We start from the raw sequence: 51,588 nt of genomic DNA, 5'->3' as shown, positions 1-51,588 counted from the left end.
GCCACGCGCAGCTGACGCGCCAGGACTCGGCGACCGCGCGGTTTGGCAGGCGGCGCAGGACATCGAGGAGGATGTCGCGGGGCAGGCCGGCGAGGAAGTCGTTGCCGTGGCTCGCGTCGTCCATCGCTCATCCTGCAAGAGATCGATCGGTGGAGAGGAGATACGGGTAGCGATGGATCATGGATGTGCTCGTGGTAGAAATTCTTATCGCTCGGTCGGTCGGGGCCGTGAGGCGTGACCGAGTAGGGTTTCACGTACGTGCCCAAGTCGATTTCGCAGCGCACCTACCATGCAAGTTGATTCCGATCGAGAAATACGTGCGTACCTACAGCTCTGACCAACCTGGAAAGAGAATTTTGAAAGCATTGCGTGATTTGCAATAAAGTTTGTTTTCGTGTACGCAACAAGCTTTATTGAAAAATACGTGACGAACAACTTTTAATGCAAAATAATCATGTTTTGTAATACACGATGATCTCACTTTTCAAATAGTACAAGATGAACATTTTTATACACGCACCGAAACATGAGTTGAACATTGTCTTTGACATATATATAGTTATTTTATAATATACTATGAACATTTTTAAAATATAAAGTGGACATTGTAAAATCACATGACGAAATATTTTATTACACGATGAATAAATACAAGGTTAACATTTGTGAAATACATGATGTAAAAAATTTATACGTGATGGATTTTTTTTAACGCAATGAACATTTTTAACCATGAAAAATGATCATTTTTAATACACTGTGAGCATTTAAAAATTTATAGTAAGATAACTTTTAAAATACGTGATGGACAATTGTTTTAGAAAATATTGATTTTTGAAACTCAATGTTTCTTTAAACATGATGCATTTTTTAATATCACACTATGCACAGTTTTTAAATACACCATAAACATTCTGTGAAATACACAATGTCTTTTTAACAATGAAATAAGAACGGTGTAGAGTTTTTTTGCGAGAAAACTTTCGATCTATTCATCTTGTCATGTCAGTACAAAGAAAACAGAAATAGTAAAAACTATATCCATGTCTATAGATATAGATATCTATTTGATATTCTAAGTCTAAATACTTTTGTCTACATACTCGGTCAAAGTTTGTAAACTTGACTTTTCGAAAATCTATAGCTTCATTTATTGATAACAAATGTGTTCTTAAAAAGAATTGAAAACAAACAGGGTTGTGTTGGACCCAGCAGCCAGCGTCCAGTGGTGGGCTTGGACTGGACTTCAACTAGCTCACTCGCCAGAGGGCCCCATGGGCGATGCCGATGTAGCTCGCGCCTCCGCCTTCCGCCTTCCGCCTTCCGCCGTCTCCGCAGCAAGCAAGCCATGCTCGCCCTTCCTCCGGATGCGCCACTCCGGCGAGGAGTCTCAGCTCGCCACCCATAGCCGCACCTGCTGTTGGAGAGTCCTATTCCGGCTGCTCTTGTCCGGCGGTGGCGCCGGCGACGGCAGTTGCCGGAAGCAGGCCGCCGGAATCAGGTGGGATGTGATGCCGCGCGTGGTAACTCGCGGTGATACTCGGGTTCATATTCTAAAGAACTGGTGTTTCTACCGAAAATTGGTAAATTTTCTGGCTGCCAATCTTGCAGTTGGTTGTTAGTTAGGACTCATGATGCAGTAGATTCAGAGTGCTCAGTTGTGGAGCGATGGGGCTTCTTCCATTTCAGATAATTTCAGAGTGATGATGCGACGGGGTGACAGCCGAATCGAATTAGGATGATTTTGTTACCTGAGATCTGTTAGTTTGTGACGACCTTCTCTGCATCACAGTTTAGTGCAAGGTCGCACATCAGCTCAAAAGTTTCAGATTCTTTTTTGTTCAATGTGGGGTCCGGTCCCACATGTCAGTGACACAAAGGGGGGCTTATGATCGAAGGCGCACGAACCAGGGGGGTTATCATCAATTCCACCCTATTTCCTGTGGTGTGATTTCTTTTTCTTCTGTTCGTGGTGATACTCGGGTTCAGATTCCGAAGAACTGGCGTGTGTTTGTGTGAGCTATTGACACAGCCAAATCGAATTAGGATGCTACTGCTGCTGTGTGTTGCCATGTTTGACCCTCTTGATTGGGACCTGTTAGATAGAGACAACCCTTTTCAGGGAACTTAGAGGCAACCCAGGACTTTGGTTGAAAATTCTGAATTACTGGAATATTACGCTTTTTTTGTGTGGTTCTTTCTCTCTTGCGCGTAACATAATTTTTTCTGTGGATTCCTCGTCAGATGGCTCACTAAAAAGTAGTGAACTCACTGTCTGGAAATTACTCCATTCCTGGTCTCAGGAACACAAAAGGAAACAATTAATGGAGGCTCAAGTCTGATCTGTCCATTGTGTTAGCCTTTGATATAAAATGGTGATGCCCTGGTCCCATGTTAATCATTGGTTGGTGCCTCACTTTTGAGCTAATAGCAAGAAACTCCACCAACCACTGCTTCTGAATAACAAAAGTCAAACTGTGCATGCCAAGACCAAGACTTGGGAATAGCATATCATGGACCATATATTGTGCCTGTCTCTGGTCATTCCATTGTCGTTCCCTTACAGTAGCTGTTCTCCCTCTTCCAACCAATATGGCTGCTAAGCTTGGGCATCTAGCCCAAGGAGCTGCATCGGTACTTTGCCTGTTGATTTTCTTTGTAGAGCCGTCTGATTCCCGTGCTCAGGCGAGGATATCAGGTGGGAATGGAACCTGCATCAGCAGGGAGCGGGATGCGCTTCTGTCCTTCAAGGCGGGCCTTCTGGACCCTGCTGGCCGTCTCTCCTCATGGCATGGTGAAGATTGCTGTCAGTGGGCGGGAGTCCGGTGCAGCAGCAGAACAGGCCATGTCGTAAAGCTCGACCTCCGCAACAACTACGTAGTAAGTGCCTTCCAAGGTTTGTACACCATGCACTACTACAAGTCCAACAGCCTGAGCTTGTCGAGAAATGAGATGAGCTCTTCTTTGGCTGCTTTGCAACAGTTGAGGTATCTTGACATGAGCTACAATGACTTCAACCACATAAGCATTCCTGCGTTCATGGGCTCCCTACAGAAGCTAAGGTATCTCAACCTCTCGTCGTCAGGTTTCGGTGGGAGAATACCTTCCCAACTCGGTAATCTCTCAAATCTGCAATATCTTGATATTAGTGGGGATTATTACAATGTTCTGTACACGTTGGACCTCTCATGGTTGTCACATCTATCACTGTTGAGTTATCTTGACTTGACCGAAGTGGACCTCCGTGCTGTGCGGGGTTGGGTTCACATGGTTAACGGGCTTTCTTCTCTAAAAGTGCTTCGCTTAGTAGATTGTGGCCTTACCAGCATAGTGTCTGCTACTTCAAAATCAAATCTCACACATCTCCAAGTCCTTGATCTATCATCCAACTCATTTGACGCAACACTAGAGCATAACTGGTTCTTCTGGGATCTCACAAGCCTGAAGGAGCTTCACCTCTCCCGTTGTGAGTGGCATGGACCTATTCCTGAACAATTGGCAAACATGACATCCCTTGAAGTAATAGATTTTAGTGCAAATGATCTTGTGGGTTTGATACCGAACAACTTAGAAAATTTGTGCAGTTTGAAAGTGCTGAATTTTGATGATAACAACATTGATGCGAGTATTGGGGAGTTCATGGATCGGTTGCCATGGTGCTCATGGAGTACATTACAGAAGTTGTCAATGAGGAATACGACTATGACCGGAAACCTACCGCTAGAAGTTGGAGCACTTGGTAACTTGACATTGTTGAGTCTCGGCAATAATAAACTCGATGGTGTGCTCGTGAAGGAACATTTTTCAGGCTTATTGAATTTAGAGTATCTGGACTTGTCGGCCAACTCCTTGAAAATGGATATTGAACCAAATTGGATTCCTCCGTTTAGACTAAAGCACATAAATTTAGAGTCATGCACAGTAGGCCCCCGTTTTCCAGAGTGGCTTAGATGGCAAACTAGCATTGATTATCTTCTTCTTGGAAATACAAGTTTGGATGATGTTATTCCTGATTGGTTTTGGGTGACATTTTCCCAAGCTTCAGCTTTGGATGCATCAGAAAACATGTTGCGTGGTTCATTACCGTCAAATCTACAGCACATGGCAGCCATCAGTATTGGTCTGGAGAGAAATAATCTTACAGGTCTAGTTCCACGGCTATTCCCTATAAATATAACAAGCTTAGATCTCTCTTCAAACTCTTTCTCAGGGTCATTGCCAGCAGAGCTAAAAGCACCACAAATTTTTATGTTGTCATTGGCAGATAATAAAATTACAGGCACCATTCCATCATCTATGTGCCAATTGACTAGTCTAGCACGGTTGGACTTGTCAAGAAACAAATTAACAGGAGATGTTGTGCAGTGCTGGAAGGAGTCAGATAACAATTCTTCAGTGTCCAGAGCAAACTCTGCAGATCAATTCGGTTCTCGGATGTATAGTCTAGACTTGAGCAACAATGGTCTCTCAGGTGAATTCCCTAAATTTCTTCAGAGTGCCTCACAATTGATGTTCCTTGATCTTTCATATAATAGGTTCTTTGGAATATTGCCAAAGTGGTTACCAGAAAAAATGCCACGATTGGAAATTTTGACGGTGAGATCAAACATGTTCAGTGGTCGTATTCCCAAGAACCTTACTTGCCTTGAAAATCTTTATTATTTGGACATGGCCCATAACAATATATCAGGAAGCATACCATGGTTGCTATCAAACTTGAAAGCAATGAGAGTCATATATAAGGATGCAAATGACTATGTTTATGCGGATAGCATGCCAGTAATCACAAAAGGCCAAACACGTGATTATACTGTGGGCGTCTTCAGCCAAGTTGTGAATGTTGATCTGTCATGTAACAGTTTAACAGGACATATTCCAGAGCAGATAAGTTTGCTCATTGGGCTCACCAGTTTGGACTTATCAAGTAATCAGTTGACTAGCAAAATCCCAAACAAGATTGGTGATCTGAAGCAGTTGCAGTCCCTCGATTTATCCAACAACAAGTTTTCTGGTGAAATCCCGTCAGGTTTGTCGGCTCTAACCTATCTGAGCTACTTGAACTTGTCATACAACAACTTATCAGGCCCGATACCATCCGGGCCGCAGCTGCAAACTCTCGGCAACCAGATTGATATCTACATCGGCAACCCCGGTCTCTGCGGTCACCCTATCTCCAAGAACTGCTCTACCAGTACTACTGACGCAGAGCAAAGTGTCGTCCATGAAGATGCAGATCATATCGCGTATCTCTACCTTGGGATGAGCATAGGGTTTGTGGTCGGCCTTTGGACGGTGTTTTGCACCATGTTACTGAGGAGAACCTGGGCGATTTCCTACTTCCAGTTTGTTGACAAGCTGTATGACGAGGTTTATGTAAGGGTGGCTATAACTCGGGCTCGCCTGATGAAGAAGACCCGCAAAGATGCAGCGTGAGTGGCCTGCTTCATGCGCAGTTGAACTGCCCAAGAGATGTATGTTTGGTGTGTACTACTATATGTACTAGTTTCTGGTGCAATTATTAGCTACCTGTAAAAGGTATTTAATGTATTGCGACACAATATATTGTATGGTTGTAAACAGATTTTTCTGGTCTGATTGTAAACCACTCGATCATATAACTACAGACAGATATTCGCAAAAAAATATATATATATATAACTACAGACAGATGGATGATTTGAATCCTGCTGAATACTACGATGGCTTTTTTGTATCTTGGCAGCTAATTAACTCACACAATACATGCTCGTTGTTAGTGCTCAGTTGTATCCTCATGTCCGTCTCATGGACATTATTTGTTAGGATATGGCAGGAATGATCCAGCTTGCTAAGGTCCAGACAACCTGACGGCGAATTTCTGTGCTCTCTTTTCTTTTGAAATTTGATGTGCTCCTGGCTAGCTGAAAACAGAGGATTCAATGATTTCAAGTTGAAGACTGATTCTTAGGTTCAATCCAAGAATTCTTGGTGTTAACTCGGAAGTGTGCTCTTCAACCGTGGTTGCAGATATCCTTGGGGCAGTAGTACAAACCATCTGAAATATTTACTCAATATTTGTCAAGAAACTGGAGAGTCGGTGCTTGCAACAGTAGTCCCAAGCAAAGTAAGTTGTGTGGCATGGGGTTTATTTCTTGTTTACGGATGACGAGGACACTACTAGGTTAAATTGTGCAACGCGATTTTAATTCTTATGATGGGAAGAGTGAATTTTATTGTAATTTACTGTATGATAAGGTCGGACGTAATTGTGCAATACGATATCTGTCTAAGTGATTCTGATTTCACTGCAAAATGAGGCCATTGACCTTGCTTCTGTTGGTTTGCTTTGTTTGAAGTTTGTTGTCAGGTTCATGGATATCTAGTGCCTGTATTTGATCTTTGGCGCACCAACGGAATCATGAATAAGATAATTCAAATATAGTATTCAGCTCTTTTATGTTGGTTTCTAGGCATTCCTGTTTTGAAATATCTTTACTTTGGCCTTTTTTGAGCGGGAAGAAAATTGATGCCACGTTGAGAACATCAGGTATGTGACTTATTTTCAATCACAAGATGTGGAACGATTTCCGAAATTAAAAAAAACAATGTTCGATGATGGTTTGAGGTTTGAGCTGAATAAAGCTAACCTTGTGCAGTTGCCCCATGAAGATGATTTGAAACGGAAGACTGTTGGTTTGGTAACAGTTCTCTGGAGCGCTGTGGATACCTATGCATTCTGTCAGCTGCAACTCGTCTTTTTCTGTCTACTGTACCGATGCGCCGAATAGCAACTATGTTCTGATGCACCGGAGCAATTTGTGACTGTAAGAAGCTCATGTTGCTCTGTTTTTTGGTTTTAGTAACAAGCAACTGATAGCATGCATGATGTGCTGTAACGCTAACCGGAAGTGCATAATTTGATCAGTTTAATGTTGTCTTTTCCCCTGCCTGCATCTTCAGAGTCTGGTGACTTGCTCCTTCTCCATCTTCAGAGTCTGGTGGCTGCTATACTTCATGCCAGGTAGAGTAACATAGATTACTACTCCCTCCGTTCCAAATTACTTGTCTTGGATTTGTCTACATACAGATGTATCTAGATTCATTTTAGTGCTAGATACATCCGTATCTAGATAAATGTAAGACAAGTAATTCGGAACGGAGGGAGTATCTGGCATTTTCCTTCTCTTCCCCGGGTTGAATAATTTCGTAATTAGAAGAATGTTTCGGTGCTGTCTTTGATGATCAGAACTGTGAACGATTGTTGTAATGATGCGTAGAGTGATTTTTTTTTCTTGGCTATGAAACCGTCCCCAATAGTGTCAACCTTATTTATCTTCACATCTAGCCTCATCGTTCTCTGAACTTTATATGCAGTGTTCATCAGTAACAACTTGGTCGCATTTCTACCGGTTACTGTCAGCCTGGATTGGGCTCCTTTTATCACAAGAGCAAATCCAACTCTGAATACCTCTGATCTTAACTCTGTATATGTCACACAAAGGAGATATGCGTTGCATATGCCGGAGCATTGGCCACTAATTGCCTGTCGGCTTAATTACACCTTCTCTCTGAGCTACTAACTGGCATTGTTGGTGATGTCAAAAAAAAAAAACTGGCATTGTTGGATATAAGAAGAACCATGCGGACATGGAGTTTCTACACCCAGGAGCAAATGCTCCAGGTGTGAACAGTAAAATCAAAAAAATTCTGAATTTTTTTTGTGGCATACACTCGCAAATGTTTGTTGTGCATGCAAAATTTCATCGCAAAATCACATTGGTGGAAGGCGTGGTCAAAAAACAAATCGATGCTCTGAAAATGTTAGTCACAAAAGCATTTTAAAGCTCTGCTTTTGTTTTGTTTTTTTGGCACGACTCCCACCAATATGATTTCGTGATGAAATTTTGCGTGCACAACAAACATTTGTGAAAGTATGTCACAAAAAAATCAGATTTTTTTGAATTTTTTTGATTTTACTGTTCACACCAGGAGCATTTGCTCATGGGTGTAGAAAGGTACTTCCGGAACCATGCATCATTCTAATGTCAAAAAAACAGTTATCAGTACTAGTGTCGGAGTAATCGACCACGGGTACCCCGAGGACGGCAAGACAATATTTCAAGACATCGGGGCTAGCAAAGCCCCTCAGTCCGACTGCGCCAGCCAGCCGGCTGCTGACTGCAGCCCGAAGCGACATCGACAAGACCCCGACGTGGCGGCCATACCGCGGACGAGACAATTGTACCCGAGCACTATTTACGTGTCATCTCAGCCATCATGTATAGTGTCACTTGTCCCCTGTCACTATTTATGAAGTGACCCAGGGGACAAGGATGACACCCACCATGTCTAGCCCATGCCACTACCTAGCTTACATCCTAAGCTACCTCACACTATAAAAAGAGGCACACATCCATCCATCCAGGGGATGGACACTCACGGTCACAAGGCCTAGCATATACGCAAGCTAGCAAGCAAGCTAACTAGCAACCATCCATCCATCCATACACACATGGAGACAAACACACTCACGGCCACAAGCCATAGCCATGCATGGCCGGCCACTAGCATGCCTCATACAGGCATATCCGAGGCCAGATGCCTATGGCACTGACCTCAAATACAGCTCTAGGAGCAACTCTGTACCAAATATACTAGATATACTCAGACATGCAGCAGTAGGAGTATTATCTCTCTGAAGAGCTCCGAAGCTGGGTAAACTACCGCGTGCTACTCGCATACCCGCTCCCGGTCCTATCAGCAGCAGTCTTACCCACACACTAAGCCCTTGTGGCATCTGTCGACTCGCAAGCCCCCCGTGAGAAATACCACGACAACTAGTATTCAGGGAACAACAGCACGAACGCCAAACGAGGACATCAGGTCTCACTGCCAAGCCAAACAGGTATTTTGTTTTCTCCAACAGATTCATCAGTAAAAAGTAGAGACAAGGGAACAAATTAATCGGGTGGATGCACGGCACGCCAGCATTCGACACAATTGTAGGCGTCATTGGCAACTTCATTTCTTCTGCGTGTTAAATTATAAAACTTCCGGAAATCTATGCTCAGTAAATCTGTATATATGAAGAAAAAGATACTTTCTATGATAGACAGTAGAAACAATTTGAGAAATCTATGAGCGGTGCTGGTGACATTGGAGCCAAGAACCGGCGCATCAATTCCGTCAAGGGAAACAAGGATTGGCGCCGTATGGGCATCGTTATCGATGATAAGTTTGATTTGTAGAATTGGCCATCAGGCGACCATCCATCACACAGAAGTTGACAAAGGTGACGTGTTCTGAAAGCTCAAGGCTCAAGTGGAACAAACAGAAGAGCAAGCAGATACTGTGGTGTAGATTAGCACGCGCACACACCAAAAAAAGTTTCAGAAATTGACTGTCAGGCCTTGGGAATGCTGTTACTGGTCACTATTTGGATTTATGTGTCATTTGCGTTCATGGGGGTTCAGAGAATTAAACGAAAGAAGATGAAGATGCAAACATCTCAGGATAAGCTTATGATCATAAAACATACTTCGCCACTTCAGTTATTTTAGCGTGATTAGTCAGCAAAGAAGTTTTTTTTAGCTTTATGTATTGTGATTAAATATTTGTAGTTACTTTTATGTTGCTCTCCAGTCGTTTACTTTTGTCCAAATTTTTAGTTTTGAAAATAGCTTCCCATGCATTCTTAAAGTTCGGGAGAAAATACAGGAGAACCTAATACTTGCATGAATATGAAATGATTCAATCTTGTCTCGTAATGTCCAGGATAACTGGCACATGGGATTATTTTTCTTTGCTGGTTTTATAAGTTTTCTCCTAGTTTTCTTTTATTTTCTCTTATATGTTTTATTTTAAAATTCCTGAATATTTTTTGAATTTGCAAAAAAATGTGCTTCATGAATATTTTCACACTCATGAATGAATGTTTTTGAATTTAAAAATACTTTTTAATTTGCAATTTCTTTTGAATTAGTGAACATTTTTTGAAATTCTGGAATACTTTTTTGAATTTTCAAACATTTTTCACATCTAAGAACATTTTCTGAATCCATGAACATAGTTGAAATTCATGAACATTATTTAATTTTTATTTTTGAAAACTCACGTAGCCTTTATGAACTCCTCCCATCATAGTGTGCTCCATCACATGAATTCCTCGTCTCACGTCGAGTTCGATGCTCATGCTCATATCTCGAGTGAGCTATGCATCAGCAAGAGCTAGAGCATCCTGCATCCAATAGCACTTTATCGGTGAAGCACCGTCATGGATCAACCGCACTGTCCTAAGCGACTCCGCAAGCCCGGCGTCCGAAGGAGATGGTGGCACTGGAATGAATTCGACTGTTGCACTTGCACTTAGTGCTGGAGAACAAGTGTTTTATACACATGACAGCCTTAGTTTGCAAGTTGCGGTAGTGTCTTTTTTTATTTCAAGAAAAATGCCAGCAAACTAGTGGAAAGAAGCCAATATGATTTTTGTCATGAAGTCATATGTGGCTGTTTGATTCCCCTGGTCCAAGTTGCATCCATGTAACTTTAAACTTTGAATAGAGCTCTCTCGTTTTTCTCAAAAAAAAGAGAAGGAAAAAGCTAGTGGAAAGATAGAAGTGACGGGGGCCGAGCCGAGCCCAGCCCAGCTCAGCCCAATGAACGAGTATGGTGAATCCGGTCCGGAGAGGAGACCCGAGTCTGACCCGAGTAAAGCTACGGTTGGCCTGGACATATATATACGCTAAGCTAGGTTTCGTTTTCCTTCGGATCAAGCGAGCGAGAGCGAGAGAAATCTCCAGTCCACCAAATCCTAACCCACTAGGAGCGATCGCCGAGAGAGATTCAGCGGTGGCCGTCGAGAAGATTCAGTTTGCCATGCCGATGGCCGCCGAGCCGGAGGAGCCGTCGTTGGTCGTCAAGGCGGGGTGTGGCGGCTCCACGACCAAGGCGTCGGACGAGCCGTCGTTGGTCGTCAAGGCGGGGCCGAGGGGCGCCGGCATGCCGGAGCCGGGCGAGGTGGACTACTCGTCGGACGAGGAGTTCGACTCGGACGAAGACCCGGAGGTGAGCTACGCCAAGATCTGCGAGCGGTTCGAGCGGCGCACGCGGGAGACGCTTGCTGCCCTGCCATGGCTCACGTTCGAGTCCGATGCCTCAATCCTCAAGAGGCAGGAGTACCAGGAGCTCAAGAGGCAGCAGCAGGAGGAGCAGGTTTACGTGGCGGTCTGACTGCTATCTATCATCCATCCATGTATCAGGTCCAAGAAGAGGGGGGAGGGCTAACTCACATCACCACCACTCACAAGCAACCCACCCCACCGATTCCCCTTTTCCCATCGAGCTCCCGTGCACGGCACTGTCGCAGGCTCGCAGCCTGACACTAGCCTAGGGGACGGCGCCCGCATCGAACAGGCGACGCGCCTCCTCGAGGTGACCGGCGGCGGAGTGGCGCAATGTGCGCGGTGGCGGCTGGGGGAGTCTCGTGCGCGATGGCGCTCGAGCTCGTGGAAGCGCGCGCCCACTTGTGCATGCGTTGGGAGCTCCTCACCTCGTCGGCGGGGTTCTACGTCATTGGGGTCTTCTTCTCCAAATTCCATGCAGGGGGTGCGCTCCGAGTCCACCTTCCTCTGCAAGCTCGTCGCGAAACCGGTCGAGGTGTCGCCGTGGGGCAGGGGCTGAGCGCCACCTGCTCACCCACGCTGACGCGGCCGGCATCGGGACCGCCTCTATACGTGAGTACTTGCACACGTTGTCCTTGTCAGCGCGGCCAGCACCAGGCGCCCCGCCCCGGTGAAGACAACCACTGACTAGCACGTGCCCGAGGTGTTTCGCCGTTGTTTCACATCTTCCACCACCGCCCTTCCCCACGACAACGGAGGAGGTCAAGGACGGGTCCTGAGTTCGAGCTCGACCATGGGCGACGCACCGCACGACATCGGAGGAGGTCAAGGAAGGCAACGCACCGCACGTAACGTGCCGTGGGCGAAGCCGAAGCCGAAGCGCGTGATGGAGAGTAGACCGCTACGCGTACGGCAGGCACACACCACACCAACCCCGACCGGACCCGGCACGTGCACCACGAAATCCCCGAAACGCCCCTTGTCAGACGAGCCAGGCGTGGGGGCAGGACGGTAACTTCGCGTGCCTGCCACTAGATGAGATGAGATTCCCTTCTTCCTCCCCACAAATCCAGACCAGACCAGGCCAGAGGACCAAACCCTAGCTAGCTCGCCGCGCGCAACCCTCCCGCCAGATCTCGCCGTCGATCCCCGACCTCCCATGGCCGCTCCCGCCCCCCGCCTCGCCGGCTTCTAGTTCGCGAGCTAGCCGCGCGCGGATCGGGGTAACAAAGCATGGAGGAGGACGCGGCCGCGGCGCCCGACTCGTGGGAGACGGCCGACCTCGACGGGGCCATGAGCCGCCTGCTCCTCTCCTCCTCCTCCCCCGGTGGCGCCGCGCGAAGGGTCTCCTCCTCCTCGCCCGACCTCGCGGACGACCACCAGGAGCAACCGCAGCAGCAGGCCGACGATCCGGTCGCGCAGGTCGACCAGTTCCTCCGCGAGGCCCTCGAGAAGCCCCGCGAGCGCCTCCAAGGTACGGCCCCGCCCCGCCCGACCTCGTTTCCGCGGCTACTCTTCTTACTAGATTCACGGCGTCTCTTCCCTAGTTTTGGTTGCCGCGAGTCGCGCTAGCTAGCTAGCTGGCTAGCTTCCAGGTAGAATTCCAGGTGCGCGGTGAGGAATTTGGGAAGCGTGCAAAGTTCTCGCGTCCTTGTTTTAGGCACTGCGCGGTAGGTAAAAGGTCAGGTGCATCCATAGCCAGTGCTAGCTCTGTGGTTTGTCGTTCCAGGTAATAGGTTTGTATGTAAGTACTTGTGCAGGACAAGGAGTTCGTGTACGCCTAGTTGATTTGAGCCGCGCGTTCGGTCATGTGCATCCACAGGTGGTGTTAGCTTGTATTCTGGTGTGCCGAGGCACGCCATGTGTTCCTGCTGGAAGCCTGGGAACATGCTGCAGAGCATCACAATGCAACATAGCTCCGAAGCCTGTCCCTTCCTGTTTGGGATTACTTGGCCATATTAGTCGAACTGCGTATTGACAAATTGTTTGGCGATTTTGTACTAACTTTTGGACAAGAAAATGCCGTAAGACGTGTGCTAAGCTAGCAGCTAACTTGTGTGTTCGTCTGGGTTGCTCTAGTATCATCATGTCAGTTATTTAAAACATTTGTACACTCTTGAATTGTTCCATAGGCAGTTGCTTTACGTTGATCGGATTCCCCCCTTTAACCTGCTATGTTGCATCATGTTTCTGCATCTTGTCTTACTATGTGACTAGATTCCTACATATAAATATGAAAAGTTGAACATTGCTCGAATAGTTTTATCTCATTGCAATCTCATCTCTCATTGCAGTGCTACGGATGGAGCAAGACATTCTGAAGTTCCTTCGTGACCCTGGGCAGACGCAGTTTGAGTTCCAGGGTCTTCCGACTTCGTACCTGCGCCTCGCTGCGCACCGTCTGGCACAGCATTATTTCCTGATATCGATCGCCCTGCCGGATAACAGCCTGCCTGACGGAACCAGTTCGCGGATCATCCTTCGCAAAACGTCAGCTGAGTGCCGATTGCCTGCTGTCCGCCTAGCTGATATTCCAGTTAATCTCCCTCAAGAAGAGAGCAGCGCTGTGGCCACCAAAGTAGCTATTAAGCAAAGGCCTCAGAAGAATCAGCATGGCGGCGCAGGCGCAGGTGCCAACTCTAACAGAGGCAACCTTCAGAAAAGCGTCGAGGAGAGGAAAGAGGAATACAACAGGGCACGTGCTCGCATATTTAACAGCAGTAGTGGTAGCACTAGTCCGGTTGATGGAAGACCAGCTGATGAAGTGGTTTTGCCCAACACCCTACATAGGTCCACTTCCTTGGAGTTGAACTCAAACACCAGGTTCGGTGAATTGACTGAAGCTACCCTTGAAAGGAGTTTGACTAGCACCGCATCTAGCAGCAGATCAAATAATAGAAGCAGGATTGACAAGGAGCCTCCAGTCAATAGGGGCAGGCAAGGCAATAGGGTGGCGATATTTCGAGACCGTGACTCTGATCGCAAGGATCCTGATTATGACAGAAGCTATGACAGGTTTGTTCACATAACACAGTTTTTATTGTTGCTATCTGAGCTGGAGTTTCCTGTGTCATAATCAGTAGGACCTGGTTTTTATGTTGCCTCAGTGTAGTTCCATGTTTTATGGTCTGGCTGTGCTCTTTAATTATTCCTAATGCACTTTTTCTCCTTAAACCACCAAAGTATGTGGTTAAGTCTGTGATCTGTCATATTTCTTAGGACTATTGATAGGATCTGTGAAATTAGATTTGTACATATTAACTTCGCATTGATTGCCGATGATTGGAGGGAATTCGTGTGAAACATGTAAACAATATATTTAAAGTGGGTTCAGTGGTGAAAAATCATATCAAAATATTTCACTTGTTCTGATGAAGATGATTAAGCTATAATCTTACTATTTCAGATACTTGTCAATCTTATTCTAAAGAAGTATATATACGTGCCAAGGTTTTAAGCTTATTATTATGTTCTTATAAACCCTTTTGGATATGGACTTTATGACAAGTTCACTCACCGCTAAATGGGCATTGCAGGTATATGCAAAGATTTGATCCTGGATTTGGATTTAATGGCGGCGCGTACACCATTCAACCTTTGTATGCTCCTGCTGTTACCTACAACACTGAGTTCCCCCAGCTTGGGTCACCACAAATGTCTCCTGTTCCTGTTGAACAGCAGCAGCCCCATCCAATGGCTCAGCACATGCCTGGGCCCTGGTCGCCGGCTCAATCACCTAATGCAGTTGGCTACAGGCCTCCAGATGGTGTTATGCCACCCTACAGTCCTGGTCAAGCTGGTGCTCCTGTCAGATCTTCTGTTTTCATGCATGCTTCCCAGCAATATGCCATGCCTTCACGCCCAGGGGTCACATTTGTACATCCACAGGATTCCATGCGACCATTTGCACAGGTCTGTGTTTTTTCCTATCATTCGTACTGAGCTGATTTCCTAGAGTAATCTTTTGATAGCCATGACTGCCTATGACTGTCTTACTTCCTTTTTATGTTTTTGGCATTTGGCATACAATCTTCTCTTTAAGCAAGCCAACTTTTGTTTTTTTGTACCTCCAGTGTTCAGTGATAGATATTTTTCTAATGATTTAGTTTCTATATTTGGAGATGTAAAATGTTACCTAGGCAGTATACACTATAAATTGAATCCTAAACTATGTACTTGCAGAGTTTCCTTCTGTCTTGACTCACCCCATGTTTTTGCAGACTCACCACCAACAACAATCTGAAGCTAGTCTACGCTTTGCCCGGCCCCGGTGAGGGGCCTGGGCGTGCCTGCTCCTGCCAGCATGGGCTGAACTTCCAACTCAAATCGGATGAGATATCCTTCTCATTTCTGGCTGGCAGGAGCAGGCATGAAAGAACCGAGAAGCGCCGGGCCGAGCTAGTCATTTGCCTGATCCCGTCATGCCCGTGCGCTTCTCGGTGTTGTTCCTCCCTGCACATTGAGATGCAGGCGGGGCACGATACTCCTTCATCGGTGGATTAAACTGCAGACAGTTGCGTGGGCCTCAGAAGTCCATGACACATGGAAAGAAGCTGAGAAGTCTAGGGCAGAGCCGGTCGCCGTCTCGCCCTTGCTCGGGTTCTTTGTTCTTGGCGTTGCTGCTTCCCCTTGCATACTTGAGATGCAGGAGGGGCACATGTTGCCGCCACTGGCTCCTCGGAACACGAGTGGCGCCACGTGAGCTGCAATAGAAGAGAAGAGAAGAGAATGGCGTGGGGACATCCAGCATGTGGATCGACAGCCGGGACCTGGGTTAGTCCAGTGATCTTTGTGTTCTGCTTCTTACACTTCATCCTTTTGATGATGGGACTAACGATGACGAACTGCCATGTGCAGCTGCCCGACTGGAGCACTAGGCCCGGCGCTTCTCTTGCTTCTAGCCGAAGCCGCAGCATGGTGGCTTGAAGCTGCGCGGCATGATATGGTGTGGAGGCAAGCTGCATCGACTGCCGCCCGGCATGCCACCCTTGCTCCCAGTGTCTGCAGGGAACTGCCGCTGATGATGATGATGACGACGACGAAGAGTTTCCAGTCCTGGCTTTGTGTTGTCTTAAGATTCTTGTTCATTCAAACTTGGTAGTAGTAGTAGTAGTAGTAGTAGAGTACCAGTATCTGTGTCTGTACATGGTAGCAGTTGGGGGTCACTCACCATCGACTTGTTTATTAATTAACTATGTCGTTATCAGGTTACAACTTGAGTTGCAGCTGTTGTTAAGCTCCATTAGTGCTTTGAACTGAATTCGGTTGCACGTATGTACGTATGTATGCATGTGTGGTTTGGAGTCGACGTGGTTCTTACATAAGCAGGCCATCGTTGGTCCTGGCTACTTCCTCTGTTTTAAAATATAAAATAGATGATCCAAGTTTGTATAAATTTTAGTAGTAGGCCATCGGGTAAGTTACCCTTGATTGAGTAATACTAGTAATACTCCGTGCAAGAATTGTTTCCATAAAAAGAAATCATCATCAGTATCTCTACTCCTAATGTCTGAGTTGGTAGGATTGCGTCCATGGTTTATTTTCGTCTGGTTTATTTTCGTATCACATCCCACCACCATATCTCATCAAGTTGTTTTTTTTACCTTCACAATAAAAACTTTCCTAACCTTTCCAAAGTTTCCTAACTAGACACATTATAAACGGGAAGGAATTGATAGCACGTTACCAATCAATAAAATTTAGTTTTATGACAATCAATTCTAAATCTTAATCTCTACTCCTAATGGACGAATTGGTTGAATAGTCCCACCATTTTCAACCGGTTTATTTTCAACCGGTTATTTTTCGTCTGGTTTATTTGTCCCACCTCCCATCTGGATTGATAGCCTTTATGGTAATCAATCACAATTAATCCACGTATGGAAAGGTTATAAACTCAGAAATCTCATCACCGTTTTTTTCGTCATCCTACCACCTCTGCTCAGTATAACCGGTACAGGGAGGAGAAAAGAGAAAAAAAAGCCCAGCTCGCACGACCTTCCTCCTCGATCCCATCTCGACCTCCGTCCCGCCGCCACCTCCTGCCCCGCCCCGCCCAGCCTCACCGCGCGCCGCCCGCCGCCGACGCTCCGCCCACCGCAGCCGCGCCCGCACCCATCTCCCATCGATGCGCCACCATCTCCTGTATCCATGCTCCGCCGTCTGAATCCCGCCGTCGAGTCTGTCCTGCTCGCCGTGGCCAATGATCGCATCGACCGGGACCGCATCCCTCCCCAAACGGCGGCGATGACGGAAGGCGCCGCCCAGCTCCTGACTGACGGAGTCGCCGGGTTACCGCTCCTCGGGGCCAGCCCCTCCCCCGTGTCGGGTCGCGCATCGGCTTGGAGGCCCCTCGGGGCTGCCGCCGATGCGGGAGTCCTGCACGGCCGTGGGGACTGGGGACCAAGAGGCGGGGCCCGTGTCGCGCTCCTGTTGAGGGCTTGCTGGGGTTGGCCGGGATCTGAGCCGCCGTCGATGGATTTCTTGCAGGTTGGCTACATGTTGCTTCGGATTTGGTACTATCCCCATCTCCCTCTCTCCCTGGACAGCCGTGGACAGGCGGACGTGCTCCTACTCCTCACAAGGCACCCACATTCTTTATTAGCAAGCCAATCCAAAACTTCAGCATGCATTTTTTTTTTGAAAGGACAATTAAGTATCTTTGTTAGTAACATCTTTGTCAGAAATTAGAAAAACGCTAGTGCATTAGTTGAGCTAATCAGCTAGCTTCATCTCTTGGATTATGAATTGATAGTATGGCACATGTTGTATCGTTATAAGCAATTTTTGTTAGGAGGTAAGATTTTAGTGTCGTACTCGACCACGACAAGCAGCAGCTCGCGAAGCCTTTGCAATTCATGTATTTACAACATTTACAGTTCATCCAGTTGAATCCTTATATTGTAATTCTATTCCCTACCCTTTCTTACTTGTAGGAAATTCAAGTGTGGTACACATGTGAGTATATTCTCCTTCCCTCTGTTGTATGCATGTGGTCATTTGTTATCCCGATTAAGAATCAAGATCCACTACATTCTTGAATATTGAAGACTATTTTAGTTGCTCCAGATTAAATTTGATAAATACAATTTCCTTGTTGGTTCCATCTGAGTTGTATTATTGATTTGGGCAGTTTTCAGTAATCTTAAGCCGTCTTCAGATTTTAGCTTCCTCAATCATTCTGAATTATTTAACCTCAGTATGAGGTACATGTGTTCCAAAGATTAATCCTGAGAAAATTGTAGCATGTGTGGTTTGGAGTCGACGTGCTTCTTACATAAGCAGGCCATCGTTGGTCCTGGCTACTTCCTCTGTTTTAAAATAAAATAGATGATCCAAGTTTGTATAAATTTTAGTAGTAGGCCATCGGGTAAGTTGCCTGCTAGGATTCGACTTTGAAGACTCAACACGAACAGCAACTCTGCTAGGCCATCGGGTAAGTTACCCTTGATTGAGTAATACTCCGTGCAAGAATTGTTTCCATAAAAAGAAATCATCATCAGTATTACTAGTACTTTTTGAGGGGAGGATAAGGATTTGGAGAAACCATCAGCGGCACTCCTCTTGGGCTGGCATGGCAAGCACATTCCCACGGCCCATCGCCTCGTGGCATCGCTATCTGACGGCCGCCTCTCCCTCCAGGCACCGAATCCAACGGCTGGCAGCACCCGCCGCCCGACCCTCCCATCCCCAAAGCCTTGGGCAGCTGCCCGAGGCCACGAGCGCCACAGCCACTCCCCCCTCGCGCCGCACCCTCCCCAAACCCTAACCAACACCAGGTAAGGCCCCCGCCGTCGATCTCTCTCCCCGCCGCCGCTCATCTCATTCTCACCGCGTTCTCCCTCTGCCCGCCGACCGGCGACAGCCATGAGGTAACGCCCGCCTTTACCGACCCCCCGGTTCCCGTGCCCGTTGGTTTCCTCGCCTGCGCTCGCTGGATGGACGGATTACCCCGCCGAAATCGTAGTCGTGCCTAGAGATCCGCCCGGGCGGAGAGGGGCCGAGATGGATACATCGCATCGCGCGCCTTTTGGCCTGGATGAATCCTGATGAATATAGACGGCGTTTTGTGGTTGGTTCTGAGTGCCGGGAGTTCACATCACATGCTGGGAGGTTGGGTTCGTGGCAGCTGCATCGTCTAATTTACCTGGGATTTACGTACATGATTTTGTGGTACGATCTCTGCCTGCCTACTGTGTGGGCTGTGGCTGCGTCAGACACTGGTCCCGTGCTGTCTATTACTTTGAAACGTTACCGAATTCGTGGCTTGCATCTGTCAAGTGTTGTAGGGTCAGGAGCTCTTCTGGTGAATAGATGGTGTTTATACCCCTTTGTGGCGGCAATTAACATGAGGAGATTGGGGTTTTTTGTAGCAGTCCTTCGCCTGGTTATCCTGGAATTCACCAGATTTTTAGTTACTGTGTGATTCATTAGTGACTAGACTATTCATGTGCTACCTGTTACCTGTTGGTTGATAGCTAAAGTATATTCATTCAAGCTCGTTTTGCCGAGGTAGTATGCCAGCAGTTGGTCGCAAGTGTAGGAAGTAGTTGTAACTTGTAAGAGCTGTTCAGATTTGGGATGGATGTTTTGCGCTTCAAATGCCATCCTTTTTGACGACGTATGCTCTGCTTTTGCAGTAAGCTGCAGACCGACGCCCTCAAGGAGGCCATCACCCAGGTGGTGGCGGACGCCAAGGAGAAGAACAGGAAGTTCACCGAGACCGTTGAGCTCCAGATCGGCCTCAAGAACTATGATCCGCAAAAGGACAAGCGTTTCAGCGGCTCTGTCAAGCTGCCCCATGTCCCTCGCCCCAAGATGAGGGTCTGCATGCTCGGTGACGCCCAGCATGTGGGAGAGGTATGGCCCGCCGGCTGCTACTATTAGTCAGTTCTTCTTTTTGTCTGTAACATTTACTGGCTGTGAGGATTTTGGCTGTGCTGTGAGCAATCACTGGTTGTGGGAATTTTGAGCTGTGCTGATATCTTTGTTACATCTAATAAATGTTACTTGCACGCTAGTATTGTGGGCTCTTTAAGATGATAGTAGTGTGATACTGCGATTACACTTTACTCTTTACATGAGTTATTATTTGCATCATGCTGTCAGAATGTGACCGGTGCTAGAACCTTCTTTTGTTATTGTATAGGTGTCTAGCTACAGGGGCATAGCTAGGATTATTATTCATCGGGTCCAGCTCTGCTAAACAGTGGGATTAGTTCTTTGCTTAGTCTTAAGCTAGCTTATTCTATAAGCAATAAGCAAAATTTATTCGGTTCACTTGAACCCAACACCAATGAGTGGCTCTGCCCATGCCTTGCTAATATGACAACTAACTTTGTTACATCTTCATGAATGCTATCTATATGTAAGAACTGTATTCTTTGAAGTGATAGATGGATCAATGTTCTTTTAACCTTCCTCATAGCTTATTCTCCTGATTGCAGGCTGAAAAGATTGGTCTTGATTCCATGGATGTTGAAGCTCTTAAGAAGATGAACAAGAACAAGAAGCTTGTCAAGAGGCTTGCCAAGAAGTACCATGCTTTCTTGGCCTCAGAGGCTATCATCAAGCAGATTCCACGTCTCCTTGGTCCTGGTCTCAACAAGGCAGGCAAGTAATCTGATCTGTCTCTGTTAGTTTACTTGTCTCTCAGCTGGTTGGTTTACTTCTCATGGTTAGAAGTTAGAATACCATTTCTTTGGTTGTCTTCATGTGGATGTGTGCGTTACATCTTTTCTATCATTGATCTATTATTAGTTTTTGTGATGGTTTTATTTTTAGTGTGAACCTAGCTGAACCTTGTAATTTACTTGCATTTTGTCCTTGTATGGATTAAATGTATGCCATATGGTCTTGTACAGTTGCAGACAACCCATTTGATTCTCATCTGCATCCATGCTTTCGCAGAACAGTCTATTGTGAATTTTGACATTTGTAGAGCTTACTGCATTATATGGTGTTCTAATATTCTATGCTCCCATCTGTTTGCGAGTTCATAGTTCATACTTGTGTGCATAACATAGACAGCTTCACCATCCCTGTTCTGATCCTGCATACTGAGTGTTGTCTGCTGGTGGCATTGTAGGCAAGTTCCCGACTCTGGTTTCTCACCAGGAGTCTCTGGAAGCCAAGGTGAACGAGACGAAAGCCACAATCAAGTTCCAGCTCAAGAAGGTGCTGTGCATGGGCGTCGCGGTGGGCAACCTGTCGATGGAGGAGAAGCAGATCCAGCAGAACATCCAGATGAGCGTCAACTTCCTGGTTTCCCTGCTCAAGAAGAACTGGCAGAACGTGAGTCCCATTCAGATCTCACTCCCTCCGAGTTTCTGTTTCACTTCCTCTCGTGTCTAGTGCAAGTGATTAGGCCCAAAAGACTAAATTAGACATGGCATGACGTTGGTCATTGCATTTGTTTTTGCAGGTGAGGTGCCTGTACATCAAGAGCACCATGGGGAAGCCGGTCCGTGTGTTCTAAAGCCTGTACCCCTACCGCCCATCTATATCAATGCTACCTAGAATACTGGACTTCCTTACTATGTTTACGCATAAATATGTCGGTGTCGTGTCGTAGTTTTTATCGAATTTTGCGCGTGCCTGGTGAAGATGACAGAACGACCACTACTGTTTCTCTTGAGTTGTGATTCTGCTGGAGTGATGTGTTCGATATATATATATATGCTGTGGATGCATGTTTTGTACCCTTGTATGTTTGCCCACTATGCAATCTGTTTGTCTTAGTGGCTTTTTAGCTCAGTCTATATCTATACCAATATGTATGGTAGGATTAACTTAAGACGTGAGCCGTTGGATACACTCTGAACCGTTGGATTGGAGTTCAGCCTCCGCGTAGACGTCTAACATGGCATTTCTTAAATCCTTGTCTTCTCCTGTAACTGAGGCCTCAGATGGCAAGCACAAGATGAAAAGCACGTGAATAACAGTAGTTACAATTGATGTGTGATATTAATGATGAGGCTTGTGATTGCTCATGCAAATTAACCACATCAACAAACAAATCAGATACATGAATAGTCATCGTGCAATCTGCTGGCAAGAAACCCAAATTATCCTGATTTTGTTTTAAGAACTTTTTTATAACTAATTTGGAAGCTATATGACCTAATGCATGTTTTCAAAACTATCACCCGTCAGCCTCTATAAGTCGAAGAGCAACTTTTCGGTCCACCCTAGGCCGATGTGGGCTCTTTGTTCTCCTGTTGGCCGAAGAGGGGCTGCCGGTGGGCTGGCGACCGAAGAGATGGTCTTTGGCTTACCAACATCGAAAAGGTCTTCGGCCACCCCGTGACCGAAGAGGTCGGGATAAGGCCGAACGGGTCTTCTCCGTCCTCTCGCTCCCCAGTTCTTCCTTTCTTGTTGCTCTCTGTTTCTCTCGCCACCCCGCGTCGATTTCCTCCCTTTTTTTTCGCATCTAAAACGAAGAAAGAGTAGACCGTAGCCATCCCCGGCGGCCTACGATCATTTTTTTCCTATGGGATAGTTTTTTCGCGTACAAGTGAGGAGGAGCCATGGTGGGGGGGAGGTTGTTCGGCTGGGGAGGAGGTGGTGGTGAGGAGGAGGTGCGGTTGGGGAGGAGGTAGTGAGGAGGAGGTGCGACTTGGGGGGTAGCCAACCTCCGGGAGCCAAGGGGGGCGGCGGTGGTGTTGTCCGGTGGTGCAAGTACTCCGCGAGGTGGCCGGTGCAGCTGAGTTGAAGAGAGGAGCAAGAAGCAAGGGACACATGCGTCGAAGGTATAACCATGTTGTCACAAATTTTATCCGAGTTGTACAGTTTAGTTAGTGTAGATAAGTCATATTGCTTACTTCAAGTGTTAATCTGTCCGTGGTGGCATTTTAGCGGTTAGTTAGTGTAGCGGGTAATAATTTTGTTCATTGTGATTAATGAGAAGATGTAAATGTTTGACACGTGAAAATGTCTGAATCAGTAAATTTGACTGTTTACTATGGCCCTGGTAATGTTCGATATAATGAGTTGAGTGTTGATCTTAGCGAGTATAAAAATTGTGTCATGACACTTTCAGACCCGGATAGACTGGACATTAGACAGTTGAGGTATTGGTTGACTACAATTTTGGGTTGGATCCTAAAGTATGTTCCGTTAGTATTCATGCATCATGGACCAAATCATGTAAAAATGTTAAGTGGGAGTTGATGTTGATAGATAGGAGCCAGCAGCAGTTGACCCTGTTAAGGCATTACAAAGACCGAAGAATCCACCCACATGCCCTAGTGCAACCTGTGGCGAAGAAGAAGAATACCATACAACTCCACGTGGGGTATGAACCCGGCCAGGGCAATCAAGTGGCCAACGAGATTTATTTATCCGGGTCACAACCACTGGATGTGGATGCTAGCCAACCCGAGAAAGAGTCAGATTACGTGCCACACAATGTGTGTGATCATGATACTGTACAGAGTGGTCAGTCAATAATATTAGCTGGTTCTGGTTTTGCTGATGGGGATGAGGAAGGGGAGGAAATGCAGAGGGTGATAGAGGAAGAGGAGGAGGATGGATTGGCGGAGGGTCTGGATTATGAAAATTCCAAGCATGAAGTGGAGGTACCGATTCCTTTTGCATGAGATCAGGACATATCGACCGGCCTTACGGTCAACAATGGACATGAGACTCCATGACAGTATAATCTGAACCAATTACAGATAGGGCCTATGTATGATACAAAGAAAAAAATTGAATTATACGGTGATAAAGTGGGCTATGTCTACGCAGAGGGTTTTCCGTACACACATATCAAGTCCAACAAACTATATCGTAAAATGTGTTGAAACAGATTGTCTTGGGAAGGTGCACGGGCACATGCCGAAGTATAACATCCACTGGGTTGTCACTGATGTCATCCCACATAATTGTGTTGAGGAAAAACCTTCTGATGAATCATCCCAACCCGAATTCAACTCTCATTGCGCAACTCATGTATACTGAGGTAGTGGAGAAGAAAGATATGGAAGCAAAACACATCCAAACATCAGTGAAGGTCAGATGGAATTATGACATTCCTTATGGGAAGGCTTGGAGGGCTAAGCAGAAGGCTCCAGAGGAAAGGTTTGGGACGTTCATCGACTCATGATAATGTTGTCCGTCTCCTCGACATATTGAAGGAGAGGCATCCTGGCACTTATGTTAATGTACAACACACGAGATTGCCGAGTATACCAGATTTCAAGGTGTTGAAACGAGTATTCTTCTCTTTCACTATGTGCATCGAAGCTTTCCGGCATTGTCCTCCTGTGATGTTTGTGGATGGTACATTCTTGACTGGTCAGTATAAAGGGCAAATCCTTACTGCTATTGGTGTGGACGAGAATGGTCAAATCATACCACTTGCTATAGCATTTGGGGAGGGTGAGAACCTTTCGAGCCGGATATGGTTCTTCCGGCAACTGAAAATTGCCATCATGAAGGACCGACCAAACGTGCGTGCCATTCATGACAGACATGCTCATATATTGATGGCTGTCAAGACACTGAGGGATCAAACTGGAGACGAACCAACACCTTGGAAGGACTTGCAGAGCCGGTGGTGCATGCGCCATCTTCGGGCTAATTTTTTCTCACAGTTCAAGAACAAGCAGTTGATGAACTTGTTCAAAAAATTATGCAAGCAGAACCAGCAGCGCAAATACGATTTTATTTGGTCAAAACTTGATGAGTCTACTAAGATGCAGGCCCGTGCAAGGAATAAAAATGGAAGAAGCAGGTCCGTGATCCAACTCACTCAGTACGGTGTCACTACTGAGGAGTTCGTCCCATGGAACTATCCTATTGTCTATCTTAAATCACCGGCTAATTTTAGAAGACATTGGCTCATCCTAGGGTGAAAACTACGATCAAAAGGATAATCAGACATCTTGACAAGACTACACTGGACTTCTTACCCACCTTAGTGTGGAGGTTTTTTTATAGGTTGAGAAGAGAAGATGGTGGGAAAAAAATGGCGGGAAAGGGTTGGCGGGAACATATGGAGGGAAAGGGTTGACGAGAAAGAACGACAGGAAAGGGTTGGTGGGATTGAGTTGGCGGAACATATGGAGGGAAAGGGTTGCCGAAAAGTATTTGCTTTCTAATGTCTAAGACGGGGAATGGTTGTATAGGATTCATAATTCAAATTTTAAAAAAGATAGTTCAGCCTAACATAAGACGAAGAGAGCTGCCATGCAACTTTGGCCTCACATTTATGCGAAGGGCTGGCCCCAGAGGACTCTTCGGCCTAAAGATGACCGAAGTACACTCTTCGGCCTAAACAAAGCCGAAAACAACTTTTCGACCCAGCTCCGCCTCTCTTTGGCCAACAGGAGACCGAAGAGCGCTCGTCGGCCTACGGTTGACCGAAAAGCTGGTCTTCGGCCTTATAGAGGCCGACGGGGTCATAGTTCTGAAAATCATGCATTAGGTCATATAGTTTCCGAATTGGTTATAAAAACATCATAATTTCCAAAAAAATCAGTTATCCCTGCACAATGATTGAGTACCCTTTAAAGTTCTAAATAGCAGGTAATGACATAGCACCAGTCTTCCCAGGGGCATTTGATCATTGGGGGGGGGGGGCAGTGGCTGTTCGAGATTGTGATCTAGGCGTGAGTAATCCAGAATGCCAATCGGCAACGGCTGCCCTGAAGGAAATATGCCCTAGAGGCAATAATAAAGTTGTTATTTATATTTCCTTATATCATGATAAATGGTTATTATTCATGCTATAATTGTATTAACCGGAAAATTAGTACATGTGTGAATACATAGACAAACAAAGTGTCACTAGTATGCCTCTACTTGACTAGCTCGTTGAATCAAAGATGGTTAAGTTTCCTAGCCATTGACATGAGTTGTCATTTGATTAACGGGATCACATCATTAGAGAATGATGTGGTTGACTTTACCCATTCTGTTAGCTTAGCATTTGATCGTTTTGTATTTTGCTATTGCTTTCTTCATGACTTATACATGTTCGTATGACTATGAGATTATGCAACTCCCGAATACCGGAGGAACACTTTGTGTGCTACCAAACGTCACAACGTAACTGGGTGATTATAAAGGTGCTCTGCAGGTGTCTCCGATGGTACTTGTTGAGTTGGCATAGATCGAGATTAGGATTTGTCACTCCCATTGTCGGAGAGGTATCTCTAGGCCCTCTCGGTAATGCACATCACTATAAGCCTTGCAAGCAATGTGACTAATGAGTTAGTTGCGGGATGATGCATTACGGAACGAGTAAAGAGACTTGCCGGTAACGAGATTGAACTAGGTATTGAGATACCGACGATCAAATCTCGGGCAAATAACATACCGATGACAAAGGGAACAACGTATGTTGTTATGCAGTTTGACAGATAAAGATCTTCGTAGAATATGTAGGTACCAATATGAGCATCCAGGTTATGCTATTGGTTATTGACCGGAGATGAGTCTCGGTCATGTCTACATAGTTCTCGAACCCGTAGGGTCCGCACGCTTAACGTTCGGTGACGATCGGTATTATGAGTTTATGTGTTTCGATGTACCGAAGATAGTTCGGAGTGCCCGATATGATCACGGACATGACGAAGAGTCTCGAAATGATCGAGACATAAAGATCGATATATTGGACGGCTATATTCGGACACCAGAAGTGTTCCGGCTGATTTCGGAGAAAACCAGAGTGCCGGAGGGGTTACCGGAACCCCCGGGGAAGTATTGGGCCTTAGTGGGCCTTAGGGGAGAGAGAGGGCACCAGCCCAGGAGGTGGCGCACCCCCTCCCAAGGGGAGTCCGAATTGGACTAGGGGAGGGGGGCGCGGCCCCACTTTCCCTCTCCCTCTCCCTCTTTTTCCTTCCCCTTCCCCCCTTCCTAGTAGGACTAGGAAAGGATGAATCCTACTCCTACTAGGAGGAGGATTCCTCCTCTCCTTGGCGCACCAAGGGCCGGCCGACCTCCCCCTTGCTCCTTTATATAAGAGGGCAGGGGGGCACCCTAAAACACATAATAGACATTGTTCTTAGCCGTGTGCGGTGCCCCCCTCTACCATAATCCACCTCAGTCATATCGTCGTAGTGCTTAGGCGAAGCCCTGCGCCGGTAGCTTCATCATCACCGTCATCACGCCATCGTGCTGACGAAGCTCTCCCTCGAAGCTCTACTGGATCGTGAGTTCGTGGGACGTCACCAGCTGAACGTGTGCAGATCGCGGAGGTGCCGTACGTTCGATACTAGGATCGGTCGATCGTGAAGACGTACGACTACATCAACCGCGTTGTCATAACGCTTCCGCTTTCGGTCTACGAGGGTACATGGACAACACTCTCCCCTCTCGTTGCTATGCATCACTAGATCTTGCGTGTGCGTAGGAATTTTTTTGAAATTACTATGTTCCCAAACAGTGGTATCAGAGCCAGGTTTATGCGTAGATGTTATATGCACGAGTAGAACACAAGTGAGTTGTGGGCGATACTAGTCATACTGCTTACCAGAATGTCATACTTTGATTCGGCGGTAATGTTGGATGAAGCGGCTGATAACCCACACGCATAGGGGATCGCAACAGTTTTCGATAAGTAAGAGTGTCGAACCCAACGAGAAGCTAAAGGTAGAACAAATATTCCCTCAAGTTTTATCGACCACCGATACAACTCTACGCACGCTTGAAGTTCGCTTTACCTAGAACAAGTATGAAACTACTAGTACTTTGTAGGTGTTGTTGGATAGGTATGCAAGATAATAAAGAGCAAGTAAATAAAAAGTAGGGGATGTTTAGATAAAGACACAACTAAGTTAGGTTTAGTAGAGAGTTTGTTGTTACGAGAAAGTTATTTGTCCCTAGGTAATCGATAACTAGACCGGTAATCATTATTACAATTTTATTTGAGGGAGAGGCATAAGCTAACATACTTTCTCTACTTGGATCATATGCACTTATAATTGGAACTCTAGCAAGCATCCGCAACTACTAAAGATCATTAAGGTAAAACCCAACCATAGCATTAAAGCATCAAGTCCTCTTCATCCCATACGCAAACAACCTACTTACTCGGATCTGTGCTTCTGTTCACTCACGCCACCCACCATAAGCAAATCATAAACATATTGCAACACCCTACAACGGGGATCCCTCACGCTTGCGCGACACGGAGAGCACCATAGCACAGCACCAATAATAAAACATGCAACTCAAACCAATCTTGATCATCAAATAGCCATTAGGACAAAACGGATCTACTCAAACATCATAGGATAGCCATACATCATAGGGAAATAATATATAGCGTTGAGCACCATGTTTAAGTAGAGATTACTACGGGTAAGAGAGAGGTTACACCGCTGCATAGAGGGGGGAAGAGTTGGTGATGATGGTGGTGAAGTTGTTGGTGAAGATTGCGGTGATGATGATGGCCCCCGGTGGCACTCCGCCGCCACCGGAAGCAAGGGGGAGAGGGCCCCCCTTCTTCTTCTTCTTCCTTGACCTCCTCCCTAGATGGGAGAAGGGTTTTCCCTCTGGTCCTTGACCTCCATGGCGTGGGAGGGGTGAGAGCCCCTCCGAGATTGGATCTGTCTCTCTGTCTCTCTCTGTTTCTGCGTTCTCAGATTCTTCCCTTTCACCGTTTCTTATATTCCCAGAGATCCGTAACTCCGATTGGGCTGAAATTTTGAGACGATCTCTATCCGGAAATTAGCTTCCTTGCGGCGAAAGAAGGGCATCAACCGCCTTACGGGTGGCCCATGAGGGTCAGGGGCACGTCCAGGGGGGCAGGCGTGCCCCCTACCTCGTGGCCACCTCGGGCACCGTCTCACGTGGATTTTTCTTCCCAAAAATCATAAATATTCCAAAAAAAATCTCCATCAGTTTTTATCCCGTTTGGACTCCGTTTGATATGGATATTCTATGAAACAAAAAACATGTAACAAACAGGAACTGACACTGGGCACTGGATCAATATGTTAGTCCCAAAAATAGTATAAAAAGTTGCCAAAAGTATATGAAAGTTATAGAATATTGGCATGGAACAATCAAAAATTATAGATATGACGGAGATGTATCAGCATCCCCAAGCTTAATTCCTGCTCGTCCTCGAGTAGGTAAATGATAAAAAAAGATAATTTTTGATGTGGAATGCTACCTAGCATAATCTTGATCACATATCTAATCATGGCATGAATATTAAGATACGAGTGATTCAAAGCAATAGTCTATCATTTGACATAAAAACAATAATACTTCAAGCCTACTGATAAAGCAATCATGTCTTTTCAAAATAACATGGCAAAGAAAGTTATCCCTACAAAATCATATAGTCTGGCTATGCTCCATCTTCACCACATAAAATATTCACATCATGCACAACCCCAATGACAAGCCAAAAGTAATTGTTTCATACTTTTGACATTCTCAAACCTTTTCAACTTTCACGCAATACATGAGCATGAGCCATGGACATAGCACTATAGGTTGAATAGAATATGATGGTGGAGAATACAAAAAGGAGAAGATAGTCTCACATCAACTAGGCGTATCAACGGGCTATGGAGATGCCCATCAATAGATATCAATGTGAGTGAGTAGGGATTGCCATGCAACGGATGCACTAGAGCTATAAGTGTATGAAAGCTCCAACTGAAACTAAGTGGGTGTGCATCCAACTTGCTTGCTCATGAAGACCTCGTGCATTTGAGGAAGTCCATCATCGGAATATACAAGCCAAGTTCTATAATGAAAATTCCCACTAGTATATGAAAGTGATAACTCAAGAGACTCTCTATATGAAGAACATGGTGCTACTCTAAAGCACAAGTGTGGTAAAAGGATAGTAACATTGCCCCTTCTTTCTTTTTCTCTCATTTTTTTATATTTTTTGGTGGGCTTTTTTGGCCTCTTTTTTTATTTGGGCTTCTTTGGCCTCTTTTATTTTTTTGTAAAGTCCGGAGTCTCATCCCGACTTATGGGGGAATCATGGTCTCCATCATCCTTTCCTCACTGGGGCTATGCTCTAATAATGATGACCATCACTCTTTTATTTACTTACAACTCAATATTACAACTCGATATCTAGAACAAAGATATGACTCTATATGAATGCCTCCGGCGGTGTACCGGGATGTGCAATGATCTAGCGTAGCAATGACATCAAAAAACGGACGAGCCATGAAAACATCATGCTAGCTATCTTACGATCATGCAAAGCAATATGACAATGAATGCTCAAGTCATGTATATGATGATGATGGAAGTTGCATGGCAATATATCTCGGAATGGCTATGGAAATGCCATGATAGGTAGGTATGGTGGCTGTTTTGAGGAAGGTATATGGTGAGTTTATGGTACCGACGAAAGTTGCGCGGTACTAGAGAGGCTAGCAATGGTGGAAGGGTGAGAGTGCGTATAATCCATGGACTCAACATTAGTCATAAAGAACTCACATACTTATTGCAAAAGCCTATCAGTTATCGAAACAAAGTACCATGCTCATGCTCCTAGGGGGATAGATTGGTAGGAAAAGACCATCGCTCGTCCCCGACCGCCACTCATAAGGAAGACAATCAATAAATAAATCATGCTCCGACTTCATCACATAACGATTCACCATACGTGCATGCTACGGGAATCACAAACTTCAACACAAGTATTTCTACAATCCACAACTACCCACTTGCATGACTCTAATATCACCATCTTTATATCGCAAAACTATTGCAAGGAATCAAACATATCATATTCAGTGATCTACAAGTTTTATGTAGGATTTTATGACTAACCATGTGAATGACCAGTTCCTGTCATCTCTCTAAATAGATATAAGTGAAGCAAGAGAGTTTAATTATTTCTACAAAATATATGCCCATGCTCTAACAAATCTAAGTGAAGCAAAAGAGCATTCTACATATGGCGGTTGTTTAAGTAAAGAGAAACAGGCAATCCAAACTTCAAATGATATAAGTGAAGCACATGAAGCATTCTATAAAGCCATACTCAAAAGATATAAGTGAAGTGCAAAGAGCATTATATAAATCAACCAAGGATTATCTCATACCAGCATGGTGCATAAAAGAAAAATGAAAACTAAATGCAAAAGACGCTCCAAGATTGCACATATCGCATGAACGAAACGAATCTGAAAACATACCGATACTTGTTGAAGAAAGAGGGGATGGCTTCCCAGCATCCCCAATCTTAGACGCTTGAGTCTCCTTGAATATTTACTTGGGGTGCCTCGGGCATCCCCAAGCTTGAGCTCTGGCCTCTCTTCCTTCTTCTCACATCGAGACCTTCTCGATCATCGAACACTTCATCCACACAAAACTTCAACAGAAAACTCGGTAAGATCCGTTAGTATAATAAAGCAAATCACTACTCTAAGTACTGTTGCAAACCAATTCATATTTTGTTTTTGCATTGTGTCTACTGTAATATAACTTTTCATGGCTTAATCCAGTGATATAAATCGATAGTTTCATCAAAACAAGCAAACTATGCATCAAAAACAGAATCTGTCTAAAACAGAACAATCTATAATAATCTAAACATTAACCATACTTCTGATACTTGAAAAATTCTACCAAAATTAGGAAAAAAACAATTTGTATAGGAAGACAGTGCAAAAAGAATCAGAACCATTTGACGTTCCAGAAAAAAATGTAAAATCGCGCACTACAGCCAAAGTTTCTGTCCTGCACCATACAAACCATCAAGCAAATGTAAACATCCTAAAGGCAAACCTTGGCACATTATTTTTATAATACAATGGAATTGTACAAGGGGATAATTATTTTTGTTGAAAGGTTTCTGTAATTAAGATTCACAAAGTTCCCATGGGCATGAACAAAGTTCAAGGACGTCCCCCACTTTCACAATGCTCGTCTCTCTCACTTTCACTTTTCTTTTAGAAAAAGTTTTGGGTTCTCCTCTTTATTTTTGTTGTTTTTAAACTATATGAAAGCACTCAACAGAAATAAATGACTCTCTAAAACTTCCGGGTTGTCTCCCTGGCAGCGCTTTCTTTAAAGCCATTAAGCTAGGCATATAGTGCTCAAGTAGTGAATCCACCCGGATCCCAAGGTATATCAAAGCCAATTTTAATTAACAATGATTTGTAATTTAGTGGTGAGCACAAAGTAACATATATCATGCAACAACGAAGTCTAACTCTCTTCCTATGCATCGGCATGTCATAAAAGAACAATTCATGCACACATAGTAAAGGCCAATGCATAGTATAAACAGTTTCTTGCAATTTTATCGTATTGGAAACATAGAGAAGTGGAGATATAGTTCCTCTCTCATAATAATTGCAGGTAGGAGCAGCAAGCACATGCATATTATATTCATCAACATCATCATGTGTAGTAGTAAAACGCAACCCATCAATGTAATCCTTAATAAGGGCAAACTTCTCCGATATAGTGTAGTCGGGAGAATTAAAAATAATAGGACTATCATGCGTGGGTGCAATAGCAACAATTTCATGTTTAACATAAGGAACTATAGCAAGTTCATCTCCATAAGCATAATTCATATTGGCATCTTGGCCACAAGCATAGCAAGCATCATCAAAAAGGGATAATTCAAAAGAATCAACGGGATCATAACAGTCATCATAGCAATCATCCTTCGGTAAGCACGAAGGGGAATTAAACAATGTATGAGTTGAAGAGTTACTCTCATTAGAAGGTGGGCACGGGTGATCAATCCGCTCTTCCTCCTTTTGTTCTTCTCTTTCTTCCTCATCTTTTTCATCCAATGAGCTCACAGTTTCATCAATTTCTTCTTCCATAGACTCCTGCAAAATATTAGTCTCTTCTTGGACAGCGGAGACTTTCTTAATAAGCGCATTAATTTCATAATTGTATTCATAATTCTCATAACAATATTTCAGGATAGCTAAATTTTCAGGTCTATAAACAGCATCATCAAAATCTTCAAACTCTTTAAACATAGATTCAATTTCATAAGCACCCTTAAAAGCAACAACTTCTTCTATTTGTTCCACATCATAGTAATCATATATACCATTAGCATAAGAAGCTAAGGTTTCATTATCATTAAATTCACATGAAAAGGGAAGGTGTGGAGCCTTCACCTTAGAGCAACAAGTATAATCATATCTCAAGCATAGTTGCCTAGCATACCAATTCAGTATATGAATTTGATCCCATAATAGTTTTCCTTTTTGTGTCAAGCGGTAATCCCTAAAGTATTCACTTTGATCCAACATTACCCCCATTAGATAATTAAATGGGGTTTTCTTAGGATTATTAAAGTAGTACATAATATCTTTCACATAACCAGCATCGAGGGTTTTAGGAGGTGCCCCATCTCCATGAGCAGAAAGTACACCTAATTTTTTTTGGTATTTCGTGTTCCATATCCATAACTAAAGATAGAGAAAAACTAAGAACATCAAATAAAAATTACTTAGTGATAAAGCAAACAAGCACACACGAGAATATTCACCCCATGCTATTGCTCCCCGGCAACGGCGCCAGAAAAAGGTCTTGATAACCCACAAGTATAGGGGATCGCAACAGTTCTCGATAAGTAAGAGTGTCGAACCCAACGAGGAGCTAAAGGTAGAACAAATATTCCCTCAAGTTCTATCGACCACCGATACAACTCTACGCACGCTTGACGTTCGCTTTACCTAGAACAAGTATGAAACTAGTAGTACTTTGTAGGTGTTGTTAGATAGGTATGCAAGATAATAAAGAGCAAGTAAATAAAAAGTAGGGGCTGTTTAAATAAAGACACAACTAAGTTATGTTTAGTAGAGAGTTTATTGTTACGAGAAAGTTATTTGTCCCTAGGCAATCGATAACTAGACCGGTAATCATTATTACAATTTTATTTGAGGGAGAGGCATAAGCTAACATACTTTCTCTACTTGGATCATATGCACTTATGATTGGAACTCTAGCAAGCATCCACAACTACTAAAGATCATTAAGGTAAAACCCAACCATAGCATTAAAGCATCAAGTCCTCTTTATCGCATACACAAACAACCTACTTACTCGGGTCTGTGCTTATGTTCACTCACGCCACCCAACATAAGCAAATCATAAACATATTGCAACACCCTACAGCGGGGATCCCTCACGCTTGCGCGACATGGAGAGCACCATACCAATAATAAAACATGCAACTCAAACCAATCTTGATCATCAAATAGCCATTAGGACAAAACGGATCTACTCAAACATCATAGGATAGCCATACATCATAGGGAAATAATATATAGCGTTGAGCACCATGTTTAAGTAGAGATTACAGCGGGTAAGAGATAGGTTACACCGCTGCATAGAGGGGGGAAGAGTTGGTGATGATGGTGGTGAAGTTGTTGGTGAAGATTGCGGTGATGATGATGGCCCCCGGTGGCACTCCGGCGCTACCGGAAGCAAGGGGGAGAGGGCCCCCTTCTTCTTCTTCCTTGACCTCCTCCCTAGATGGGAGAAGGGTTTCCCCTCTGGTACTTGGACTCCATGGCGTGGGAGGGGCGAGAGCCCCTCCGAGATTGGATCTGTCTCTCTGTCTCTCTCTGTTTCTGCATTCTCAGATTCTTCCCTTTCACCGTTTCTTATATTCCTGGATATCCATAACTCCGATTGGGCTGAAATTTTGACACGATCTCTATCCGGAAATTAGCTTTCTTGCGGCGAAAGAAGGGCATCAACCGCCTTACGGGTGGCCCACGAGGGTCAGGGGCGCGCCCAGGGGGGGCATGCGCGCCCCCTACCTCATGGCCACCTCGGGCACCGTCTCGCGTGGATTTTTCTTCCCAAAAATCATAAATATTCTAAAAAAAATCTTCGTCAGTTTTTATCCCGTTTGGACTCCGTTTGATATGGATATTCTGCGAAACAAAAAACATGCAACAAACAGGAACTGGCACTGGGCACTGGGCACTGGATCAATATGTTAGTCCCAAAAATAGTATAAAAAGTTGCCAAAAGTATATGAAAGTTGTAGAATATTGGCATGGAACAATCAAAAATAATAGATACGACGGAGACGTATCAGCGGCTTGGACCGACATTGCGCGTACGCTTACGCGAGACTGGTTCTACCGACGTGCTTCACACATAGGTGGCTGGCGGGTGTCAGTTTCTCCAACTTTAGTTGAATCGAGTGTGGCTACGCCCGGTCCTTGTGAAGGTTAAAACAACACATACTTGATGAAATATCGTTGTGGTTTTGATGCGTAGGTAAGAACGGTTCTTGCCCAGCCCGTAGCAGCCACGTAAAACTTGCAACAACAAAGTAGAGAACGTCTAACTTGTTTTTGCAGGGCATGTTGTGATGTGATATGGTCAAGACATGATGCTAAATTTTATTGTGTGAGATGATCATGTTTTGTCACGGAGTTATCAGCAACTGGCCAGAGCCATATGGTTGTCGCTTTATTGTATGAAATGCAATCGCCATGTAATTGCTTTACTTTGTCACTAAGCAGTAGCGATAGTCATAGAAGCAATAGTTGGCGAGACGACAACGATGCTATGATGGAGATCAAGGTGTCGCGCCGGTGACGATGGTGATCATGATGGTGCTTTGGAGATGGAGATCAAAGGCACAAGATGATGATGGCCATATCATATCACTTATATTGATTGCATGTGATGTTTATCTTTTATGCATCTTATTTTGCTTCGTACGGCGGTGGCATTATAAGATGATCTCTCACTAAATTTCAAGGTACAAGTGTTCTCCCTGAGTATGCACCGTTGCGAAAGTTCGTCGTGCCGAGACACCACGTGATGATCGGGTGTGATAAGCTCTACGTTCACATACAACGGGTGCAAGCCAGTTTTGCACACACAAAATACTCGGGTTAAACTTGACGAGCCTAGCATATGCAGATATGGCCTCGAAACACTGAGACCGAAAGGTCGAGCGTGAATCATATAGTAGATATGATCAACATAGTGATGTTCACCATTGAAAACTACTCCATCTCACATGATGATCGGACATGGTTTAGTTGATATGGATCACGTGATCACTTAGATGATTAAAGGGATGTCTATCTAAGTGAGAGTTCTTAAGTAATTTGATTAATTGAACTTTAATTTATCATGAACTTAGTACCTGATAGTATTTTTGCATGTCTATGTTGTTGTAGATAGATATGGCCTAGCATATAACAAATATGGCCTCGGAACACGGAGACCCAAAGGTCGAGCGTGAATCATATAGTAGATATGATCAACATAGTGATGTTCACCATTGAAACTACTCCATCTCACGTGATGATCGGACATGGTTTAGTTGATATGGATCACGTGATCACTTAGAGGATTAGAGGGATGTCTATCTAAGTGGGAGTTCTTAAGTAATATGATTAATTGAACTTAAATTTATCATGAACTTAGTCCTGGTAGTATTAGCATATCTATGTTGTAGATCAATAGCTCGCGTTTAGCTCCCCTGTTTTAGTTTTGATATGTTCCTAGAGAAAACTAAGTTGAAAGATGTTAGTACCAATGATGCGGATTGGATCCGTGATCTGAGGTTTATCCTCATTGCTGCATAGAAGAATTATGTCCTTGATGCACCGCTAGGTGACAAACCTATTGCAGGAGCAGATGCAGATGTTATGAATGTTTGGCTAGCTCAATATGATGACTACTTGATAGTTTAGTGCACCATGCTTAAACGGCTTAGAATCGGTACTTCAAAGACGTTTTGAACGTCATGGACCATATGAGATGTTCCAGGAGTTGAAGTTATATTTCAAGCAAATACCCGAGTTGAGAGATATGAAGTCTCTGACAAGTTCTATAGCTAAAAGATGGAGGAGAATAGCTCAAGCAGTGAGCATGTGCTCAGATTGTCTGGGTACTACAATTACTTGAATCAAGTGGGATTTAATCTTCCAGATAAAATAGTGATTGGCAGAATTCTCTAGTCACCATCACCAAGTTATTAGAACTTCGTGATGAACTATAATATGCAAGGGATAACGGAAACGATTCCCAAGCTCTTCGTGATGCTGAAATCGACGAAGGTAGAAATCAAGAAAAACATCAAGTGTTGATGGTAAACAAAACCACTATCATTTTGGGGTTATGCATTAGAGACAGCTACATTCACGTTAAATAGGGCACCATCTAAATCTGTTGAGACTACACCGTATGAACTATGGTTTGGCAAGAAACCTAAGCTGTCGTTTCTTAAAGTTTGAGGTTGCGATTCTTATGTGAAAAAGTTTCATCTTGATAAGCTCAAACCCAAGTCGGAGAAGTGCGTCTTCATAGGATACCCAAAAGTAACTGTTGGGTACACCTTCTATCACAGATCCGAAGGCAAGATATTTGTTGCTGAGAATGGATATTTTCTAGAGAAGGAGTTTCTCTCGAAAGAAGTGAGTGGGAGGAAAGTAGAACTTGATGAGGTAACTGTACCTGCTCCCTTATTGGAAAGTAGTTCATCACAGAAATCTGTTTCTGTGACTCCTACACCAATTAGTGAGGAGCTAATGATGATGATCATGTAACTTAAGATCAAGTTACTACCGAACCTCGTAGGTCAACCAGAGTGAGATCCGCACCAGAGTGGTACGGTAATCCTGTTCTGGAGGTCATGTTAATTGACCATGATGAACCTACGAACTATGAGGAAGCAATGATGAGCCCAGATTCCGCGAAATGACTTGAGGCCATGAAATCGGAGATGAGATCCCTGTAAGAGAACAAAGTATGGACTTTGATTGACTTGCCCAATGATCAGTGAGCCATTGAGATTAAATGGATCTTCAAGAGGAAGACGGACGCTGATAGTAGTGTTACTATCTACAAAGCTAGAATTGTCGCAAAAAGGTTTTCGACAAGTTCAAGGTGTTGACTACGATGAGAGTTTCTCACTCGTATCTATGCTTAAGTCTGTCCGAATCATGTTAGCAATTACCGCATTTTATGAAATCTGGCAAATGGATAAACAAAACTGCGTTTCTTAAAGGATCTATTAAAGAAAGAGTTGTATATGATGCAACCAAAAGGTTTTGTCAATCCTAAAGGTGCTAACAAAATATGCAAGCTCCAGCGATCCATCTATGGACTGGTGCAAGCATCTCGGAGTTGGAATATACGATTTGATAAGTTGATCAAAGCATATAGTTTTATACAGACTTGCGGTGAAGCCTGTATTTACAAGAAAGTGAGTGGGAGCACTACAACATTTCTGATAAGTATATGTGAATGACATATTGTTGATCGGAAATAATGTAGAATTATTCTCAAAGCATAAAGGAGTGTTTGAAAGGAGTTTTTCAAAGAAAAACCTCGGTGAAGCTGCTTACATATTGAGCATCAAGATCTATAGAGATAGATCAAGACGCTTGATAAGTTTTTCCAATGAGTACATACCTTGACAAGATTTTGAAGTAGTTCAAAATGGAACAGTCAAAGAAAGAGTTCTTGCCTGTGTTACAAGGTGTGAAATTGAGTAAGACTCAAAGCCCGATCACGGTAGAAGATAGAAAGAGAATGGAAGTTATTCCCTATGCCTCAGCCATAGGTTCTATAAAGTATGCCATGCTGTTGTTGGGGAACGTAGTAATTTCAAAATTTTTCCTACGCACACGCAAGATCATGGTGATGTATAGCAACGAGAGGGGAGAGTGTGATCTACGTACCCTTGTAGATCGACAACGGAAGCATTTGGTTGAAGTAGTCGTACGTCTCCACGGCCCGACTGATCAAGCACCGAAACTACGGCACCTCCGAGTTTTAGCACACGTTCAGCTAGATGACAATCCCCGGACTCCGATCCAGCAAAGTGTCGGGGAAGAGTTCCGTCAGCACGACGGCGTGGTGACGATCTTGATGTACTACTGTCGCAGGGCTTCGCCTAAGCACCGCTACAATATTATCGAGGACTATGGTGGCAGGGTTGCGCCGCACACGGCTAAGATTATGATCACGTGGATCAACTTGTGTGTCTCTGGGGTGCCCCTGCCTCCGTATATAAAGGTTCAAGAGGGGGAGGCCGGCGGGCCACCATAGGGCGCGCCAGGAGGAGTCCTACTCCCTCCGGGAGTAGGACTTCTCCCCCAATCCTAGTTGGAATAGGATTCGTGAGGTGGAAAAAGAGAGAGAGAGAAGGAGGGGGGCGCCGACCCCCTCTCTCCTTGTCCTATTCGGACTAGGGGGGAGGGGCGCGCGGCCCTAGCCCTGGCCGCCTCTCCTCTTCTTCCACTAAGGCCCATTAAGGCCCATTTAGCTCCCGGGGGGTTCCGGTAACCTCCCGGTACTCCTGTAAAATCCCGATTTCACCCGGAACACTTCTGATATCCAAACATAGGCTTCCAATATATCAATCTTTATGTCTCGACCATTTCGAGACTCCTCGTCATGTCCGTGATCACATCCGGGACTCCGAACAACCTTCGGTACATCAAAACGTATAAACTCATAATATAACTGTCATCGAAACCTTAAGTGTGCGGACCCTACGGGTTCGAGAACAATGTAGACATGACCGAGACATGTCTCCGGTCAATAACCAATAGCGGGACCTGGATGCCCATATTGGCTCCTACATATTCTACGAAGATCTTTATCGGTCAGACCGCATAACAACATACGTTGTTCCCTTGTCATCGGTATGTTACTTGCCCGAGATTCGATCGTCGGTATCCAATACCTAGTTCAGTCTCGTTACCGGCAAGTCTCTTTACTCGTTCCGTAATACATCATCTCTCAACTAACTCATTAGTTGCAATGCTTGCAAGGCTTAAGTGATGTGCATTACTGAGAGGGCCCTGAGATACCTCTCCGACGATCGGAGTGACAAATCCTAATCTCGAAATACGTCAACCCAACATGTACCTTTGGAGACACCTGTAGAGCACCTTTATAATCACCCAGTTACGTTGTGACGTTTGGTTGCACACAAAGTGTTCCTCCGGCTCACGGGAGTTACATAATCTCATAGTTATAGGAACATGTATAAGTCATGAAGAAAGCAATAGCAACATACTAAACGATCGGGTGCTAAGCTAATGGAATGGGTCATGTCAATCAGATCATTCAACTAATGATGTGATCCCGTTAATCAAATAACAACTCTTTGTCAATGGTTAGGAAACATAACCATCTTTGATTAACGAGCTAGTCAAGTAGAGGCATACTAGTGTCACTCTGTTTGTCTATGTATTCACACATGTATTATGTTTCCGGTTAATACAATTCTAGCATGAATAATAAACTTTTATCATGATATAAGGAAATAAATAATAACTTTATTATTGCCTCTAGGGCATATTTCCTTCAGCTGTGTACCAGATCTATTGTATACCCTACACTGATTTTGGCAAGGAGTACAATAGTGATCTAGGAGTAGATCACTGGACAGCGGTCAAAATCATCCTTAGTGAAATAAGGATATGTTTCTCGATTATGGAAGTGACAAAAAGGTTCATCGTAAAAGGTTACGTCGATGCAAATTTTGACACTGATCCAGTTGACTCTAAGTCTCAATCTGGATACATATTGAAAGTGGGAGCAATTAGCTAGAGTAGCTCCATGCAGAGCATTGTTGACATAGAAATTTGCAAAATACATACGGATCTGAATGTGGCAGACCCGTTGACTAAACTTCTCTCACAAGCAAAACATGACCACACCTTAGTACTCTTTGGGTGTTAATCACATGGTGATGTGAACTAGATTACCGACTCTAGTAAACCCTTTGAGTGTTGGTCACATGGCGATGTGAACTATGGGTGTTAATCACATGGTAATGTGAACTATTAGTGTTAAATCACATGGCGATGTGAACTAGATTATTGACTCTAGTGCATCAACCAAAACCCTAATGTCACCTAGATACTCCAATGTCACCTCAAGTATCCGTGGGTATGATTATACGATATGCATCACACAATCTCAGATTCATCTATTCAACCAACACAAAGTACTTCAAAGAGTGCCCCAAAGTTTCTACCGGAGAGTCAAGACGAAAATGTGTGCCAACCCCTATGCATAAGTTCATGAGGTCACGAAACTCGCAAGTTGATCACCAAAACATACATCAAGTGGATCACGTGATATCCCATTGTCACCACAGATAAGCACATGCCAGACATACATCAAGTGTTCTGAAATCCTTAAAGACTCAATCTGGTAAGATAACTTCAAAGGGAAAACTCAATTCATCACAAGAGAGTAGAGGGGGAGAAACATCATAAGATCCAAATATAATAGCAAAGCTCGCGATACATCAAGATCGTGCCGACTCAGGAACACGAGATAGAGATAGATAGATAGATAGAGAGAGAGAGAGAGATCAAACACATAGCTACTGGTACATACCCTCAGCCCCGAGGGTGAACTACTCCCTCCTCGCCATGGAGAGCGCCGGGATGATGAAGATGGCCACTGGAGATTGGTTTTCGGTTGCTACGGGGGCTTCTGGTGGCGGAACTCCCGATCTATTCTGCTCCCTGAAGTTTTTAGGGTATATGGATATATATATAGGCGAAAGAAGTCGGTCAGAGGAGCCACGAGGGGCCCATGAGGGTGGGGTGCACGCCCAGGGGGTAGGGCGCGCCTCCCTGCTTCGTGGCCACCTCGAAGCAGGGGAAATTTCACAGGAGTACGTAGAGCACCAGGGAGAGGAGTTGGGAGAGGAAATGTGAGAGGCACTGGGACAGGTAGTGGCAGAGGGACTGGGAGAGGTAACGCTGGAGGAAGCAGGGGCGGGCCCACTTCAATTCATGGGTATTTGATAACCCACAAGTATAGGGGATCACAACAGCTTTCGAGGGTAGAGTATTCAACCCAAATTTATTGATTCGACACAAGGGGAGCCAAAGAATATTCTCAAGTATTAGCAGTTGAGTTGTCAATTCAACCACACCTGGAAACTTAGTATGTGCAGCAAAGTGTTTAGTAGCAAAGTAATATGATAGTGGTGGTAGCAACAACAAAAGTAAAGATAGCAAAGGTAATGTTTTTGGTATTTTGTAGTGATTGTAACAGTAGCAGCGGGAAAGTAAGTAAGCGTAAACCAGTATATGGAAAACTCGTAGGCACCGGATCAATGATGGATAATTATGCCGGATGCGGTTCATCATGTAACAGTCATACCCTAGGGTGACACAGAACTAGTTCCAATTCATCAATGTAATGTAGGCATGTATTCCGTATATAGTCATACGTGCTTATGGAAAAGAACTTGCATGACATCTTTTGTCCTACCCTCCCGTGGCAGCGGGGTACTATTGGAAACTAAGGGATATTAAGGCCTCCTTTTAATAGAGAACCGGAACAAAGCATTAGCACATAGTGAATACATGAACTCCTCAAACTAAGGTCATCACCAGGAGTGGTCCCGATTATTGTCACTTCGGGGTTGCTGGATCATAACACGTAGTAGGTGACTATAGACTTGCAAGCATTAAGAACTCACATATATTCATGAAAACATAATAGGTTCAGATCTGAAATCATGGCACTCGGGCCCTAGTGACAAGCATTAAGCATAGCAAAGTCATAGCAACATCAATCTCAGAACATAGTGGATACTAGGGATCAAACGCTAACAAAACTAACTTGATTACATGATAAATCTCATCCAACCCATCACCGTCCAGCAAGCCTATGATGGAATTACTCAGGCACGACGGTGAGCGTCATGAAATTGGTGATGGAGGATGGTTGATGATGACAACGACGACGAATCCCCCTCTCCGGAGCCCCGAACGGACTCCAGATCAGCCCTCTTGAGAGGTTTTAGGGCTTGGCGGCGGCTCCGTATCATAAAACGCGACGATTTCTTCTCTCTGATTTATTTCTCTCCGAAAGCAAATATATAGAGTTGGAGTTGGCATCGGAGGGCATCCAGGGGGCCCACGAGGTAGGGGGGCGCGCCCCTCACCCTCGTGAGAAGGGTGTGGGCCCCCTGGTCTTCGTCTTTGGCGGGGATTTTTTTATTTTTTCTAAGATGTTCTGTGGAGTTTCAGGTCATTTCGAGAATATTTGTTTTCTGCACATAAAACAACACCATGGCAATTCTGTTGAAAACAGCGTCAGTCCGGGTTAGTTCCATTCAAATCATACAAGTTAGAGTCCAAAACAAGGGCAAAAGTGTTTGGAAAAGTAGATACGACGGAGACGTATCCACTCCCCCAAGTTTAAACCCTTGCTTGTCCTCAAGTAATTCAGTTGACAAACTGAGAGAAAGAAAAACTTTTACAAACTCTGTTTGCTCTTGTTGTTGTAACTATGTCAAGCCAGCATTCAAGTTTTCAGCATAGATCATAACTAACCACATTTGCAATAATTCTCAGGTCTCATAATTACTCATATCAATAGCATAATCAACTAGCAAGCCATAATAATAAATCTCGATTGACAACACTTTCTCAAAACAATCATAATATGATATAACAAGATGGTATCTCGCTAGCCCTTTCTGAGACCACAAAACATAAATGAGAGCACCTTTAAAGATCAAGGACTGACTAGACATTGTAATTCATGGTAAAAGAGATCCAATCATAGTCATACCCAATATAAATTAACAGTGATGAATGCAAATGATAGCTGTGCTCTCCAGCTAGTGCTTTTTAATAAGAGGGTGATGACTCAACATAAAAGTAAATGGATAGGCCCTTCATAGAGGGAAGCAGGGATTTGTAAAGGTGCCAGAGCTCGGTTTTGAAATAGAGATAAATTGTATTTTGAGCTGTATACTTTCATTGTAAACGTAACAACTAAGAGATGGCGATATCTTCCATGCTAAACACATTATAGGTGGTTCCAAAACAGAATGGTAAAGTTTATACCCCCCCTCCACCAACAAGCATCAATCCATGGCTTGCTCGAAACAACAAGTGCCTCCAACATACATCAGGTCCCAGGGGGAGTTTTGTTTGCAATTAATTTTGATTTAGTTTGCATAAAGCATGGGACTGGGCACCCGGGTGACCAGCCATTTTCTCGTGAGTGAGGAGCGGAGTCCACTCCTCTTGAGAATAACCCGCCTAACACGGAAGATAAGGATAGCCTTGGTTGATACATGAGCTATTCGAGCATACAAAACAGAATGTTTATTTGAAGGTTTAGAGTTTGGCACATACAAATTTACTTGGAACGGCGGGTAGATACCGCATATAGGAAGGTATGGTGGACTCATCTGGAATAACTTTGGGGTTTAAGGGATTGGATGCACAAGCAGTATTCCCGCTTAGTACAAGTGAAGGCTAGCAAAAGACTGGGAAGCGACCAACTAGAGAGCGACAACAGCCATGTACATGCATTAAAATTAATAAACATTGGATGCAAGCATGAGTAGGATATAATCCACCATGAACATAAATATCGTGAAGGCTATGTTGATTTGTTTCAACTACATGTGTGAACATGTGCCAAGTCAAGTCACTTAAATCATTCGAAGGAGGATACCACCCCATCATACCACATCATAATCATCTCAATAGCATGTTGGCACACAAGGTAAATCATTATAACTCATAGCTAATCAAGCACGGCACAAGCAACTATGATCTCTAATTGTCATTGCAAACATGTTTATTCATAATAAGCTGAATCAATAACGAGGGACTTATCATATTTACAAAAACAAAAGAGGTCGAGTTCATACCAGCTTTTCTCATCTCAGTCAGTCCATCATATATCATCATAATTGCCTTTCACTTGCACGACCGAACGGTGTGAATAATAATAAGAGTGCACGTGCATTGGACTAAGATGGAATCTGAGAGCATTCAATAAACCGGAGAAGACAAGGCAATATGGCCTCTGGGTTAAATCAACAATAATGCATAAAAGAGCCACTTCAACAATTTAATTATGGTCTTCTCCTACTGACCCCCAAAGAAAAGAAAAGAAATAAAACTATTTACAAGGGAAAGCTCCCAACAAGCAAAAGAAGAACGGGAAATATTTTTGGGTTTTCTTTTTAATTATTACTACTACAGAAGAAAAATAACTACTACTAATTTTTTTTGGTTTTTCTTAATGTTTAACAAACACAAAAGAAGAAAGCAGGAAAAACAAAATAAACTAGCATTGGTATTTCAGTGAAAAAGTATGAGCACTGACATCTAGCAATGAGTGTGTGTGAACATAAATGTAATGTCGATGAGAAATACGTACTCCCCCAAGCTTAGGCTTTTGGCCTAAGTTGGTCTATGGCCACGGCTGGCCTGGCGGATATCCATAATAATAGTTGTTGGGGTCGTATTGTGATGAGGAAGAAGAAGGCTCCGATTGCCACTGGCTGGCAATCATCTCCGGATCCCACTGATAGTTAGACTGCCGTGAATGATCAAATTGTGGTTCCGGTTCTGGCTCCTCGGCTGGTGCAGGGTTCCGGTAGGCGTGAATAGCCGTCAACGGAACAAGGTACGAGCCTACAGTGAAATCAAACAAAGAAGGAGCAGGCAGGATAATAGTCTCAGGATGATGTTTGTTAAAGAACAATTGATATTTAAGCTCTCCTGCCCTATTCTTAACAATAAAATCGTGTGCCACCATACTTTTATGATCTAGATAAACATGGGGCAACACATTTTCTTCCTTCTCAGCATGCCTAATAGGTATGTTAAAATGTGCAGCTACGCGTGTAGCATAGATGCCTCCAAAGATGGGACCCTTAGTACGGTTCATACTTAATCGTCTAGCAATAATACCGCCCATACTAAAAGTGTTATCACTATATAAACTGTGGTGCAGAATAATTATATCAGGGATACTAAGGTTTCCACAGTTTCCGCGTCCAATTAAACAACGACTAGCAAATAATGCAAAGTAACGTAAAACAGGAAAATGTATGCTAGTGATTCGTGCATCGGAAACCTTCCTAGTTTCTCCTACAGTGATAGTATCAATAAACCCAGCCACATCATCATGATGTGGTTCTTCTGTCTTGCCCTCAAAAGGGACTAAACAAATCCGACAGAAATCATAAAGTGACATCTCTTTATGCTCATCATATAAATGAAACTCCACCGTACGTAGGTGGTGACTTCCTAGAATGAAAATAAAAGTTTTGCACAAAAGTATTTGTGAGTAAGAGATACTGATCGCATTGGTCGTGGAGGAAAGCGGTGAGGCCTGCATTGTGAGCCAATTCATGAAAATCTTCATAGATACCGGCTACTCTCAAGAAATCATCAGAAGGCCATTCACACGCCCAAATCTCTGTGGTGCGTGGCAAATTATACTTAGGCTTCAGTGCCTTTTCCTTCGAGCTTTGGCTCGATGAGCCCCTCAAAAATCTCCTCATATTTTTCTGAAATAATCTGAAATTTTTAGTAACTTCAAACAAAAGTGAACCAACTTCAATAAAACTGATAGCAACTACTCCTACAAGTGCCTAGAGCCTATATCAAGCATTAGAACTACTTGGAACCATATAAATTTGACATGCAAGCTCAAGAACATGGTCACCTATGCAGCACAAATTTGCAAATAATAAAGCACTAGAACAAAAACTAATTGGACCAATGGAGGAGTCACATACCAAGGAACAATCTCCCAAGCAGTTTTGCGAGAGTTGCTTTGAGCAAGGAGATCAAAAATCACAGCAAAAGTGGCTGAAACTCGTGCTTGAGTTGGTTTTTCGGGTTTGTGTGAGACAGAGGAAGAAAATGGGTGCTGGGATAAGTGGAGGAGGGCCACCATGGGCCCACGAGGCAGGGGGCGCGCCCTAGAGGGGGGGGGGCGCCCACCACCCTCGTGGCCAGGTGGCAGCTCCTCCCGCGGTAATTTTTGCACAGTAAATCCTCAAATATTCCCAAAAAAATCATATTAATTGGCATGTCATTCTAAGGACTTTTATTTTCGGGATATTTTTATGTTGCACAGATAAGTCAGGAACAGACAGAAAAATACTATTTTTACTTCATTTAATATAAATAACAGAAAGTATAGAGAAGGTACAGAAGGTTGTGCTTCTAGTTTCATCCATCTCATGCTCATCAAAAAGAATCCACTAACAAGGTTGATCAAGTCTTGTTAACAAACTCATTCCGATAATCATGAAACCGGAGAAATTTCGAATAACACTAAGTTACCTCAACGGGGATATGCACATCCCCAATAATAAGAATATCATATTTCTTCTTGACAGTAGGAAGAGGAAATTCAAAACCTCCAAATATAATCGATGGAATTTTTCTAATAGAGTTGATACTATGAACTTGAGGTTGTTTCCTCGGAAAGTGTACCGTATGCTCATTACCATTAACATGAAAAGTGACATTGCCTTTGTTGCAATCAATAAAAGCCCCTGCAATATTAAGAAAAGGTCTTTCGAGAATAATAGACATACTATCATCCTCGGGAATATCAAGAATAACAAAGTCCGTTAAAATAGTAGCGTTTGTAACCACAACAGGCACATCCTCACAAATACCGATAGGTATAGCAGTTGATTTATCATCCATTTGCAAAGATATTTCAGTAGGTGTCAGCTTATTCAAGTCAAGTCTACGATATAAAGAGAGAGGCATAACACTAACACCGGCTCCAAGATCACATAAAGCAGTTTTAATATAATTTCTTTTAAGGGAGCAAGGTATAGTAGGTACTCCGGGGTCTCCAAGTTTCTTTGGTATTCCACCCTTAAAAGTATAATTAGCAAGCATGGTGGAAATCTCAGCTTCCTGTATCTTTCTTTTATTAGTAATGATATCCTTCATATATTTAGCATAAGGATTTGTTTTGAGCGCATTAGTTAATCGCATACGCAAAAAGATAGGCCTAATCATTTCAGCAAAGCACTCAAAATCCTCATCATCCTTTTTCTTGGATGGTTTTGGAGGAAAAGGCATGGGTTTCTGAATCCAAGGTTCCCTTTCTTTACCATGTTTCCTAGCAACAAAGTCTCTTTTATCATAACGTTGGTTCTTTGATTGTGGGTTATCAAGATCAACAGCAGGTTCAACTTCTACATCATTATCATTACTAGGTTGAGCATCATCATGAACATCATCATTAATATTTTCATTAGGTTCATGTTCATTACCAGATTGGGTTTCAGCATCAGACATAGAAATATCATTTGGATTATCAGGTGGTTCAGAAATAGGTTCACTACAAGTTTGCACAGTTCTATCATTTTTCTTTTTCTTCTTTTTAGAAGAACTAGGAACATCAATATTATTTCTTTGAGAATCTTGCTCGATTCACTTAGGGTGGCCTTCAGGATACAAAGGTTCTTGAGTCATTCTACCAGTTCTAGTAGCCACTCTAACAACATAATCATTTTTCTTACTATTCATTTCATCAAGCACTTCTTTTTGAGCCTTAAGTACTTGTTCTACTTGAGTGGTAACCATAGAAGCATGTTTGCTAACAAGTTTAAGTTCACCTTTAATATTAGCCATATAATCACCCAAGCGCCTAATCATATAAGCATTTTCTTTTAATTGTCTACCAAAATAAGCATTGAAGTCGTCTTGCTTAAACATAAAGTTATCAAACTCATCCAAGCACTGACTAGCAATTTTAGTAGGAGGAATTTCATCTTTATCATATCTATAGAGAGAATTTACCTTTACTACCTGTGTCGGGATATCGGGATCAGGAGGTTCATCAGTAAATAAAGAATTGAGATCATATGTTTCTTCAACAGGCGGTGAATTAAGACCATGTATTTCTTCAATAGGAGGTAAATTCTTAACGTCTTCAGCTTTAATACCTTTTTCTTTCATAGATTTCTTTGCCTCTTGCATATCTTCGGGACTGAGGAATAGAACACCTCTCTTCTTCAGAGTTGGTTTAAGAATAGGCTCAGTAATTGGAGCAGGAGTTGGCTCAGGAGGTGCCCAATTATTTTCATCTGTCAACATATTATTCAATAAGATTTCAGCTTGATCCGGTGTTATTTCCCTGAAAAGAGAACCAGCACAACTATCCAGGTAATCTCTGGAAGCATCGGTTAGTCCATTATAAAAGATATCAAGTATTTCAGGTTTCTTAAGAGGATGATCAGGCAAAGCATTAAGTAACTTGAGAAGCCTCCCCCAAGCTTGTGGGAGACTCTCTTCTTTAATTTGCACGAAGTTGTATATTTCCCTCAAAGCAGCTTGTTTCCTATGAGCAGGGAAATATTTAGCAGAGAAGTAATAAATCATATCCTGGGGACTACACACACAACCAGGATCAAGAGAATTAAACCATATCTTAGCATCACCCTTTAATGAGAACGGAAATATTTTGAGTATATAAAAGTAACGCGATCTCTCATCATTAGGGCAGCTATATCATTTAACTTAGTAAGATGTGTCACAACAGTTTCAGATTCATATCCATAAAACGGATCGGATTCAACCAAAGTAATTATACCAGGATCAACAGAGAATTCATAATCCTTATCAGGAACACATATGGGTGAAGTAGCAAAAGCAGGGTCAGGTTTCATTTTATCTCTAAGTGATTCTTTGTTCCATTTAACTAATAACCTCTTAAGCTCATATCTATCTTTGCAAGCTAAAATAGCGGCAGAAGATTCCATATCAAAAAGATAGCCCTCAGGAATAACATGCATATTTTCATCATCACTATCATCATCGTATTCAGATTCAATAATTTCCTTTTCTCTAGCCCTAGCAATTTGTTCATCAAGAAATTCACCAAGGGGCACAGTAGTATCAGGCATAGAAGCAGTTTCATCATAAGTATCATGCATAGCAGAAGTGTTATCATCAATAACATGCGACATATCAGAACGAATAGCAGAAGCAAGTATAGGTGTAGGTGTCGCAAACTTACTCATAACAGAAGGTGAATCAAGTGCAGAGCTAGATGGCAGTTCCTTACCTCCCCTCGTAGTTGAGGGATAGATCTTGGTTTTTGGATCTCTCAAGTTCTTCATAGTGTCCAGCAGATATAAATCCCAAGTGACTCAAAGAATAGAGCTATGCTCCCCGGCAACGACGCCAGAAATTAGTCTTGATAACCCACAAGTATAGGGGACCGCAACAGCTTTCGAGGGTAGAATATTCAACCCAAATTTATTGATTCGACACAAGGGGAGCCAAAGAATATTCTCAAGTATTAGCAGCTGAGTTGTCAATTCAACTACACCTGGAAACTTAGTATCTGCAGCAAAGTGTTTAGTAGCAAAGTAATATGATAGTGGTGGCGGCAGCAACAAAAGTAAAGACATCAAAAGTAATGTTTTTGGTATTTTGTAGTGATTGTAAAAGTAGCATCGGGAAAGTAAATAAGCGTAAACCAGTATATGGAAGACTCGTAGGCACCAGATCAGTGATGGATAATTATGCCGGATGCGGTTCATCATGTAACAGTCATAACATAGGGTGACACAGAACTAGCTCCAATTCATCAATGTAATGTAGGCATGTATTCCGTATATAGTCATACGTGCTTATGGAAAAGAACTTGCATGCCATCTTTTGTCCTACCCTCCTGTGGCAGCGGGGTCCTATTGGAAACTAAGGGATATTAAGGCCTCCTTTTAATAGAGAACTGGAACAAAGCATTAGCACATAGTGAATCACTATAAGAAATAGGAAATTTGCCATCTGTGGATTACAGACGGCAAAGATGTAAATCCAGACGGCAAAGATTTTGCCGTCAGGAAGCAGACAACAAAGATTAGCTGGCAAAGAATACTTTGCTGTCAGCTTTTTATCTGACATACGACAAAGAATTTGCCGTCAGCTGAACCTTCTTTGCCGTCAGCCTTATAAATCACAGACGACAAAGAAAAGTAATTTTGCCGTCAGCCACACTACAACTTTGCCGTCAGCTCCTCACGTCTTTGCCGTCAGCTCCTCACGTTTTTGTTGTCAGCCTCATACATCACAGACGGGAAAGAAAGCGGTCAAAATAAAAAAAAATAACAGTGGCGTTGCTCCCAAGCGATGGGCAACACATGCAAGTGCACTGCCCTATCTAATCTTTCTTCATTCTTCATCTTTTTAAGAGAGAAAGGCCAAGTCGTGCCTAGTACCTTTCATTTAACATTAGTGGAGTACAAAATGTAAACGGGACCGCAAGAAAACTAAAGTTATAGAATAGTCCTTGAAATTAACACAAAGGACCCTAAAACATAAAATGGAAAAGCAATCGGGTCCTTGTTCTTCGCTATAGTGGTCCGCTCGCCCCACCTTCCAGCCCAACGCCCGCCGCGGCACTCTGTCGTGCTCTGCTCGCCGCACCGCTGTCTGGACCTGCTGAGCTGCGCGGCTCTGGCCCAGCCGCGCTCGGGAGCTGACTCGCTCCGGCGCCGCGGGGAGGCACGCAAGCAAGGCGGAGTGCTTGGCTGCTGTCGCCGTGGAGTTTGCGAAGTGGAGCGCACGGCTGCTGTCGAGGCCGGGGCCGGTGCCGGGGGTCGAGGCCGTCGGAGGCCTGCAGGGGTGACGGGTCCGGGGCCGCCGGAGGCCGGCGGGGGTGACGGGGCGCACAGGCTGCAGGGGGCGATGAGGGATGGGGCGCGGAGGCCGCCGGGGGCGACGAGCGACCAGGCCGGGGTCGGCTGCCAAGATGATGG

At 44.0% G+C, this 51,588-nt stretch overlaps 3 protein-coding genes across 3 annotated transcripts; all 3 read left to right on the top strand.

Annotated features, from left to right (window-relative positions):
- Nucleotides 1-2,336: 2,336 nt before the first annotated feature.
- Nucleotides 2,337-5,631, top strand: LOC119287179 (receptor-like protein EIX2). Its single transcript, XM_037566703.1, has 2 exons — nt 2,337-2,880; nt 2,983-5,631. The coding sequence occupies exons 1-2, from the start codon at nt 2,482-2,484 to the stop codon at nt 5,431-5,433; spliced, it is 2,850 nt and encodes a 949-aa protein (XP_037422600.1). The 5' UTR covers nt 2,337-2,481; the 3' UTR covers nt 5,434-5,631.
- A 6,533-nt stretch (nt 5,632-12,164) lies between these two features.
- LOC119287177 (R3H domain-containing protein 2-like) lies at nt 12,165-16,407 on the top strand. The gene is made up of 5 exons (XM_037566700.1): nt 12,165-12,573; nt 13,394-14,114; nt 14,636-15,011; nt 15,320-15,872; nt 15,957-16,407. Exons 1-4 carry the CDS (start codon nt 12,333-12,335, stop codon nt 15,371-15,373), a joined length of 1,392 nt encoding a protein of 463 aa, XP_037422597.1. The 5' UTR covers nt 12,165-12,332; the 3' UTR covers nt 15,374-15,872; nt 15,957-16,407.
- A 2,405-nt stretch (nt 16,408-18,812) lies between these two features.
- On the top strand, nt 18,813-21,804 carry LOC119287178 (60S ribosomal protein L10a). Its single transcript, XM_037566701.1, has 5 exons — nt 18,813-18,970; nt 19,739-19,958; nt 20,546-20,711; nt 21,187-21,392; nt 21,523-21,804. The coding sequence occupies exons 1-5, from the start codon at nt 18,966-18,968 to the stop codon at nt 21,574-21,576; spliced, it is 651 nt and encodes a 216-aa protein (XP_037422598.1). The 5' UTR covers nt 18,813-18,965; the 3' UTR covers nt 21,577-21,804.
- Nucleotides 21,805-51,588: the final 29,784 nt, after the last annotated feature.

Source organism: Triticum dicoccoides, chromosome 4A (genome assembly GCF_002162155.2).
Source record: "Triticum dicoccoides isolate Atlit2015 ecotype Zavitan chromosome 4A, WEW_v2.0, whole genome shotgun sequence".
Taxonomy (NCBI): Eukaryota; Viridiplantae; Streptophyta; class Magnoliopsida; order Poales; family Poaceae; genus Triticum; species Triticum dicoccoides.
Note: the sequence above shows the minus strand (reverse complement) of the source record. Positions and strands in the feature narration are given on the sequence as shown.

What these genes read in the sequence shown, in the direction of transcription:
- LOC119287179 (XM_037566703.1), top strand. Translation starts at nt 2,482, where the DNA reads ATGCCAAGACCAAGACTTGGGAATAGCATATCATGGACCATATATTGT. An exon ending in ACCTCCGCAACAACTACGTA is followed by an intron (nt 2,881 to 2,982) that starts GTAAGTGCCTTC and finishes GCTTTGCAACAG; the next exon opens with TTGAGGTATCTTGACATGAG.
- LOC119287177 (XM_037566700.1), top strand. Translation starts at nt 12,333, where the DNA reads ATGGAGGAGGACGCGGCCGCGGCGCCCGACTCGTGGGAGACGGCCGAC. An exon ending in GCCCCGCGAGCGCCTCCAAG is followed by an intron (nt 12,574 to 13,393) that starts GTACGGCCCCGC and finishes CTCTCATTGCAG; the next exon opens with TGCTACGGATGGAGCAAGAC. An exon ending in CCATGCGACCATTTGCACAG is followed by an intron (nt 15,012 to 15,319) that starts GTCTGTGTTTTT and finishes ATGTTTTTGCAG; the next exon opens with ACTCACCACCAACAACAATC.
- LOC119287178 (XM_037566701.1), top strand. An exon ending in TCCTGGTCTCAACAAGGCAG is followed by an intron (nt 20,712 to 21,186) that starts GCAAGTAATCTG and finishes GTGGCATTGTAG; the next exon opens with GCAAGTTCCCGACTCTGGTT. An exon ending in TCAAGAAGAACTGGCAGAAC is followed by an intron (nt 21,393 to 21,522) that starts GTGAGTCCCATT and finishes TTGTTTTTGCAG; the next exon opens with GTGAGGTGCCTGTACATCAA.